This window comes from Diabrotica undecimpunctata, chromosome 4, assembly GCF_040954645.1.
Source record: "Diabrotica undecimpunctata isolate CICGRU chromosome 4, icDiaUnde3, whole genome shotgun sequence".
Classification (NCBI taxonomy): Eukaryota; Metazoa; Arthropoda; class Insecta; order Coleoptera; family Chrysomelidae; genus Diabrotica; species Diabrotica undecimpunctata.
This window is the reverse complement of record NC_092806.1, coordinates 62,071,044-62,143,132: the sequence shown is the minus strand read 5'-3', so window position 1 is coordinate 62,143,132 and position 72,089 is coordinate 62,071,044. Positions and strand designations below refer to the sequence as shown.

The 72,089-nt window shown below is 35.6% G+C and overlaps 1 long non-coding RNA gene across 1 annotated transcript; it reads left to right on the top strand.

Moving 5' to 3' along the window:
* Nucleotides 1–30,219: 30,219 nt before the first annotated feature.
* LOC140438253 (uncharacterized) lies at nt 30,220–63,398 on the top strand. The gene is made up of 4 exons (XR_011950469.1): nt 30,220–30,337; nt 30,391–30,624; nt 35,787–35,878; nt 62,735–63,398. It is a non-coding gene; the product is annotated as an uncharacterized lncRNA (long non-coding RNA).
* Nucleotides 63,399–72,089: the final 8,691 nt, after the last annotated feature.

The window sequence follows — 72,089 nt, the reverse complement described above, 5'->3', positions numbered from 1 at the left end:
TTAGAGCATTAATAGTAAAAACGCCCCGCCATTATTTCTTGTTCAAAATAAACTATCTTATATGAAAGCTTATCAGCTTTCTACAGACTATTTAGTTGTTTTGGCATAGAACAATCACAATACACAACAATAATTAGTTTTAAAGCTATTAATCGAAATTTAGTATGTATTTATAAATATATATATATATATATATATATATATATATATATATATATATATATATATATATATATATATATATATATATATATATATATATATATATATATATATATATATATGTATATATATTTAGGGATTCTACAGTATTCACTGCCTTCCCTCGCTCAACCGTTTCCATCTCTCTCTGTTGTTCCATTCTCCATCGTTTAGGCCTCTCTTACTCATGGCGTCCTCTACTTCGTTCCTCCAGGATTTTCGGGGTCGTCCTCTTTTCCTCCTTCCTATGGGGCTCCATTCGGTTATTCTCTTTATCCATCTGCTGTCGCTAGTTCTTCTTACATGTCCATACCACTTTAATATTTTTTGTTCTATATATGTTAGTATGTCTGTTTCTATTGATGTTCTTTGCTTTATTTCGTCATTACTTCTCCTATCCATTCTTGTTACTCTGCAGCATCTTCGCAGGCATTCCATCTCTGTTGCTACTATCTTACTGCTGTTTTCCTTGTTTATGATCCAATTTTCAGCCCCGTATGTCATAATACTTCGCACTAATGTTTTATAAATCTGCGTTTTTGTCTTCATATTTAGGTGTCTATCCCACCATACTGAGTTAAGTTGTCGGATTGCTGTTCTTGTTTGTCCTAATCTTTGTGTAATTTCTTCCTCTGTTGTTGCCTTTTTCGTGATTATAAACCCCAGGTATTTGAATTTATCCTTTCCTTTGATTGTTACGTTGTCATCAATCTGTAGATCTTCTATGTCTTCTACACTTGTAGATAGGTTAATATCTAGGCCAGCCTTGGTATATTCTTCTTGTAGTTTCATAAATACAATTTATTAATATATAATATATTATGATCAAATTGTGTAAGAAATCAAAACATAAACAAAATTCTTACTCTAAAAAAGCGGCAACACTTGAAACAATTTTGCCACACGCTGAACTGTCAAAAAATTTGAAGTGTTCCCATATCAGTGGAGTACAGTCTAATATATTTAATTGAAATTATTATTTTGTGAAATATTAGAGTTATTTCATAAAATTTATATTATTAATAATAACAAATGTTTTTGGTTATTTAATCAACATAATTCTAAAATTCACAATATAATGATTATTACATTTTTCTGATTATTATACCATGTTGACGCCTATGAAAGACCGAGCAGTTCCGTATGGGTTTCGTATTATTAGCTGTGTTAGGAAAATTTGAACTCTAAGGTTGACGTTCCTGAAATTTTAAATATAAGTGACGTCACTTTATATAAACTGTGACGTGCACGCATTTTTATATGAACAATACTATATACGTATATCTTCTACTTTACGTGCCATATCAGGGGTATCCGACGTTGGCGATCACCATTTCGAAGGCTACTAGATCTAAGATCTCTAGATCCAAGGTATCTTCAGCATCCATCTATGAATCCACATTTCCAATGCTTCAATTCTGTTCATACTTGATACTTTTAGTGTCCATACTTCTGCTACACACAAAAGTACAGACCGCATATAGCACTTAACCATTATTTGTCGTAGGTCTAAACTGAGATGATTATTGCAAGAAATGTCTACATTTTCATAAAAGTAGTTTTAGTCATTGCTATTCTTCATTTTATTTCTATGTCTAGATCTAGTTGGTCCGTTATGACAGTTCCCAAATTTGTAATTTTGTGTTTTCAACTTAGACTCTATTTAATTAAAGCTCCTCTGCATTTAAACATTGGCATATATATCGGAGGAGTTGTTCTTGTACTGGTAAGAACAAACCATTAAAATCTCCAGTAAATGCTGAACTGATAATGACGAATGGGTCGCAGCTGTTCTAACAAGTCAGCCAGCTCTTCCAACGAATCCTACCTCCTACGTCCACGAAGACATAAGTCGCTTAATCCCCGGTAGTATGTGGCGTATTGTGGGAGTACGTTATATAGCAGAAGGAGGAGGGTAAAAGGCGAGTTTTGACGCCTTATAATCAGAACACACCAGCGTACCCTTACCAACCCGCACTGAGGCAGCGTGGTAAGGTACTGCTTACAACCCCTAACATGAACGAAACAGTCAAATCATGGCTTTCATTCCCCGTAGGCCCAAATGGCCCTGAAATGGATATCTTTCGGGATCAAGCCAGGAGGGCAGAAGGTGTTAAGAATCTTCTTTTCTTCTTTAGGTGCCGTCTTCTTAGCGAAGGTTGGCGATGACCTCTGCAAAGTCTTCCCTATTTTGGGCTTTCCTTATTAAACTTTGAAAGTCTAATCCTGTCCAATCTTTGATGTTGCGCAGCCAGGTCATTTGTCGTCTACCCGGGCCGCGTCTGCCTTCTATTTTCCCTTCTATAATAAGCTCAAGGAAGTTATACCTGTCGTGTCTAAATATATGTCCAAGATAAGACGTTTTACGCTTCTTGACAATTTCTGTGAGTTCACGTTCTCTATTCATACGCCTTAAAACTTCTTCATTTCTAACGCTGTCGATCCATGGAATTTTCAGCATACGACGAAATACCCACATCTCAAAGCTCTCTAAACGTCGTAACGAGCTGACTGTTAACGTCCAAGCTTCCACGCCGTGTAATGTGTTAAGAATATGCGGAGTCTAAACCGCTACCCAAATAAAACAACAATGTTATATATAGCTACATATAATTATCGCTCGCTGTCAAATCAATCCAGACTTGCAGAACTGGAAAAAGAAACAGAAAACACAAAATGGGAAGTTATAGAAATCAGCGAAGTAAAAAGGAAAAATGAAGAGCTATTAGAATTAGCGTCAAGAAACACATTCTACTACCGAGGCACATCAACAAGCAGAACAGGGGGTATTGGATTCCTAATCAACAAGAAATGGAATCGAAGAATAGTAGAAATCACTAGTATCTCAGATAGAGTAGCTAGTTTAACCTTACAACTATCAAAGAGATACAATATACAAATTATACAAATATACGCCCCAACGATTACTCACACCGAGGAAGAAATAGAGGCACTCTACAGTAACATAAATGAAGCATTAAATAACAATAAGTCATTTCAAGTATTTAATTGGTGACTTTAATGCAAAAGTGGGAAAAAGAAACGACAAGGAACAAGTCGTGGGAAAGTATGGAGTCGGTGATAGAAATGAGAGGGAGAAAGACTGGTTTAGTTGGGACACTACTAAAACATGCCAATTGCAAATACATTCTTTAAGAAAAAATCTTGGACTTGGGAAAAAGATCGAAAATTGACTTGGGTAGCACCAAATATAATCAATAAGAACGAAATTGACTTAATTCTAACCAACAAGATTGCTACAATAAAAGATGTCAATATAATAAATAAATTTCAAACAGGCAGCGACCATAGACTAACCAGAGCAAAAATTGTTCTAGATCTGAAACTAGCAAGAATAAAATTAATCACAAAACAAAGAGTAACCGGTATAAATAATACAATCTAAAAGAAAACTCAAATCACTACCAAAGGACAATTAATAAAAGAATACATGACCGAAATCCACAGCTCTCAATTAATCGAAATCATCCTTGATAGTTCCAAATAAATCGGAGGCCCGCAACAACAAAATGAACATAGTAAATTGTCTGATAAAACTAAAATAATGCTAAAAAAAGAAGGGAAATGAAAGTAAGTAGCAACATTAAGAGGATACAATACACAGAACTTTGTAAGAAAATAAGGAAAAGTATTAAGGAAGACATAAGAAAATACAATGAAAGGCTGGTAGAAAATGCAATCGAAAAGACGAAATACTATAAGAAAACAAGAAAAGCATTAATTATTGGGAAGAAGCAAATCGTTGAACTAACAAACGAAAAGACCAGAATTAAAGACAGAAATGAAATAATACAACTCGTAACTAAATTCTACAGCGAACTATACAAATCCCCTGACACACTTGAAGAAGTAATCAGTAACCAAGAACATGTACCAGAAGTCCTTTAGGAAGAAGTAGAATCGACAATTGCAAAAATAAAAAGCGATAAAGCAGCTGGAATAGATGGTATAACAGTGGAACTGCTTAAATGCCCTGGCAATAAAACCTGGACCACTGGAATACAGCAAACATAATCCTCATTTATAAGATAGGTAGCAAAGAGAATATCAAAAACTACAGACCTATAAGTCTACTACCAATCGTATACAAGATATTCACAAAGATCATCAACAACAGATTAACAAACGCATTAGATGCGGCACAGCCGAGAGAAGAAGTTGGCTTCAGAAGTGGATTCAGTACCGTCGATCATATTCATACACTTCGAGAACTAATGAGTAGAGCTAAAGAATATGAAATACCGCTTGTATTAACCTTTAAAGATTTCGAGAAGGCTTTCGATTCTATATATTCCAAGGCAGTAATAGAAGCTTTGACCAACCAAGGCATTGACAAACCGTACATATAAACTTTAGCAAATATATACAGACAAGCAAAAGCTAAGGTAAAAACTTATGAAAACAATCCATAATTTCCCACTACCAGAGGCTTTCGAAAAGGAGGAGCAATATCACCAAAGCTCTTCACTGCAACTCTAGAAAATATATTCAGCAAAATGAATTGGCAGAACAAAGGAATATCCATTGATGGAGAATACCTTAGCCATCTAAGATTTGCAGGCTACGATGATTGCTAATAATTCTGCAGAACTACAAGAACTTATAAGCGACCGAAATGCAACTAGCAATGAAGTTGGCATAAAAATGAACTTGACAAAAACAAAAACCATGTACAACGAGCTAGTAGATGTCCAAGATGTAATAATAAATAACACTGCACTTGAGACAGTAGACGAGCATGTATACCTGGGACAATTAATACATAAATCTGGCGCTTTACTTTCAAAAATCAACAGAAGAATGAAACTAGCTTGGACATCTTTTGGTAGAAATGCAGTTATATTCAAATCGAAGATGCCAAACTGAAGAAAAAAGCATTCGATCAGTGTATACTACCAATTATGACATACGGCTGTGAAGCTTGGACACTAAGGAAAGAGATAATATCGAAAGTCACTCAGAGGTTAATGGAGCGATGCATGCTAGGTATAACAAAGAGATCGAAAAAGAATAGAATGGATCAGACAGAAAACCAAAATTATTGATGTAATCCATAGAATTAAATCTTTAAAATGATAGTGGGTGGAACATTTAGCGAGAAGAACTGACAATAGGAGGTCCACTAGAAGTACACTGTGGTATCCAAGAGCCGTCAAGAGATCAAGAAGACGATCAAATTTAGGATGGGACCATGACATAAGGAAACAAGCCGGTAAAACATGGCACAGAAAAGCGAATTTTAGACAATCGTGGGCAGATATGAAGAATGAATATGTAAGGGAGCCTACACCAAAATCGGTAGAATATACTGAGAATATATATATATATATATATATATATATATATATATATATATATATATATATATTAATGTAATATTAAAAGTCTGAGGTGCGCCAAGCAATTAATTAGCTAATTAATTAATTAATTAAACTTATTTAAATTATGCAATTATGATTCTATCACACTATTTAATTTTCTTATCTCAGGGTTATACTCGTGCTTCAATATCTATGCTTTACATATGATAGGTAAGGTCCAAAGAATACCGGAATAATAAAAGAAAATATATGATACAACATTATATATTGAAATAAAATTCACACTATCAAGATTTTGTTCTACGTATGTGAACCTTCAAAAATTAAAGGTATATACAATATAAATTAAAATTTCAAATCAAAATTGTTGTTCTAAATCTCCTGATTAAAATATTCCTATCTTTTCTAAAGCAATTGTTAAAAAATGTGTTGTTAATAAAGAAAAACTGACGAATGGTAAAACTATCTCTCTGATGATGAGTTGTCCAAATCCTTGTTCCTTGTAGCCTACACTATCTATTCTTAGTAGTCCCCTAGGTAATCAGCAATCTTACAGCAAATTATTGCGAGCCTATCGTCTTTAATGACCTCCTTCAAATGCACGTATCGTTCAAATGATGCTAGCCTCTTCTCCTCTCGATAAACTGAATCTCTCGTTCCGGCCTGAACAGTGACTCTTGGAATATATAAGTAGAAAAGTATGACTTACAATATTTTACTGGATCAGCTTCCGTCAGATACACTTACTCCAAGAAAACTCACAAACATTCACTTCTACTGCTTACTACCTTTGGAGAACCACCAGAGAACAACGACTGTTCGCCTTGAACCCTTGGAAAAACAACTGATTATCTTTTCTCCCTCAAAAATCTAGCTAAACTCTCATTCCTACACAATTTTACCTACAATTATAAATATCCTAAAAACTATTAACATGCTAATCAGTTTCTACAAATTCTTAAGAACTAACGGAGAATTATATTTTCTAAATATTTCTATTCTATTGTCTTATTCACTGTATATCGACGTACAAGGCTATTTGGAAAACCCGCTTGCATTGTTCACGATTTCACTAAGCTCACTCACGTCACTCGAATATATTTTACAAAGAAAATAATTTATGCATATCTTTAAATTTTGTTTACTACAGGTAATCCAGGATAATGGACTTTCATTTCTTCGAAATATCTTCTATAGTTTATTAGTTGAATTATTTGAATTATTATACTTTGTACTTTGAAATATATTAAAAGCAAACCAATATTATTTTCAATTTTACATAGCTTAACAATATATATATATATTGTTACGATAAATTCTGACCCAAAACCGTAAATATATTTATTACTAATATTTTCATTCATTCACGTATTTTTTAGGTAATGCCTACCTGACACACGATGGGTCCCCCTTTTTAATAAAAACAACAATTCGAACCTTCTGGAGACAAACCGATTTAACCATACCGGTTCTGAGAACAATTCGCCGCTCTGTCTAGAAGGCCTTTCAGCAAAACAGCGGTCTATGTTCGATGTGTTTCGAGAAACAACTGTTTTCATTCTCGAATAACAGGACTTTATATTTATAGAGGAATTTTGGTTATGGAGGGACAGTTAATAAAGAAGATTCGCGCTCGCGATATTGTTGTTACGCTCGCCTACTAATAAATTATTGTATATGTAGTGATAAATAAATAAATATCAGTTATTGTGCTTTTTAATGAATTAAGATAAGAACAAGACATTATAAATTAAAGACTTAACAATTAATAAATTCACAACAAATGGTGCCAGAAGTGAGATCGAACATAAATTAGACTTATAATAATAATACAAGTGAATATAAAATAAATTGTGAAAATGACGACGATTTATGAGCTGACAGTGACTAATTTAAGAAGACATCTAGAAGACAGAGAATTAGCTTCTACCGGAAAAAAGGCTGAGTTAGTCCAACGACTAAAGAACGCTTTGCTAGAAGAAGGACTAGATCCAGAGACTTATATATTTGAAGACAAACATGATGCTGTCCTCTCGTCGATTTCGAAAGTTTCTGGTGATGTAGCCAAAATTTCTGGTGACATCGCATCATTAGAGAACAAAGTTTCTGACGATATTTCGAAAGTTTCTTCTGATGTAGCCAAAGTTTCTGGTGATGTAGCCAAAGTTTCCGGCGACATCGCTTCGTTGGAAGACAAAGTTTCTAACGAGATTTCTTCGCTGGAAAGCAAAGTCTCTGCTAACATCTCTTCGGAAATCTCTAAAGTCACTTCTGAGATGTCTGCCCTGGACGATAGAATATCTTCATTAAAAAACCAAGTTTCTGCCGATATGTTAGCCTTCGAAGAAAAGATATGGAAAGAGATGGAAAAGAAGATGGAGGAAACAGGGACAGCAGAGAGAGGTAACAATCCGATTACAGTGGAGATAAAAGAAGACGAGACGAAATTTAAGTTGGAGACACGGCAGAAATTTGAAGGAAGTGGAGGTTCTATTCATGTTAAAGTCCCAACTTTCGACGGAAAATCATCATGGAACAACTACATGAAACAGTTCGAATCAGCCGCAAGAGCAAATGGATGGTCTGAAAAAGAAAAGGCTGTAAACCTGACTATCGCCCTTCGAGGAGATGCCTTAGATGTGCTTCAGACCATAGCCGTGGAGGAGACCGATGATTTCGAACAAATGAAGAAGAGGTTAAATATGCGATATGGCCACGAACATTTGGAGCATGTATATCAGTCACAGATGAGAACTAAAATGACTATCTACAAAGTAATTGTAGAGCCCATTCTTACATATGGAGCAGAATGTTGGCAAATGACAGTAAAAGGAAAGAAAAAAGTTGACACGGTTGAAATGGACTACCTAAGAAGAGCTTGCCGTATATCAAGAGTAGAACGTATACCTAATTCTGAAATTAGAAGAAAAACAGATAGAGTACATACAACTTCTGAAAGAATAGAAACTAGACAGTTAATATGGTATGGACACGTACAGAGGATGGACGACAACAGATGGCCAAAAAGAGCTATGGAATACAATCCAAGTAATAGAAGGAAACGAGGAAGACCAGCCAAGTCTTGGATACAAGGTGTTATGGAAACCATGAAAGATAGAGCCATTGATGAAGACACCTGGAGAGATAGAAAAAGATGGCGATCGAAATGCGGGAAGCGGCAGAAGCTGTAGGATCCCCGCTTACTTATATATATATATATATCAGTCACAGCTTAAAAATCGTAGACAGAAGAAAGATGAGGCTCTTCAAGAATATGAGGTAGATATTGCCAGATTAGTACGATATGCTTATCCAACAGCTCCCGAAGACATGATGGAAAAATTGGCCGTTCAAACGTTTATTGATGGTCTTCGTGATCATGAAATGCAGAGAACACTGCGATTAGCTCGTCACAAGACGCTGGTTGATGTCCTATCCGCCGCCCTCGAATACGAGTCAGCTACGCAGGCCTCTGGCGGTTACGGTAAAGTTAGGACTGTAAAAGAGGAAGGAGATGAAGATAAACTTGACCAGCTCTTTAATTTGATGAAAAGCGTGACATGCAAGAAAAAGAAGACCATAAAATCAAGAAGCTCACCATCAGGAAAACCAGAACGAGTCAACCTTAGGGGGGCAGCTTCGACCCGGAACTCTTCCAAAGACCCTCTTATACTAATAGCTTCTTTGAAATGTCGTGAAGATAGTGTATATGTAGATGGAGACATAAATGGTAAAAAGCATACGTTGTTGGTGGATACCGGAGCGACCAGAACCATTATACGCCCGACAGTTCTAAACAGCCGAAAGAAACTGTTACCAACGAGGTTACGACTTCGGACCGCTACAGGTGAAAATGCCAACATTCATGGAGAAATCCAGGTACAATTGGGAATTGGGGAAGTTTGTCCATACTGTTATAGTTGCTGACATCGAAGAGGATGTTATATTAGGAATGGACGTAATGAATATGCATGGATTCCAATTGGATTTTAAGAATAAGGTAATCAAAGTTGGCAACGAGGAGGTATTTCTTCATCAACATAATGACAACACTGTGCAAGCAGCCATTACAGAAGATACAGTCGTGCCTGCGAGAAGCGAAACGATCATAGTAGCGCGACTACAGGGAATTGTAGACGAAGGGAGACCTGTTATGATGGAGCCTTGGAACCACGACGATGAGGTTGGCCGTGGAATCATAATTGGAAAGGAATTGGTGACTTCGGCTAAAGAAATTCCTGTGAGACTTATCAATGTCAACGACTACCCAGTGACCATAAAGAAAGAGACAAAAGTAGGAACTTGTGTACCTGTGACATCCATAATTCGTCAGGCGACAACATCTGATAATTCCAACGACAAATTCGACCAAATGGTTGCAGTTGCAGGACAGTCTCTAAATCAGATGGAGAAAAGGAAATTAAGGGAATCTCTTCGGCAGTATCGTGATATTTTCGTACCGAAAGGAGGAAAGACGGGAAGAACTACCGTTGTTAAGCATAAAATTGATACTGGTAATGCTAAGCCAATTCGTCAAACAGCTCGACGATTACCACAGGCGAAGAGAGAGGAAGCTGAAACGATTGTTCAGGAAATGAAGAAAGACGGGGTGATAGAACCTTTTACGAGTCCATGGGTCTCTCCGGTGGTCCTGGTTAAGAAGAAAGACGGAACGACGAGGTTCTGTGTGGATTACCGTTTGCTGAACAACGTTACCAAGAAAGATAGTTATCCTCTGCCTCGGATCGATGACACATTGGACACATTGGCTGGAAGTAAATTGTTTTCTACTTTAGATTTGAAGTCTGGATACTGGCAGGTAGAAATGGACCCAGTCGATCAAGAAAAGACAGCCTTCACCACAGGATCTGGATTGTGGCAATTCAACGTTATGCCATTTGGACTTTGTAATGCTCCTGCGACATTTGAGAGGCTTATGGAAAATGTGTTGAGAGGGTTATCTTGGAAAACATGCCTGGTTTATTTAGATGACATAATCGTCTTGGGGGAGACATTCGAAGATCATTTGAGGAATTTAGAAAACGTTTTTAATCGACTTAAAGCTGCCCAATTGATGCTAAACCCCAAGAAGTGCCAGCTATTTCAAGGTAAAGTCAATTATCTGGGTCATATAGTCAGTAAAGAAGGAGTGGCCGTGGATAAGGGAAAAATCGATTCCATTAAGGAATGGCCAAAACCAACTGACAAACATCAAGTGAGAAGTTTTCTTGGACTATGTACTTACTACCGGAGGTTTATTAAGAAGTTTGCAGATATCGCTAAGCCATTAACGCGACTTACAGAGGAAGCAAGAGAATACCGCTGGGATATAGACTGCCAAAATGCCTTTGAAACGTTGAAAAAGCATTTAATAACAGCACCAATTTTGGGGTATCCACTGCCAGAAGGAGAGTTCATCTTAGATACGGATGCAAGTAACGTGGGAATTGGAGGAGTGCTGTCTCAGATTCAAGGAGGACAGGAACGAGTCCTCGGATATTTTAGTAAAGTCCTTTCAAAACCTGAGCGGAATTATTGCGTCACGAGAAGAGAACTTCTAGCAGTAGTTAAATCAGTAGAGCACTTCTACCAATACCTCTATGGCAGAAAGTTTCTAATCCGAACCGACCATGCCGCCCTTAAGTGGTTGATGCAGTTTAAGAATCCAGAGGGTCAGATAGCCAGGTGGATCGAACGACTCCAAGAATACGATTTTAAGATTGAGCACCGGGCCGGAGTTAGCCACAGAAACGCTGATTCTCTTTCCAGAAGGCCATGCCCAGCAGAGTGTTCCCACTGCAACAAAACGGAATCCAAGGAAGCAGCAGTGCTAAGAACGACGATTGTCAACGACGACTGGACGCCTACTAAGATAAGGGAAGAACAAGAGAGAGATCCAGTTATACAGAAAATCCGAAAATGGAAAGAGGAAAACCGTCGACCACCTTGGCAGGAAATATCAAACCTATGCTCAGTAGTTAAGACGTATTGGGCCCAGTGGGACTCATTTATCATCGAAGATGGCTTGCTCAAACGAGTCCTGGAAAATGATGACGGTTCAGAGAAGAGAAGACAGTTGGTGATCCCAAAGAGCAGAATAGCCGAAGTACTTCGTCAGTTACACGACAGTCCATCGGGAGGGCATTTTGGTGTAAGGAAAACCCTTCAGCGAATTCGGGAACGGTTTTATTGGATGAACAGTTCCGACGATGTAAAAGACTGGTGTAAGAAATGTACTATTTGTGCCACGAGTAACGGGCCTTACCGAAAAAGGAGAGCTATGAGACAATATAATGTTGGAAGCCCGTTTGAAAGAATAGCTTTGGACATCGCTGGGCCATTTCCAGAAAGTGAAAAGGGAGGCAAGTACATGCTGGTAGTAATGGATTACGTCACTAAGTGGGTCGAGATTTACGCACTTCCAGACCAGAAGGCCGCCACCGTTGCAGATAAGTTGATCCAAGAATATATCAGCCGATTTGGAGTGCCTTTGGAGATCCATAGTGACCAAGGCAGGAACTTCGAAAGCAATCTATTCCAAGGAATATGTGATAGACTAGGCATGAAGAAAACAAGAACTACCGCGTATCATCCGCAATCGGATGGTATGGTAGAACGAATGAATAGGACAGTTGGCAAGTATTTGACAAAGATGGTGTCCGATCATCAGCGAGACTGGGACCAATACCTTCCGTTCTTCACAATGGCCTACAGATCTGCTGTTAACGAATCAACAGGCCAGACACCAGCCAAAGTCCTATTCGGACGCGAAATGCGACTACCTTGTGATCTAGAGTTTGGGTGTCGACCTGGAGAAGATGTAGCTGGTGAAGATTATGTGATGGAATTACGAAGAAGAATGGACGATGTACATGAGTTGGTCCGTTCCCACCTCCAGATCGCTAGCGACCGAATGAAGAAACGGTACGATACACAAGCCAAAAAGGGTTGCTTTAAGAAGAACGACAAAGTCTGGCTGTATAATCCCAAGAAGCGGAAAGGTTGTTCTCCCAAATTGCAGCAGTTTTGGGAAGGTCCATACCTCATCATGGAGAAGATCAACGATGTCATCTACCGAATAAACAAGATTCCGAGGGGAAAGCCGATGATAGTACACCATAACCGGCTGGCGTCTTTCGAAGGTGACCACGAAGTAGATGAAGAAGTGGAAGTAAACCAAGTCCAAGACGTGTCTGACCTCACGTTTGAGGAATTCATGGGTGCCTATGGAGGTACCGGTAAAGCAAGACATGGTGTTACCACTGAAGAAAAGCAAGATCTACTCGCGCTCCCCGATGACTACTCGCTGGCCCTTACCATCCCGGCCAGTATCAAAGACGCACCAGGGTTGGCATCCGTCTTTCGAAGGAAGTTTGGTCGAGTTGCAGAACTGCAATGCCAGGTGCCAGCTCCCGGTAAAACCTTGAAACTCCAAGATGCATCACGTTACCTTTTCTACCTGGTAACAAAAGACACTGCCCGTGACCAACCTACCTACCGAGATGTATGGGAAGCCTTACTTCAATTGAGAGAGCACGTACTAGAGTCCGACGTGCAAAAGTTAGCCATGCCAAAGTTGGAGTGCCGCCAATTAGATTGGAGGGTTATCCGAAATATGGTGGAAGAGATCTTTAAAGACACCGAAGTCCAGGTGTTAGTCTGTTGCAATCCGCATAGTTACTGGTGCGGAGAGAAAACCGTCCCTTGTCATTTTTATACAACTGGAAGTTGTAAAAGAGGGTCCAGTTGCCGATACCAGCATACCGTTCCGGTTCCAGTCCTGACAAGGTTCCAGGAGGAACAATCTTTTAAGAGGGGGGCAATGTTACGATAAATTCTGACCCAAAACCGTAAATATATTTATTACTAATATTTTCATTCATTCACGTATTTTTTAGGTAATGCCTACCTGACACACGATGGGTCCCCCTTTTTAATAAAAACAACAATTCGAACCTTCTGGAGACAAGCCGATTTAACCATACCGGTTCTGAGAACAATTCGCCGCTCTGTCTAGAAGGCCTTTCAGCAAAACAGCGGTCTATGTTCGATGTGTTTCGAGAAACAACTGTTTTCATTCTCGAATAACAGGACTTTATATTTATAGAGGAATTTTGGTTATGGAGGGACAGTTAATAAAGAAGATTCGCGCTCGCGATATTGTTGTTACGCTCGCCTACTAATAAATTATTGTATATGTAGTGATAAATAAATAAATATCAGTTATTGTGCTTTTTAATGAATTAAGATAAGAACAAGACATTATAAATTAAAGACTTAACAATTAATAAATTCACAACAATATATATATATATATATATATATATATATATATATATATATAATTTCATTCGTGCTTATATTTTTTTGCCATTATTCTCATTAAATATCAGTGTCTTCAAATTTATTTTCAACTACGTAAGTGATTTAAATTTTTTGTTCATTAGTGCATGCTTTTTCTTATTGTAACTGGTAATATAAGGGGAAAAGCTCGCATTACTTAACTTTTTCTCGATTCTATTCTTTATCAAATTCCAACTGTAACTTCGCTTCCTAGAAATCAGCTTCGGGATAGTAGAATGACTCCAAAAGGGCGTTATACTTTGTATTTTTCTATTTTTAGTGTCTGCCTTGCTCTCCCTCTCTCTATCTAGTTCACAAAACTCCTGATAAATATAATTAGGCGTGGAGATAGTTTATTGGTGTCTTGTTGCAGCCTTCGGCACCGCAATGTGAAGGATCGATGGAAAAGATTATTTTTGGCGTTAATGCGGTATGGGAAAACCGAGTAGACGTGTCTAAAGTTAATTTTGGCTCCAGAGTAATAAAAAAGAGCCGAGGCAGTTGGAATTGACTTTTTTCATATTGTCCGATAATAACCTTGAAAGCAGATAAAAAGTGTGTTTGATTAATAAAGAAAATGAACGCATTTGAATTTTTTTCGTTCATGGATATTTCCATTACATATTATATTTTTGTGAAATTTTATATCCGATTTTTTTATTTTCTGTGACGTTACCCGGTACAATCTGCTGACACACAGTCATTTTTTAATAATTGTCTTGTCCAATAGTTAATATAGCTCAATTAAAAACACTCCGATCATAAAATAAAAATTGAACAATAAATGTGGCATCCAAATGCCAATATATGTAGAAAACATGTCATAAAAATACTTACTTGAGTTTTCAATGTAAAAGTTGGTATAAAGAGTAAATATGAATCATTAGAAATTATAAGCACAAAGTATCCAATACCACAGGATACTCTAAATTTAACAAAGCACTGCTTAAATATCACATATTTCATCTATAAGGAGCAAAGATTTAAACACGTTGGAGGAGCACCGATGGGTTCACCACTGTCACCGGTAATAGCAAACCTATTTATGCAAGAAATAGAACAATGAGCAATATGAACAGCCGAACACAAACCCAATCTTTGGCTTAGGTACGTGGATGATACTTTTATAATCTGGACACACGGAGAAGGAAAATTAAAGGTATTTTCAGAACACATCAATAATATCCACCATAAAATCCAGTTTACTATGGAACTGGAAGAAAAAGAACAACTATCATTTTTGGAGGTGTTAATAATTAAGAAGGAAGACGGCGCATAGGACACACAGTATACCGAAAACCGACAGATATCTACATACCGATATACATTACCATTCTACATAATTACATTTCGTCATTAAAACCCTGATGACACGATCCCAAAGACTGTCAATGCATAATGTGAAAACAGCGCCAAGAAAAAACGGCTTCTCAACATATACCATTGAAAAGGCTCATAATGCTCAAGAAAAAATTAAGGACCCAACAGAAGACACAAAACCAATTGCAAAAGATATTCTACCATATGTAAAGGGTACAACAGAAAAAATAGAATTGGTGCTAAGAAAACACAAAATAGAAACGATATTTAATACCGACAAAAAAATCTCAACTATTTTACAATCCGCCAAAACGAAAATATCGTTAGAAAATCAAGGAGTATACGAGATTCCATGTGGAGAGTGTGACGAATTGTACATCGGACGGACCAACCGAAGATATGATGCACAAAGGCTTCGAACAACATGGATAACAGTATTAAAGAAAAAGTCAAAAATACATCAGGCCACAAGACTGACGAGTAGGACTCCTACCCACACACGGACAGGACCAATCACAAGAAGCCTTGCCAAGAACCGTTCGAGAGAAGAGCTCTTCGATCAGCTATACAAGTAACCGCATCGATTATGAGAGTTATTTTTTACTAATAATTTCTGAAAAGGACCGTTTTAGCTCAAACCCTTTCACCTCTGACCACCCTGGACACTACCTTCTCTGCACGACTACATCCACCGACGCGTACAACCAGTGAGACATAACCCAGCGACGTAATGGCAACATCCAAAACTAAACAAACCATGTCCTGAAGAGGTGTCACACCTAGAACAGGACAGCAAAATCATCCAAAAAAGAAAATACAACCAACAGAAAGAACAACAAGACAACGATGCATGCATGAGAGTCAGTAAATCGTGGACACGCGCAAGCACAGTGTAGGCCCAGGTAATTTGATTATATTTATTTACATACACTTAATATGATTTTATGTTTGAGAACATCGTACAAAAAAATTACAAAAAACAGAAAAAAACGGCTTCGGTCACCAAAAAAATTACAAAATTACTAACAAAAACCGGCGAAAGCCACAAAAAAATATTAACAAAAACCATAAAAACGAAGGCACGAAGTTTACGAACTGGGCCTAGCCCAGAGCGGAGACTTGACACCCAAGTAAGCTATTTTAGATTCGCGGATAAGTCACACGAAGATAACAGTATATAACAGAAGGTACCGTGTTGGTGTTCTATTACCCAGAACTTCCACATGAAGAGTATTTGGTTGATAGTTGTGCCTCTATCGCGCATCAGAGTGGTATAGGGAGAAAAGGGATGGTCTGGAGCACTGGAGCCTCTGTGGAGTGACTACTGTTTTTTAACTCGAGTTTATACACCTCTCTGCAATGAATTGTTACACCCGAACGTAATTCTTTGGAGTGAACATATCTCACAGGCTGTGTTTAATTAAATTGCTTGCTTGCTTGAATGTCAGTGTACTTCAAGCATCAGCGCAAGAAGCGAGTCTACCTGATTTGACAACGGCAAGTGCTACTTTGCCGGAACGTTGTCAAAATAATGGTTTTTCTCAAAACCAAAATTATTCAACGCGAAGTCAAACCCGAAAAACCACAGAAAGGACATATAACTCCGCGGAAATTTCAAGCGTAACATAAGACTTGCCTGAAGAATGATCAGGAAGACTATGTATATACATAGGAAGAACTAGCTAAAACCTGGACAGACTATGGCTTCGTCCCTCTTTGCGAATTATACACCGAATCTACCAACTACTAACTTATCCACGGACAATTTATCCGGTCCTTCCATTATTCGTGTCGAGGTGGAGTTAAAAATAATAATAAAAGTAGCAAAACTGGGCAAGACCTCTGGATCGGATGGCATTACTACGGAAGCCATAAATTTGTTAAAGAGTGACAACATCGACATGCTGGTAAAAATTTTTAATGCCATATAAAATATAACCATCTAACAGATTGTTCAACCTTTATAGTGATTCCTAAATAACAGAAAACCTCAAAATGCAAAGACCACAGACTGATCAGTTTAATAAGTCATTTTCTTAAAGTATTTATTTACATCCTCCACACAAGAATGTTCAGAAAGCTGGAAGAGCTAAGCGGCGACACACAATTTTTCAATAGCAGGCTGGGTACACGTGAAGCAGCTTTCTGTTTGAATAAGCATATACAAAAACCACACGGATCAACGAAGGATATATTTATCACATTTCTTGATTATGAAAAAGCGTTTGACACTGTAAAACACGACGCAATGATAAAAATGTCAACATCAACGAGAAAGATATAGGAGTTATTCAGGATCTCTATTGGAACCAGAATGCACGAGTGAGGCTAAACAAATCAATGAACACAGAGAAATTAAAAATTTTACGAGGGGTACAACAGGGGTGTATTTTGTCTCCTGTGCTGTTCATACAACTGCAAGAAGATAATACTCCAAACGAGCAAGTGAAAATATTCAAATGCTTGGGAATTATGGTGAATGATCAATGGGATCTCTAACAAGAAATAAATTATTATATATAAATAACCGTGATCTTTCCTTCAATCTCCGTTACAGGATGGGCAAATACTATGTATGGTCCATATTATTATATGGCATGGAGACATGGACGTTAAAAATCTCCTCCGTTAATAGCTTAGAGGCCTTCAAAATGTGGACCTAGAGAAGAATATTCCGCATACTATGGACAGATAGGGTGAGAAACGAGGAAGATTATGAGATTAAGAAGGGCAAATACTGAGAGAGAATTACTCAACGTGATCAAGGTACCAAAAATTGTATACCTGGGCCTTATCCTAACAGGAAAAAAATACGCAATCTCTCAACTAATTATCCAAAGAAAAATTGAGGGAAAGAGCGGAGTAGGTTGCAAACAAATGTCCTGGCTACGGAATATAAAGAACTAGACAGGCATAAATAACACTGGCGACCTTTTGCATGCCGCAAAAGACAGACGTTTGGCCTTAAAATCATTCGCCAGTGCCCTATAGGTGCACGGCACTATAAGAAGAGAGAATATAAGGACTGCAAGGTAATACCTAGTGAGACTGTGAGATAACAACATACATAAGCTGCTTGTGCTGGTCATCAAAGTAAAAAGCGAAACGGAACCAAAATATCGTAATGACCATAAAAGTTAATTAGTGGATCTTAAAAGATGAGGAAAGAGGTATATTCGGAACAAAATAATAGAAAAAATAAACTAGAACATAAAAGGAAGTTTTAATACAATTTAGAGGAATAGGACTATTATTATTAAAGATATTTGAAAAAACCTCAGGAAAGAAGTTTAAGACTAAAAGTATCTAGTGGTGGTCAAACAAAGTACAAGAAAATAATAATAATAATATATAAACAGTGACAAGAAAATAGTCTTTGTTATTTTGTATTGCTTGATGACAAATACCGACAAGATGACGCGTAAATGGAATTATTAATTTACCAAACGTTATGATATACTGCCGTTTAGTTATGGTTCAGTAGCACTTTAGTCGATTCCAATTTGGTATTCAAACTGATTGCACAACGCCATATTACCTTTAGAACAAGGCTAATTCCCTAATTTGACATATTATGTGGAAATTATCCCGGACTGAACAGTGCGAACAGTGACGTCCACTTTAATGGGTGAAAGGGCACCTTCTAAAAAATTGATAATGCTTAACTATAAGATATCTTCTTAACATGTGTTTACTTAATGGTTGACATCTATTACAGCTATATATATCTTCTTCATGACTGATAAGGAATATATAAAGTACGAATATTATCATGATAATTAACTAATTAACTACTTTATTATTTTCAAAAGTACTCATTTCGCCCATAACTGAACCATTAGTTAAGTCACCATGTAATCTGAAGTGGGTTTATGAACTCGCAACTATGAACTATGAAATTACTAAGTTTTTATAATCGCTATATTTTTCGGCGTAAATGCGAACGTTCTTTAATAAATCTTTATAAATACACTGTCTCCATTGGCTGTCTCCATTGACTGCGATCCTGTGCCATATGGACGGCTTCATGTAAGGATTTTTCCACCAGGATCTTCATTTGGACTGCACATGGTGTTAGAGATCTTTCTCTGGTTCTTCGTCCTTCTACCTTTCCTTCTATTACCGATAGTTCCATGGTCCCCGTTTTCTAGCTAAGTGGCCCAAGTAATTTAAGTATATTCGGTTTACTTTTTTTAATAGCCTGTCTTTTATATGAAGCTCTTCCAGAAAAGACAGGTTGGTTCTATGTTCTATCCTGCACACGCGTAGAATAATTCTTCTCTACACTCACATTCGATCTTACTCCTATCGATTTTTGTGAGAGTCCATGTTTTAGCTGCGTATGCAACAATGGGAAAAATAAGAGCATTGGCCAACTTGAGCTTAATATTCCTTGTTATTCTCTTTATTTCCATATTTTAATTAATTTAGCTGTTGAGGCAAGTATTCAAGTCTGTATACCTCTTCAAAATTCGCCACTTGGTGTAAGTGCGGTAGATTGTAATTTGCTCTGTCTACTATAATTATTTTTATTTTTCCAGTGTTGATCTGAAGTTCCAATTATTCGCTTATTCGATTTAACCGTTCGGTGATGGTAATCATTTCGAATTCATTGTCTGCTAGTATAAGTAAGTCATCTGCATATTGCAAATTACTGATTTTTTTGCCTCCTATAGTTATTCTTCCAACCCATTCGTCTAGTAATTTCATCATTATATGTTCAGAATATATGTTGTAAAATAATTTTGAAAGTCTGCTGCCCCGTCTAGTTTCTTTCTTCGTTTTGAGCACATCTGAATATATTCCGTGTATTTTAACTTTGACTGAATTTTTATCATACATATTTCTTATTAGGTTAACTAGTAGATTAGGACTCCTATATTTCCACTATACTTCAGAGTGTCATCGCGTGCAATAGTCTGTGGACTAGTACGAACTCCGAAGCGCATCGCCCAGCCTCGAATTTTCCCATTTTCTAATCGTCCTGAAAATCTCTATTTATCGCTCGAACAGCACATATAAATATAGGCGATTTTCAGGTCAGCCAGGTCAGTCCCTCACGGGCTCTCCTAGAGTATTGTACTCTAGGGGCTCTGCTCCTATTATTTTCCATACTCTGTGGCTGAGAGTTTATTCTACTGCAACTTGGTATTTTTATTTCGACTTAATATTTGTCAGTTAAGAAATATCTTGCCTTTTTCAAGGCAAGACACTGAAGAGAAATTTTTACAACTCCATACCTAGTAAATGTAACAAGTCCATTGACTTGAGTAGAGGAGCATTCTCTTAGACCCTTCTTAATTATCCCAAAACGACATGGCGCCCAACTCAGTTTTCGAACTCACGCCCACCTGCACAGAAGGCACACAAATGAATCCACCGTGTGATGGATTCAAAAAGACAGCGGGGAGAACCATCGAATGTTAGTGCACTCATGCTAACATGCCGACATCGAGATCTTCTGCAGACCTAATACCTTCGGTGTACAGACAAGCCAGGCTTCTTCGAAGTTAGAAGCCCCAGATGTCAATGGAAGTCCCGGAGAAGGCCCAGTCACTGCCTCCCTACCGAGAAGTGGTCGGAACCACGTAAGCTAAGGCAGACTGGTCTACGAAACCCCGTTGGATACGGTAGATGGGATCCGAACGACTTAGAAGAAGACGAACTTGCCGAAGGAGTTGGTACACCGACTGACGATGTACCTGCAGGAGTAGGAGATGCTGTCACCATCACCGACCTTCTTCTGTAAGTAGTGATTTGTGCAGTTTTGTGGACTTTATTGAACATTTTACTTTACTATATTTTTATGTATTTTTCTTATGTAATTTTGCTCATGTATTTTTACCAATAAATATTTTCCCAACCGCAGAGTCTCCAGAGGAGGGGGATGTCATCGAGTGCAATAGTCTGTGGATTAGTGCCCACTCCGATCCGCATCACCCAGCCCCGAATTTTTTCCATTGGCTAATCGACCTGAAAATACCTATTTATCGCTCAAACAGCACATATAAATATAGGCGATTTTCAGGCGAGCCAGGTTAGTTCCTCATGGGCTCTCTTAGAGTCTTGTACTCTAGGGGCTCTGCTCCTGCTATTTTTCATACTCTGTGGCTGAGAGTTTATTCTACTGCAACCTGGTATTTTTATTTCCACTTTGTCGTCTAAGAAATATCTTGTCTTTCTCAAGACAAGATACCAGAAGAAAACTTTTTACAAGTCCATACCCAGTAAATGGACTTGGGTAGGGGAGCATTTGACAGTATTATTCGAAGCCCTCTACAGAGCGTCCGAGGATCCAGAAGGTGTTTAAGACCCTTATTTATTATCCAGAGACGGCAAGAGGGAAACCCATTTTACTGAATCGAAAGCCGTTGTGTAATCTACAAAACTGAGCAGAATTGGTATGTTGTGTTCCCTTACATTTTGTATTATCTGTATGATGTTCAGTATCCGATCCCGCGTTCCTTTTCCTGGTACGAACCCGCATTATTTTCCGTAACTTCGTCATGTTCTTCTCCATAACTCTTCTTTTTACCACTAATTCTAAAGTTACCCCTGACATTCAATGTTTGTTCTTTTGGGTTTTACCCGGTAGGCAGGCACTCTTTTTCAGCTAAATGTATTAAGCTTTTTATTCCATTTCACGTTTTACTTATGTCTTCTAATATTTGTGGTTTTTCTTTGTTTATTAGTTTCATCTGGAATTCTTCTGTATTCTTTACCCATAGCTGTTTTGTCTTATGTATTTTTCTAGATGTGTGTAGTTTGAGCCTTTAGTTAATTTTTGTCAGTTTATGATTTGATCCAGTATACTCCAGGCATGCCTTTTACATTTAATACTGAGGTTTTCCATCTGTTCCGCACGAGAATGTAGTCGATTTAATTTTTGTGTTCTTTATTTGGACTATTCCATGTTAAGAACTTTCTTGGGTGATGTTTATAAAGTGTATTTGTTATCACTAGATTGTTTTCACCGGCAAACTGTAGAAGACATTCTCCTCTGTTGTTTCTAATACCCAAGCCAAATGACTTGACTATATCTCTCAAATATGGTCTTAAATATTATATACTGGCTCTTTTGTGGGATTTTCTCCAAGATTTTTTCTATGTTGTTGTAAATGCAGTCAATCTCTTCATCTGGGGCATCTGTTGTGGTCATATATACCTCAACCTCAATGACATGGAAATTATTCTGTAAATTTGCAATTTACAATGTTTTACAAAGGTGGAGAATATTTTTTGAACTTAAAAAATTGTAAACTGAGATTTGTGTAGTTAATTGGCACGAATGAGTGATATTAATTCTTTTAACTAGATGTCGGTATGTGTTTAATACCTCTTCGTTGGTGGTTCTGCTTGGTCAACTGTTCCACATTTCAAATGCGCTAATCTTTTGATATCCTGTTATTTCAGTCTCTATATTTCGCCTCCGTTCGGTATGAAAGAACAGATATGACCTTTTATCATTCGTTATCTTATCAGGATGAATACTTTTGGATTGGAGATCATTTTAAGCATTCTCATAAAGCCAGATTTTGCTATTACGATGCGCCTTCTAATTTCTTCGAGATTTAGTTTAATTGGCTGACTATCTTTGACTAAGTTTGTATATTTTCAAAAAAGATGTTGCCTACGTTTCTGTTGCTTGTAATTTGCTCTTAAGATTGAATATCATAGCTTCTCATTGGAAATATTGTTCGGTGGTCTTAAATTTTTTTTATGTTATCTTTTTTGGAAGAGCACGTTAACCGTGTCTTGCCACAAAACCGCACAGACATAAAAACCTGTAGGACTAGCGGTTGAAGATAAGAACAACGCAAAATTTAGAGGTAAGAATGAAGAACATTCAGTCCAATACACTAGCTGAGGATAAATAGATGACGATACACAATAGCACTACTTGAAACGAGAAAGCAGGATAGTGATCTCCAAACAGAGACAAAAAATTAACCCTGGATGGCCGACGAGATTTTAAATTTAATGAAAAATTAAGGAAGTCAATAAAACTATTCGTAGAAAGTAGAAACGAGCAAAAGAGCAATGGATGGCAACGAGAAGCTGTGAAATGGAACAATTACTGCAAAAATACTATTTACACAACGTATATACAAAATCAAGGAAATAACAGGCAATCAAGTAAATAATAACAATAAGCTCATTGTAGGAATTGAAGAAAAACCTTAGATGCTGAAAAAATACTTTACGAACATGGTTAACCACGAACAATTTCAGCGATCTCCATATGTCAATGAGATCAATAAAAGCACTCCTGTCATCACTAACAAAGAAGAGGTACAACGTACCGTCCTATTACAAAACGATAGTTAAGCCGATATTAATGCATTTAAATGTGATGATTATATGATTATATATACAAGAAGTGCAAGCAACAAGTGGATGACACTCAATTCGGGTGCAGAAACGGAGTGCGAACTCTTAAGGCTTAAGTCTCACTCAATGCACATTCGCCTTAAAATATACGCCTACTTTATAGACTTTGGTTTGATTGCGTTCAACACCATAACGCAGAAATACTCAGAGTAACGTGTATAGATTAGGGTGACCTATGAATCATCACATAACTGTAATGACATCAGATAGCTCAAGTAAGGATAAAAAGCAATATGTCGGACGTGGTAACTATAAGAAAAGGTGTACAACAAGGATGATATTGTCCTCACCTCTCTTTAATCTGTACTCGAGAAACATCTTCACAGAAAATTTAAAGGTAATAGCGCAGCAATCATAATTAAAGGCAAAACAATTATTATTATAAGATATCTCGATTATACAGTGCTTCTTGGCTTGCAACCTATCAGAACTAAAGAAACTTATATACGACATTGTAGAATGTATAGCGAGCACTATGGCCCGAATATATGAACATTACCAAAACGAAACTTATGATTTTTTCCAAATTATAAACAGAAGCTGTCCTTCAAATACGTGACAGAATCATTGAATAGGTGTCATCCACCAGATACCTGGGTGAACTAATGAACAGTAGTTACGATTCTACGAAAGAGGTCCTATGGGACCGAACACGCTAGAAAAACGAGAAACTTCTTCATCAAGCGGAATCTCTAGATGAGACTTCGAATCCGAATGATGCGCTGTTATGTATTCCCAATTCTACTCTACAGCTATGACAGCGGGACTCTTAACCCCTTACTAGAAAATCGAATCGAAGCTTTTATAATGTACCTTTATAAACACCGAAGTCATTGAGGGAAAAATTCAGGGAAACAGGTCAATAGGAAGAAGACAAAATTTTTGGCTCAAAGACCTACGACGTTGGCTCGGCAAAACATCGACCAAGATCTTCAGAGCCACTGTTTCGCGCATAACTGTAGCCAATTGGATCGCCAACCTTCGAAGGGAAGGGAGATACCGCGGCAAGAAGAAGATATGTGTCAATATTAGCCAGTTATGTGTTAAAGGTTCACTTTCATTTGTAATATTAAAAATATAGGTTTTTTTTATAGAATCTTCACTTAGTTGTTGAAACTCTTCAACGGTTATTTCTTCGTCTTGTTCTTAGTTACTGATACTGGTTCTTTGATAGCTAGCAAATAGTCTTTTATGAATATAGTCAGTTTCTATTATCAAATGATCTTCCAAATATTGTTCTCGTCCTTTTATCTCGTGGGAACACAAAGAATTAAATTAAAGGTGTGATTGAAAAATTGACCGTTTAAAAGGATATTTCCCTTGTATGTGAACCTATTTGTTGCCCACCCATTTAAACGTGGTTTATATCTTGCGTGGTATAATGAAGTCGTTCTGGTGAATCCCTGAGCGTAAAAAGTGTCCTCTAGGTACAATCCTGTATGGATGAATACTGATATTTATATGTAATTAGGGGGCTAGAGGTTAAAAAAAATAATTTTATGGGAGTTAAAGCACTTTATGGTTTTTTTAAATGCTTTTACATCAATTTTACCATATAACTTACTTACAATATAGATATAACCATGAATATCTGTTATTAATTTCCAACATTCTAGAATATTCCGTTAGTGACGCACACCGCACAAAGCTGGGAACGCAATCTAGAGGGCTGGCTGGTCCCTATGGAATTATAGATGATAAAGAGACATAGAGAGCTGTGACGTAGCGGGTTAGTACGTTGATTTTAAGTGACTCAATGTTCGGGAATTGAAGCCCTGTTGCCAAAATATTTGAAGTATAGGTAAAGCTCTTTAACGGTTCATATTTTACACGAATGCGAAGAAAGAATGCATACAAGGGTGATGTTAAAGCAAGCGTGGAACAAAAGTTTAGGGTCTTAATAAAAAATAACGTTCATTTTCTATATTTTTTTATATATTTTTTTAAAATACTTTAAAAAATAATATATCGTAAAAGACTTTTTGTTTAACGAGCTTAATTTATATCTGAGTTTTTTTTACAGATTTAAATATTATACCATTTTTGCGAATGTCGCTTCCTACCTTTCCTACCAAGTGTCCGACATGGTAAATTCCAGCTATTGCTTGTACTTCTAGTTGAATTGTCATATCTGCTGTAGTTACTCAAATAAAACTAAATTTTTCATTGCTAGCAAAACACTTAAACTTTCTTTTCTACAACATTCTCATATAAAAGTATCAGGTACAACTTGACATGTTAAAGGAGATGTTTAAATAATATATGTTAAAGTAGACGTTTAGTTTTAAGTTCTGGGTGTTTTTTAGAGGTATAAAAATGTAAGCTGTCAACACTTTTTTAACCGGCAGCCATTTTGACAGTCGTCAAGTGATTTATGTTTAGTTTGGTTTTGCATTTTAGCATTAATAACCTGAACGCTCAAACTGTAGGTCCTTATGGTCTAGGACAACCTAACGATCGAGGACAGAGATTGTCTGAATTTTGTAAAGAAAACGATATGATCATTGCAAACACCTGGTATAAACTATTCAAGCGACGACTACACTTGGAATGCTCCATTTGATGATGGCAATAACCCTGAGTCCACAAGAAATCAAATAGACTATATACTTGTACATGAGTCAAAATGCCGTCAAAAAAGTCATAACATTTCCTGGGGCAGATATTGGATGTGATCATCAACCACTTGTAGCAGATATTAAACTAAGGTTAAAGCGAATTCAGCGACAAAAACCAAACACCAATGTACTTAACTTTGAAGATATATACATAAAACATAACACTAAAAAAGAATTTAACAATAGAATAAAAAACATCGGTGAAAAAACTAGAAAATCCAGAAGAACTATGAAGTGAATTTAAAAACCAAGTTAACGAAATCTCCACAAACAATGATTATAGAAAAAACTTAATCAAGAAAAATAAATGAATGACAGACGACATCTTGAAATCAATGGAACAACGTCGACTGATAAAATCTAATGAAACAGAATATAGACACCTGCAGAGAAGAATAAAAAAGATCAAATTTAGCCAAAGAAAACTGGATGAGGGAAAGGTGCACGAAATGGAGGAAGTAATATCTAAACACGACTTATTTAATGTGCACAAAAAACTAAAAGAAATGAGTAACATATTTAAAAAAGAAGTTCCCTCTGTACTCGTTGACAATAATAACAAAATTATTGTAAATGAGTACGAAGTAAGAAAAGAATGGCAGCTGTATATATCAGAGTTGTTTGAAGATGACAGGAATAATATTCCCGAATTCTACCAAAACTGTACTGACGGCCCAGAAATTATGAAATGCGAGGTAGAACACGCTATAAATGATGCTAAAATTAGAAAAGCTTGTGGTCCAGATGATACACTAATTGAGAGGATGATAACATGAAAGTAGTAGTAAGTTTTTAATTCAATATATAACACCGGAGTGATTCCCACAGATTGGCTCAAATCCATCTTTGTCGCAATACCTAAAAAACACAATGCCAGAAAATGCTCAGAATATCGATTAATTAGCCTAATTACCACACTCTTAAAATTTTCCTAAGAATATTTCACAACAGAATTAGATGCAAATACGAAGAAGATCTCGAAGATACCCAATTTGGTTTTAGAAATGCTATGGGAACCAGGGAGGCACTTTTTGCGCTTAAATTACGCATCTTATTACAAAAATGCCGTGACCAAAGAAAATATATATTTGCATGTTTCGTGGACTTCGATTCGACAAAGAACAGCATGTAAAATTAATGGAAATACTGAAAAATATCGGAATAGATGACAAGGATATTCGTGTCATTAAAAATTTGTGCTGGAGTCAAACTGCTATCGTAAAAATTAGAGATAACTACACCGATGAAATCTCCATACAACGAGGAGTCAGGTTGCATTTTGTCGCCAACATTGTTCAATGTTTACTCGGACCAGTTATTTAAAAAGGCACTTGAGAGACAACCATATGGAATAAAAATCAACGGGGAACTACTTAATGTGATTAGATATGCAGACGATACAGTAATTCTGTCAGATAATGTTCAGTGTCTCCAACTTCTGCTTGATCGTATTCAGGAAGTAGGAGAGGAAATGTGTATTAAAATAAACTCAAACAAGACCAAATTTTTAGTGTTTAGTCTTGACCCACATCCCGATGCAAAGCTTCCATTAAACGGAGTCCAAGTTGAGAAAGTTCACAAAATTACATATTTGGGAACTGTGATAACGGACCAACTATTTATAGATCCAGATATAGAAATAAAACGTAGAATAGCAATGACTAAAACTAATTTTATGAAAATGAAGTCATTTCTTTGCAATAATCATCTCAGTTTAGAACTAAGACAAAGAATGGTTAAGTGCTATGTTTGATCCGTACTTTTATATAGTGCAGAAGTGTGGACGCTAAAAGTATCGATCATGAACAAAATTGAAGCATTGGAAATGTGGGTTCATGGACGAATGCTGAAGATACCTTGGACAACAAGGAACACTAATGAAGAAGTACTAAGGAGCGTCAACAAAGATAGAGAACTGCTAACGACTGTTAAACATGGAAAAATGTCTTATCTGAGACATATAGTAAGGGGAAGTCGATATAAAATATTACAACTGATCCTTAAATGCAAAATAGAGAGCCGTAGAGGTGTAGGAAGGAAACGAGTTTCTTGGTTGAGGAACATTCGTGAATGGACTCGGATATCAAATGCGGGACAATTATTCCATATTGCAGAAAATCGAGAAGCCTTCGCAATGGTGATCGCCAAAGTCGAATAATTCTGATATGGCACGCGAAGAAGAAGAACCTAAACGCCTGAACAAGGCTTCCGTCGTATAGTGCGTACCGTAGAAATTGTTGCTGATGTAGAGCGTAGCATAAAGGAAGACCGGAATCAGTCCGGAATCAGTCTATCACTTTATAGAAGATTTTGCGGAAAGATCTTGGTTTTCTTTCGTGCTTACAAAATCCAACTCGTGCAAGAAATAAAGCTACATGATTACCTAGCAAGGCGTAGATTCTGTGAATGGGATCCAAACGTGATTGCCGTTGATCCTGATCTTCATAAGCGAATTTTGTTTAGCGACGAAACTCACTTCTAGTTGAATGGCTATGTCAACAAATAAAACTGCCGTATTTGGAGTGAAGATAATCCTTAGGTGTATGTTAAGACATTATTACATCTAGAAAAACTGACTGCTTGGTGTACTTTGTGGGCTTGTGGAATCATTAGAATCATACTTCTTCAAAAACGATGCTGGTCAGAACGTTACAGTCAATGGTGACCGCTATAGAGCCATGATCACTGACTTTTTCATTCCACAATTGAACAAACATGATGTGCAGTAGCTGTGGTTTCAACAAGACGGCGCAACATGTCACACAACTCGTGCCACGATTGATTTATTTCACGTTTCGGACCCTTGAATTGGCTTCCAAAATCGTCCGATTTAATACCGCCAGACTATTTTCTGTAACGATATGTGAAGTCTACTAATCTATGCCGATAAGCCTGAAACGATTGACTACTTGGAGAACAACATTCGACGCGTTATTGCCGATAAACGGCCGCAAATCTTGGAAAAGTCATCTAAAATTGGACCTCTAGATTAGACTACGTCAGTGCCAGCCGTGGCAGTCTTATGCCAGAAATCATATTTAAATTATAATGTCAAAAGATACTTTTGAATAAAGTCAATTTCATGTCAATTTAAAAAAATCATCTTTGTTTTATTCCATTTAAAAGTTCTATACCTCTAAAAAAAAACACCTATTATAATGTAAAGACATTTTAATGCGAAAAACTACTAGACGGAGATGACTTTTAAGATGTATTTAAAAAAGGAGGCTTTTAACCAATCCCAAAGAGAAGAAAAGATACGAAAAGAGACATTAGGAAAAAGCACTGGAAGATCAAGATGTATCAATCAAGAAAATAGTGAAATCGGTAAAGAGCCAAAGAAGAAAAGCATTAAAGGAAAAATACAGACGCAAATTTAAAAACAGAAAGGAACGAAACAGTCACAAGATACAAATAACGTTTCAAGAACATTTTCTTTACAAGAATCTTGATATTTCACGATGATTTTCATGACGATCTCCGATGAAAACCAGTGTGATCATACCCCTCAGCAATGCCTGCACTAGAGAGTATTAGTAATGACAAAGACTTTTCAGTTGAAGAATATGTTGTTATGACTTTTGATGGTTTTTTTCCAGAGGCGATCAAAATATATTTTCATACAGGGCTTTTCAGTGCTACGCATCTGATGCTATCTAAAAATAATAAACTATGTACGCCATAAAGCAACGAAGACAAATTGAAGAGTGGAAATTGAAAAGGGCCAAAATTCAATTTTTTCCAAAATTGAAATTGATGTAGGAATGTTCTAGGTCCCCGCTTATTGCCATAAGAAAGATTGTAAATGCCAGCATGAAAATTAGAGTTTCAGGAGCTTCTTATAGATGTGGCTGTATGGGCGGCACCATTTTCTTTAGGAAGATCAAAGTCCAACGGTTCAGATGTCGCTACTTCTAGACATCTGCATGTGTCAGCTGTGTGCTTTTTTATGAGTGATAATAGTTAATTATAGCTTATTGATATGGAAGAAAGTCAGAAAAAAAGAAGACCTAAAAACAGTGTTTCATTTAACAATGAGCAGAAACGCTTAAAATCAGTTGGAGCGTCATACAAAAAATACAAACTTACTTAAGTAGCTCCAAAAAATATCACAACGAACAGGTTTGAAATACAAATGTAATAATTTTCCTTATAATCTTGTGTATTTTTTTCAGATCGCATGCAAATATAAGCTGAACTGTAAAGATGTTACGTACAACAGGAGACATTCTCTTTTTGAAAGGTTTTACCAAGAAGATTCTAAAACACAAGGCATTTTTCTAACAGGGCTTTTAAATATTTGCGGTGTTCAAAGAAGATGACATGGTTTGTATGAGGATAAGTAAGATAGCCGACGTCAAGCAACAATATGCTATTCACCTCCCCATGGTAATAAAAAATTTGTCCGGGTATGTAAGAAAATCTTTAAAGAAACTTTTGCTGTTAAAGATCAAATATTGCGCATGATTGTCGAGTAGAAAAAGTTTTATAAAACGTATACTGATAAACGTATCAGACACGCTGCTCTTAAGTTTTCTGAATCGGTTCGTTTAATGGTAAAAAACCACATAAACATGAACTCAGGAGATGTTGGTCATTATTCAAGAGCTTAATCCATAAAGTAGTACATTAGCTCTGATTTGAGCACTTACAGATTGTACAGAGCCTTTTTGCAAATGCACCCAAATTTAACAGTCACGTGTAAGTTTTATATATCTGTGTTCATCAAGGATTTTCCTAGCCTGTCTTTCCACAGACCACGAGTTGATATGTGCAGTACATGTGACAAATTTCATTGTGAAATTAAAACCAATGATGAGTCAAATGCATCTATCACATCTCAACTAGAGCTTCGCCACCGTAAGACCGAGAGGACTAGAGCGTTTTAAAAGCAAGATATTATCGTGTCTCAAGATCTCAGAAGCCTAGATCTTGACTACGAGCAGTCCTAAAACGAGCAGCAGATGGTCTTACCTGAGCAAGCCCTATCTATTATCTCCTGAGTATATACCAGGAACGCAAAGATCTCCGCCTGAAAGACTGCTGCATGGGAGCCGAGAGCCCGGCCAGATTCAAATCCAACTCCGCTCTCATATACTCTGGCACCTGCTCGCTCGTCTATTCTGGATCCATCAGTGAACCAGGTGAGCCCGCCTTGACGGATCAGTGCAGGCTCTCGTTCCATTCACTTATCCCGGTCAGGAAAATGAACCAAGAATGGAGATGAGAACTCGAATTGGGAGGGTCATGCTGTCCTGTACCATAGAGAGCACAGGACAACAATCGAGGGCCTGTCTTTAAATGTCACAATGGCCCATCCGATCATTATTCCCAACCAGTATCCAGAGCAATTAAGACGATAGGCTGACGTCATGGCTTCGTGCTCTACAATGAGATGTAGAGAAGCTAAATTCAGCAAAGGTTCAAGAGCTGCTGTGGGAGTGGTCCACATGGCTCCTAAGATGCCAACTGCTGGATGTGAGTCAGCTGGGCCTTAGCTGAAGCCAGTATAGTTCGGGGCTACCACACAATGGCCACATACGTCAGGATACGCCTTATAAAAAATTTTCGGCTGCAGACCCCATTTGACTCCGAATGCTTTCTGCACGCCCAGAAAGCTGCCGCGGCCTTTTTTACTTTGGCGTCGAGATGTTCCTTCAATGAAAGATTCAGGATCACTCCTAGGTACTTAGTGATACTAGGTACCTAGGAGTGATATATAACTTTCCTTACTATTCAGTTTTATTATTAAATGTTTAATTACAGGACATTTTTTTGCGATACGCAACGAACTTATCAAAAGCATGTTATGTCCTCATGTAACACATCAATAAGCACATGAATAATATATTGTCCAGGGGAATATGTTGTTTCATCCACCACCTAATGGAATTGATTTTGTTTTATTTATTTTATTATACGATTCTACATAATTTATTTATAATGTACTTATTTCTGGTACTTTTATTTGACAATATTTTTGGAAAAATTTCACAGTCTATCAAATATTATAACTTATTTAACGGTATATTCACTGTTTTCAAGGTTACACACAGATCTTTTTTAAAGTTGTCTTCGTCGACTTTTTGAGCTTTAGTGTTTTTTAAAAACAAATTTAAAAATAATATCTCTTTACCATTTTTATACTTTTGCTGCATTCTGCAGGCATGTGCAGTAATTACCCCCAGACAACCAAAAAAATGTAATCAGAAATATTCTTAGAGCTACGACGTATCCAATTAAATGGTGGATTGGTAGAGACAACTGGGATTTACACTAAACTTATGTTTCTTCTTCTTTTTTTTCTTTTTGTGTAGACCTGATTCTGTCTGTTCTTCTATGTGGCAATTGGAGAACCGTCTCTTGCCGTCTTTACTACTCTATTTGTTGTCATTCGTCTTATATAATCGTTCCATTGTACTCTTCTATTTCTTATCCAGTGCTTGAGGTTCTCCACCTTGCATCTACGTCGTATATCTGTACTTCTAGCTCTATCCCATAGTGTTTTTCTATCAATTTTTCTAAGTGTTTTAATCTCTGCTGTTTCTAGCATTCTTTTTGTCCTCTCTGTGTTATGTCGTATTTATGCCGCGTATGTCATTATTGGTCTGATGACTGTTTTGTAAAGTCTGCTTTTCGTTTCGTACCCGATATTTTTATTTTTCCATATGGTTTCATTCGGGCAAGCTGCGGCTCTGTTGCTTCCGTTGCTAGATAATGTGATGCCTAGATATTTAAACTCTATCAATTGTTCTATTATCTGACCTTCCAGCTCCAATTTACATCTTAGTAAATTGACTGTTATAACTATGCATTTTGTCTTTTTTAGGAAAATTAGCATACGTTATAAATCGTCTTCACTTTGAGAGAGTAGTATTGCGTCGTCTGCATAGCAGATGATTTTAAGTTGTTTTCCTCCCATTTAGTATCCTTTTTTACCGTATTTAGTTCTTACTTTTTTTATTATTTCATCCATAATAAGGTTGAATAATAGAGGACTCAGGGAATTTCCCTATCTTATTCAATTGCCAGCTTCAATAGGATCAGTGAGCTCTTGTAATTTTACTTTTATTGTGTTAATTTGGTAGATATTTTCGATCGTTTTGATGGTTCCTAAAGGTATCTCTCTTATTATGTTTATATGACAGTCAATTGATACTCTTTTGACTCGTAGCTTGTTGAGTTTTAAAACTTTGATTTATTATAACTTTGTTATTAATGAATATTTTAATGCAATTTTTGTCATAGCTATTTATTTGAAGCTATTCTAAATCCAGTGTATATATTATAATCACCATTATCTTTGCCTTTATCCCGGGGTGGGTTCTCTAATTACATTTCTAAATAAGTTCTTCTTATGGGTATGACCTCTATTTTGGGCCATATCAATATTGATCCCCTTTATCGACATGTCCTGCCTAAGTGTCTCCTCCAAAGTCTTCTTTGATCTTCCTCCCCTCTTTGTGTGATTAAACGTTCCGACGTTGAACATAACTGAATCATCTTAACCCCTAGAGTTTCCCTATTATATTTTTTTTTAATTTTTCCCTTTTTTTAATCCACTCACCCATCTAACCATTCTCATTTCCGTCACATACATTTTTTATTCTTTATTTTTACATTCAGTTTCGCACATCAAAGCTGGTCTTATGGCAGTTTTATAAAATTTTTCCTCTAGTTTCATTCACTTCATCCATTTCGCCCTAACTTAACTGTATTCAGCATCCAAAGTTTTAATTTTATTTGTAGTGATAACTCCTTTATGGAGTTCCATTCACCATGGAATGAATATTCAAAATACTTTGTTTTGTCCTACAAAGTTTTAAATATTTTTCTTCAAGAGCTTGTCTCCATTGTTAAGTGTACTTAGTATTAATTCAGCACAAGGAACTGTTATACCCTCATAACATGTCTCCCACAATCTTCACATATTCATTAAGAACTTCTTTTTACTAAGAGCCCACCTCAAAACTTCTTGAGGAACTCTACATGCGTTCTTAAGATAAATAAATATATTATAAGTGTTAGTTTCTTTATTCATGTTTTTTTCTCAGTTGCCTTTTAATGAAAATTACAGCTGCTGTTGATCTGCCTTGATTAAATCCAAACTGATTTCTTCGGATGTTCGGAATTCTTCACGTATCCATCAATCAATAATTACTCTCTCCCATATTTTCATGGTATGACTAAAAAGTTGTAGGGCCCTGTAGTTTGTGCATTGTTGTATATTCATTCGTCTGGCATTTATCCCACTTTCATAATTCCATGTAAGAGACATCATCTGGAATCAATTATAACATAATAGAAAAGCACGGTAAGATTAGAGTTTGATATCAACATACAACAACTAACAGATTTTCAGCTCCAAAAGTGTAAACAAGGATGATGCCTATAAGACAAAGGTCAAGTAAATCAACTGTCAAATTTATAATATTCTTTCCTACCGAAGGTTATAAACATTTATAAATCGATTGCACTATTTAGAAAAAATGTATTTATCATTACAATTAATTATTGTGGTTTAATCCCATTTAAAAATATATCAGTGGATAAAAAAATAGATCTGACACAGATTCTTAAAATTATAAAATAACAGATATTAGAAACCTATGATAATGGAACTTGTTGATATAATTTCGAGCTATATAATAAATAGAACTGCAATAGTTGTTACTGCAATAAAAATTAGACGCTTACAGTGGGCACAACGGCAAATGAAACCTACCCTACAAGACGTATTCCTTTGGTAAAACCCGATGGAGCTAGATAAGAAGGTTGAGATAGATTCATGGTGTGGATAATGAGGTCAGGAAAATCGGTTTATAATTTAAATCCGATCGTAAATTTTTTTTAAAATTTCGAATGAAACACTTCGTTTTGTAATTGTTTCTCTTTTAGGAATGAAATGTCTCACTCAACACTCAATACTCAATAAGCCTCTCCTAAATCTTTTTCTGTTTATATTACCGCTTCCTTAGTTACAAACTATTTGGACAAACACTTTAAACTTGACAACGCCGCATCCGTTATCGAGTAGCGCTCGTTTCGCTGTTTAGTTGATAATTAGACGGAGTAATTGAACGTAGAGACGAGCCAAAGCGAATTATTTCGAGTTCAACCGAACGCAGACAATTTCCAACATTGTGTGTGTATGTTGTATTGTCGAATACCGTACGACTTCTTACGGCAAATCACAACCTCTATGATAATATGGATATTTTCGAATTTACTTAGTGGTCCTAGGCGGCCGGGCGTTGCTGAGTCTTGATTAATTCTGTAATTTTATTTTTAGGCCAGTATATCAATACCAGCGTTAAAATGTTGACAGAATGAAAAGTCAAATATTAAAATTTCTCTAAATAATTATATTTGGAGAAAATTTCGAAAGAGATTAAAAGTTCTAATAAATTCTATTGGTCATTGGATTATTTTCTTGTGACGAATATTTCGATATTTATTTTATTTTAAAACTTTATTCTTGGGAATTAAGCACTATTTAAAGATTCAGTTCAAAAATCATCTTCAAAATAGAATTAAAAAACATTTCTTTTTTTTTTCTTTTTTGTTTCAGAAAGAGAAAGTTTTGAGGTTAATTTCTAAAAACAAAATTATTAAAATACAGGATGCCACTAGAAATTAGCTCCAGAACCAGTAGTGAATGTAGTAAGTAATTTCGAAATCAATGTTAATATCAGAAAGCAAAAATTCTCATCCTCGAGGTAGAATATTTGAGTTGGTAAAAATCAAACCACCATAAGTTCGATTTTATAAAAAAATCGTTATTATATTTCGTGTAATATGAATGAAGTGTTTTATTTGAAATAATCAAAATTTCTTAGCGCCACTTAACGGCTACACCGTTTATTGTATATAGTTTTGTATCGAAATAAAACGTTTTTATTAAGTTTTCTGGTAAATTAAAGTAAAAATGAAAATTAAATTAGTTATTGCGAATCCACACCATGCAAAGAATTGAAGTAACATTGCATCTAAGGAAAAGCGTGCACTCAAAATGAAAAAACTAAGTCAATTATTATATTTTATACCTAACTTTAAAAAAGAGGCAGTTATTTGTTATTGTATTGTTGATATTCTGCTCCGGGTTTACCAGTAAAACCAAAATGTCGGTAGAGAATTCAAACAAATTGCTATGTGCAAAATTGAATTGAAATGATTTTTTTTTCACAAAGGAATGTTACACCGTATCAAAAATTGAACATAATAATTTTATTTTGAAAAACATTTTGATCACAAGTACCAAGAGAAATGGACCAATAAAATATACTAGAAACCCGAGGGAAATCATTATTAAATATAATATTCAAAGAAATACAAATAATACACAAAGGAACATGGAAATCACCAGACAACGAAACCGTTAACCAGATAGATCACATCCTAATGGATGCAAATCATTCTTCCGACCTCATGGATGTCAGAAGCTACTGAGATCCAAACATAGACAGTGACCACTTTCTTGTAATGGTAAAAATCAGGAAGGAAGGAAGGACTTCAAACCTAAAGAAGGATAACCATATGAAACACGGCAGAATTAATGTTGATAATCTGCGCATTGAAACCGTTGCGAGAGAGTATAGGAGACAACTGGATGACGAAATAGGGAAGCAGGGGAAATGTGGAGGAATTGTGGACAAAATGTAGAAATATAATAAATGAGAAGGCATTGGAAATATTGGGGAAAACCAAACCAATTAGATAAGTTAGAATGGTTTGACGAGGCGTGCCAAGAAGCAACAGAAAACAAAAATAGAGCATACCTAAAGACAAATCAAGCTAGTTACACAAGAGGAGCAAAGGAGGAATATCGGACCCTAAGAAGAGAAGAAAAATATTATATAGAAGAAAAAAAGATAGAAATATAATAAATGAGAAAGCATTGGAAATATTGGGGAAAACCAAACCAGTTAGACAAGTTAGAATGGTTTGACGAGGCGTGCCAAGAAGCAACAGAAAACAAAAATAGAGCATACCTACAGATAAATCAAGCTAGATGCACAATGGCGGATCCAGAAATTTTTGTCAGGGGGGGTCATGGGTCTTGATGGTGATTTTGATATAGGATTTAGATTTTTGCACCTTTATGATTGATATGATTTGTGCCTCATGTAAGGGAACCATTTTCTCAATAATTATTTTAAGCGATATAAAACCAATGGGATGTTATTAAAACCCAAATACCCTACGGGTTCAAAGAAGGGTACAACATTAAGGGGTCTTAAACTTAAACAAAAAAAAATTTAAACCCACGTACTCTGTGACAGTAAAATCAAGTGTACAAAACTATTAAACCAAAGAAAAGTTATTAAAATATAAATACTGAAAAATCAAGGACTGTCAATTTAAGCTAAGTATTTTAAAGACAATTAATTTAAATCCACCTATCCTATAGCTACAAAATCAAGAACAAACCAAGGATAAATAAGTATAAACCCAAGTTAAGTAATTTAAATGCAATAACTCAATGTAAATATAAACATTAATGAATGTATTTAACATTCCTAATAAGCTCTATCTTCGTTATATCCGATATCAATTTGTAAAAACATTCATTTATTCCTTATTGCTATACGGAGTGGAAACATGGACTCTCGGAATTACAAGTATGAGGCGTATAGAAGCCTTTGAAATGTGTTTTTCGAAGAATGCTGAAGATTTCGTGGACAGAGCACGTGACCAATAACGAGGTGCTGAGAAGAATGAGGACTGAGAGAGAACTCCTAAATATTGTAAACAACAGAAAAAACGAGTTATCTAGGACATATTTACAGAGAAGAAAAATATAACTTTCTACGACTCATAATGGAAGGGAAAGCAGAAGGAAAAAGAGGTCCAGGAAGAAAAAAAATGCTCCTGGCTGAAGAATGTAAGAGACTGGACAGGCATGGACACACATTTGATATTAAGAACAGCTCAAGATAGAGATCAATTTGCTGTAGTTATAGCCACCCTTCCGTAATGAAGAAGGAACCTTAAGAATAAGTGTAAACAGCATTTTATTTAAATTAATTTATTCAACAAAAAACATAATATAATTAAGGAATAGTTATTTCTATAATTAGGTATATTAGGCGATAAGTGAGTGAAATATTTTTTTACTCGGTATTGAAATTTTTCTCACGAATTGTCAGCAACAGCCGGCAACGAATGGTAAATAAAAGTTCAGTGATTAAAAATACTATAAGAATAAGATAAGTAAATATTATATCATTTTATAAAAGGAAAGACAGTTAAGATTTGGTTTTACGTATAATACGTCTGTGTATCCGCTTATACGTATTTCACCCATAGTAGAAGCAACACTAAAATGACTTCGATCTGGACGCAATAGCGAGATCTGATAAATAAATCCGTAAACTAATTTTCGAAACCAAATTCATATTTCTGCTTTAATCTGTGCCTTCTAAGAATTGCAAGGCAAAACAGACGTTGATAAAGATGTAATTAAAGACATGGGGAATCTAAAATTTCCTTTTATTTGTCTTTCCTTTTATTTCGATATACTCTTTATGAGTACGAGAAACCAATTCGCTAAGGATTTTTGCTTAGTTATGATATGTCTTTATCAACGTCTGTTTTGCCTTGCAATTCTTAGAAGGCACAGATTAAAGCAGAAATCTGAATTTAATTTTATAAAAATGTATTCTTTTCGCCTATCCCATTTAACAAATCGCTCTATGATTGCATCAATATCTAGAGATATTCAGGATGCACATTGATGAGTGCTAAATCAGTTAACCTTTCCGCAGAATTCCTATTTCTAAGCCAAGTCTTTAGACGCTTAAGCGTAGAAAAACTACGCTCTGCTGTTGCTGCACTGACTGGCAGTGTAATTAATATTTGCAGAAATATTCTGATATTTGGATACATATGAATATCGCAGTTTTCTAATACTTCTAAAATATAATCAGGAAGTTTTCCATTATTTTGCACCACTCTTTTCCACTTTTGAATCCACAGTGAAAACTCTTGTTCTACTGTGGAATATGCAGTAAGTAGTTGGTCCAATAATATCCTGGAAGGTGTCAACAATTTTTTTAATGCAACTTTATCTTCTGGGGTGTTATCAGTTTTAGGTAAAACAACTCGAAGATTAAATAGATTCATAACTTTCGGTGAAAGTCGTTCTTTGAAACAGATTCAGCATTTAATCTTTTATTTTGAAGAATACATTTAGTGTCCTCTATGACCATAGTAACCTACTTAAAATCTAATTTTGGTGACTGAAGAAGACGACTAAGTGATCAAATGGTACCTAAAACATCACTCAGACAAACTACTGTTTCACAGGTTCACAAATACCTTGGACAGCAGCTGCCCAGTTCCTTTATTTGTATTCACTAACGTATCAGACAGAGCTAATGCAACAACAATATTCACTTTGATATTTATTATAGATAAATTATAAAATGTAGCACACAGTCTCAACAATTATAATACATATTCAAATTACAAACAACCAATTCGTAGACAAAACTGAAGATAAGAAATACCTAATACAAAATAAAAATGTGCTGATTTCGTGCGAAAAGTCATGTCATGTACATTGAATGAACAATAATGTGTGGGCGGTAATTCTATCTCATCGATAATAATCGAACGATTCTCTGGCACTCAAATGACGAATTGACAAAATTTGAAAATCGCGTAACTTTTAATTCGTGGAAGTCTTAGTCGAGGAATTGTTGATTTTTAAAGAGCAATTTAAAATTCCGTATAATTCTACACTTACCCCTAGAATAAAAGAATAAATGAGTTTGAATAATTTCAACTCTTGCCTTCCTGCTTATAAGGTTGATGGGTTTTAAATTATATTTTTTAGGATTATTTGATTGATATTTAATTTTGTTTTGGGGGTGGTCATGACCCCCGTGACCCCCCCCCCCCTTGGATCCGCCACTGCTATCTGGTTCCTGACTACTTTCTTCGATGTATCTGCGGGCGATCGCCATGTATACAGTCGTCTGTTTGGCAACTTGAAAAATGTGTTCTTAATAATCAAGTTCTGCTCTTGACATAATTGTAACAGACAGTCTCCTCTCTCGTTTCGATTTCCCAGACCATAGTTTCCTATACACTTTCCGCTTTATCCCTTTTCAATCTTTGCATTGAGATCACATTGGACTATCGTGATTTCTCTTGTTTTGGTTATTCTAAGTGCCTCTTCGATATCTCGGTAAAATAATTCCACTTCTTTTTCGTCGGGATTCGCCGTAGGAGCTTAAACTTGTATCAAATTCAGTTTGGTATGAGATGTCACCAACTTCAGTACCATTACCCTTTCTGAGATAGGGAAATAGCATTCCACCGCTCTATTAGATTTTTTATTAACTATTACTGCCACGCCGTGTCTGTGTTGGTTATTCTCGCTACCGGAATAATATATTGTGACTTCGTCTGTTGAAAAACAACCTGAGTTGGGCCACCTGGCTTCACTGATACCCAGTACATCGATATTCAACCTGTTCATTTCTTCAATAACATTGTGCATTTTACCAGACTGAAATCCTACCACCTACTAATTCTTCCGCTCAGAGCCGTTGATTAGCAAGTGTGAGATTCCTTATACCCGCAATCGGTCGGTGAAATTTTCGCCATATCTGGCTACCCTCACTTAGTTTAGCCTGCAGACCAATGCAGTTGCCCGGGGTGTGGCACTTGGAGCCATAAGTGAGAGTTAGGTGTCTTATGAGGACCAGTTATGAAGAGCCATCTCCCGTCTATGACGCTCGATGTGGCCGTTCCGATAAAAGGGACTACCTCTACAACACAACCCTACACCCCAGATGAAAACATTCAATTGGTTATTGAAGATACTGTAATTGAGAGTAACAAATACTTAAGAACATGGATAACATCAAATGTAGACCAAACCAAAGAAATTAAGACACGTATTGAAATAGCACGTGCATCACTGGTTAAACATAAAAAGTTTCTTTGTTTCCAACCTTCATTAGAAGATGGGACTTGAAGAAGATTTGTGGTTTCTCTATCCTATGGTTATATTATCCTACATAGATTCTGTTGTGAAATATTTAATTGTTTTTACAGGTGTACAAAGTATTTCTACAAGCCGCATGTTCTTCGTTGTTTAGCTCTTTCAGTAAAGTATTTGATGCACCACATTCAGTGCTCCAACGGATGTAAGGAATTGTGATGCGCAATACATAGCCTTTCCTATCAAAATGTCAACCTCACCTGACCATGTGATGATCTTGATTCTGATCATCCGGTGTACCGGATACCGGCAATCAGAATGATTGCCGGTATCAGCAATCCCCCACTTTCTGACCAACGGTTTCGGGCGGACGAGTTAGTAAGTGGTAGGGTTCTTCCGAAGGCGGAAGAACTATAAAGCTATAAATTAGTCAACGGGATAAGGATGCAGAAAGCAAAGGAGAACTACTGCATTAAAGGCCTTTTGGCACTCCTAGTTTTAACTATCATGGCTGTAAATAATTTAGGTCAAAACATTAATGATCATAGATCTCGGAACCCAAGATCCGGCAAGAGAGGACAATCTCAAGACTGCAGGGCCTCTCAGGTCGTTAATATGCGCAATCCTTGCAAAATAGCCACATAGAACGTCAGAAGCATGTTTGAGTCAGGTAAAATATATAATGCCATAAAAGAAATGAAAAGAATGCAAATGAGCATCCTCTGAATAAGTGAAATGCGGTGGCCGGGATCAGGAGTATGTGAGATAGATGGATATCAAGTGTACCATGCCCAAAATACCAACGCCAATCACTATAATGGAGTTGAAATCGTAGTAGCAAAACTACGATTGCAACTATCGATTTTAACGCTAAAGTCGACAAAGGACGCTGTTTGAACAATGTGGGGGATTATGGCTTGGGAAACAGAAACGAACGTGGAGATTGCCTTGTCCAGTTCTTTCAAGAACACGATTTCATTATATCGAATACTCACTTTAAACTACCACCAAGAAGACTCTACACCTGGAAGTCAAATGCAGAATCAGAGGACAAAATTATTAGGAACCAAATCGACTTCATTCTAATAAAAAATCGATTTAGAAACTGCATGAAATCAGTTAAAACTTATCCAGGTGCTGACATTGGGTCTGATCACAATTCCATAGTAGCTGTAACCCATCTAAAATTAAAAAAGGTGATCAAAAAGAAGTCTCGAAAAAATATTGATACAGCCCAATTACAAGACGAGAAAGTTAAGGAATCAGTTCAAAGACAACTGAACGAAAATTTAATTTGGGAAAATATTGGTGAAAATGTCGATGAGGGCTTAAATAAAATCGTAACAACGGTAAAAGAAAACTGTGTGAGAAATTTACAAGGCAGGTCAAAGCTAAAAAAGCAGGCTTGGATGACAGATGACATATTGGATTTGATGGAACAACGGCGACTAGCGAAAAACAACGAAACACTTTATAACAGCATACAAAAAGAAGTTCGACGTAAAATACTAGAAGCAAAGAGTCAATATCTAGCCAAACAGTGTCATGAGATTGAAGAACTTGAAAACAGATACGACACGTTTAACATGTATAAAAAAGTGAAAGAAGCGGCTGGTATCTTCAATAAGAAACAAACTGCATTGCTACAGGATGAACATGGTTAAGTATTATTTGAAGTAGAGGACAAACTTAAAGAATGGGAAAATTACGTCACGAACCTAAGACGATAGGAATAGTTCACATCTATACAATCATCAAAAGATGGCAGAGCGACTGGTCCTGATAGAGTTCGTACTGAAATATACAAGCTTATAAATGATACCAATGTTTTAGAGGCTATAACTTCGTTTTTCAATACCATTTATACCAGCGGACAACTACCTAATGGCTCGTCTAATTCACCGTTTATAGCTCTACCTAAGAAGACAACAGCAAAAACCTGTGCTGATTATAGAACCATCAGTTTATTAAACCACTCATTGAGAATTTTTCTGAAGGTAATACATGGTCGTATCTAGAATAAATGCGAGGAATACCTGGATGACACACAGTTTGGTTTCCGCAACGGAAACCAAACTGTGTGTCATCCAGTATTTGGAAAAGAGGCACTGTTTGGAATGAACGTACTTGCTCAAAGATGTCGAGATATATCTGTAGACATATACTGTTGTTTTATTGACTTCAAAAAGGCATTCGATCGTGTTAAGCACTCTATATTAATCGAAGCTCTAAAAGACATTGGCTTGGACGACAGAGATGTTCGAATAATTGCAAATTTATATTGGAATCAAACAACATCAGTTTTAGTAGATGGTGTTGAATCACAGGCTCTTAATATTAAAAGAAGAGTACGGCAGGGATGTCTCTTGTCACCCCTGCTTTTCAACGTTTACTCCGAAAGGATTTTCAGAAAAGCACTTTCTGAAAAATAAGAAGGAATACTTGTGAACGGTGAAGTCATCAATAATTTGCGATATACGGACGATACAGTACTCCTAGCTTCTAGTCAAGAAGATCTGCAAACACTATTTGATAGTGTCGTTAAGAGTTGTAGGGAGGCAGGTCTGGATCTGAACATACGGAAAATCAAAATACTCGTAATAAGTAAACAATAGCATATAAAACCGTCTATATATGTAAATAATAACAAACTTAAGCAAGTTAATAAAATCGTTTTCCTTGGACACCTATTAAATTGTAACGCAGAAAGTCACGGCGAAATTAGATCTAGGATAGAGCAGGCTAGAGCGACCTTTAGAAGGATGTCCAATGTGTTTTGTAACTTCTTCTTCTTATGGTGCCGTGCACCTATAGTGCGTTGGCGAATTATCTTAAGGTCAGACGTCTGTCTTTTGCGGCATGCAAAAGTTCGCCAGTGTTAGTTACGCCTGTCCAGTTCTTTATATTTCACAGCCACGACATTTGTTTGCGACCTACTCCTCTCTTGCCCTCAATCTTTCCTTGGATAATTAGTTGAGGGATTGCGTATTTTTCCCCTCTCAGGATGTGGCCCAGGTATCCAATCTTTCGTGCCTTGATCAAGCTGAGCAATTCTCTCTCAGTATTTGCTCTTCTTAGGACTTCCTCGTTTCTCACCCTATCTGTCCATGGTATGCGGAACATTCTTCGCAAGGTCCACATTTCGAAGGCTTCCAACTTGTTAATGGAAGATATTTTCAACGTCCATGTCTCCATGCCGTATAACAATATGGACCATACATAGCACTTAACCATTCTGTAACGGAGATTGAAGGAAAGATTGCGGTTACAAAGTAGCGGTTTAAATTTAAGAAAAGCTTGTCTTGCTTGTTCGGTACGGCATTTTATTTCTTGTTGAGGATCCCATTGGTCATTCACCATCATTCCCAAGTATTTAAATGTTTTCACTTGCTCGATTGGAGCATTATCTACGTGCAGTTGTATTCTGAAAAATGCACCCTTTCTTATTGTCATGCATTTTGTTTTTCCAGCATTTATCTTCAGGCCATATGTTTTTCCTGTGGTGTTTATTTTATGTAGTATCAACTGCATATCATGTTCGTTATCTGTGATTATTGCGGTGTCGTCAGCGTAACGAATGTTATTTATCGGGTACCCGTTGACCTTTATACCACAATCAGTGCCTTCAAGTGCCTCTGCAAAAACATTCTCCACATAGAGGGTGAACAGCATAGGAGACAAAATACACCCCTGTCGCACCCCTCGTAAAATTTCGAATTCCTCTGTGTTTGTTGATTTGTTCAGCCTCACACGTGCCTTTTGATTCCAATAGAGATTCTGGATAACTCTTATATCTTTCTCATCAATATCAGCATTGTGTAGCATTTTTATTATTTCATCGTGTTTTACGGTGTCAAAAGCTTTTTCGTAGTCGAGGAATGTGATGACTATATCTTTTCGTTGGTCCATACAGTTTTGTACCAGGATATTCAAGCAGAATGATGCTTCGCGCGTCCCGAGTCCCTTCTTGAAACCAAATTGCGTCTCGCCGCTCAGCTCTTGTTGTAGCAGTGTTTTGTAACAGAGACCTAAAATTGGCATTGACGATCCGCCTACTACGCTGCTACGTGTTCTCGGTCTTACTTTATGGTGTCGAGTCCTGGACTGTGAATAAAATCGATCTAAATCGCCTTGAAGCTTTCGAAATGTGGTGCTATAGAAGAATTTAAAGTTTCCTGGGTGGAAAAGATTCAAAACTCCACAATACTAGAACGTCTTAGCAAGACTACTGAGATCATGAAAAGCATCAAGCAGAGAAAGCTGGAGTATTTCGGACATGTAATGGGAGGTACCAAATATAGGTTGCTACAAAATATCATGCAAGGAAAAATAGCAGGAAACGCAGTCCGGGACGAAGAAGAACCTCATGGTTGAAGAACTTGCGAGATTTATATGGTGTTGAAACAAGCATGCTATTTAGGGTGGCAGTGAATGAAATTAAGATAGCTATGATGGTAACCAACGTTCTGAAAGGACATGGTACATGAAGAAGAAGATTCAGTGCTTCGGCGTCGTCCTATTTACGGTTTCATTCACACGTTTCTCTTATTCACTTCTCGTATACACCTCGCTAGAACCAGCGTCTTCGAAATCTTCAAAAATCCGGCGAGTACCTTTTATACTCGCCACGTGTACTTGAGCCTTAAGTAAATAAATACATATTATTGTAATTATGAGATTATACATTGTACGCCAATTATTTTGTACATCTTCCACTCTCTGATGGATAAAACACCCTGTACAAAATTTTATTAAAAACTTGTTAATGTATTCAAATGTCGCATAAAACTGAATGACCTTGCTTTTTAGAGTTTACTTATATTCGAACACTAGTAGCTATAACTATGGTTACACAATAATAAATTACATAATCGTTATATTTTCTATGTTGCCAATATTCTGTGAATTTAATCCATCTGATTTTTTAATTCGCCATTTTGTTTTTATTTTTATATACACATTATGCTAATTACCTTTACAAATGAACATAAAAAATGTGTTCTGTATGACTGACTTGATGATTATATTATTATAATTGTCTAATAGTAATTTTTTTAAATATGGGCTTATAAAATAGATTGTTAAGGTAAAACAGCCGTAAGTAAAACATGATTTTGAAGAGAAGCTTCTATACTGGAGTTGTATTACTTTTTCTCTGCAGTAAAATGCTGAGTCGAGCGTCACGGTAGTAGCGCCACGAAACGAAATAGCGGTTCGTGCTTTGTGGTTCGCAGTCACAGTAAACAGTTGGAGGTGAAATAAATAATAAAATTACTTCAATTCAATTTTAAAAATACAAAAAAATACATAGTATAAAGCTTCGCGCTAGTCTACAGTAGCGCCTACTGTACCACTTTTGTTTTATCGTTACAAGAAATATAGGGAAAATATCGATAATCTGGCAAATAATATCTGAATAATATCATGAAACACAAATGAACTACTGCAGCATCGAAAAAATTGACATTAATTTCATCTCTGAGGCCTATTTTAAAAACGAAAGCTTCATTAGATTTAAAAGATATAAAGTATACCATATATTATTTCCTGAAAATACAGCTGGATGAAGTAGTTGCTATTATAATCAAAGACAATGTAATAAATTACCAAGGATTGAGTTATAAAACAGAAATGTTTCATGCTACTTATGTTAATGTCAAATCAAAGCCCTTTGAGTTTATCGTTACAGCTGTGTACTCCCCATCAAGATAGGCTCCCAAAAAAGAAAACTATCCATAAAAGATCTACATATTTAAGATCTATAACTATCTTTTAGACTTTCTGAATAGCCCAGGGAAAAGATTTATGATCGGTGGTAACTTCAATGCCAAGCACACTCACTGGGAATCTAGGCTAATCACAACTAAGGACAAGGAACTCAGGCAGTTAACCAGTTAAATTGTGAAACACTTTCAACAGGTAAACCAACATGTTGACCTACTTATACTAATAAAATCCTAGGTCTAATTGACTTTTTCATCACTTAAAATATTTCTTTTAATTATATGAATGTTGAGGAAGCATGGAACATGAATTCCGAACACTTTCCCATACTCACATGGGGCGATATAGTGATTCAAAATCAAAATTCTAAATTAAACAATAGACTGACAAATTGGAGAATCCACTAGGAAACTAAGTTCCTGTAGCTGGCTGTATACCATGTATCACAAATTTTTTTTATTTCAAATCCTTTATAAAAGGTATATAATAAAATACCCAAACGGGCTATATCACAAATACATTACATTTCGGAATGTAAATTCCATCATCAGTGTAACCTGAAGGTATTTGTAGAACTTTTCATCTTCAATTGGAAGAAACAATTAACTTGTCCATCCCGTTAAGAACTAAAGACCAACCTGATGAAGAAAAGGAATCTTTTGTTAAAAATATCCAGCAAGCTGCATGGGATAATTCACCTGAACGAATTCCTAGAAGTAAAGGTCACAATTAAGCTAAAGAAATTGGACTTAATTGCAACAAAATAAAAGGATCTGGCAGTGCTGGAGAGCTCCATCTGATAAAACAAGACTAAAGATGCAACACAGCAACTTAAAAAAGGTTGAAAATAAATCAGCAAAACTGATTATTTTCTCTGCAGAGCCATTAAGAGATTAACAACTCCAACTTTGCATAATCCTCCAATAAGAAATCTAGATGGAACCTGGGCAAAAAGCAACTTACAGAAAGCCAATAAATTTGCTAAACATCTAGAACAAAGGTTCCAGTCCAATGAGAGTGAAAATATACTTGAGTGGGGAATTATCATCCAGGAAGAAACAAATTAATCACTTCAAAAGAGTTGCTAATGAAATCAAAGATAAAACACGACTTCAAGAAAAGCTCATGGGTTTGTTTTAATTACAGGAGAAATCCTAAAACAACTACCTTGGAAAGCCATAGTTAAACTAACATATATTATCAACGCATCAACTCGTATGTTCCTACGATATGGAAAATAGCTGAGGTTATAATGATGCTCAAACCAATCAAATAGTGTATCATTATACATATCGATTTCTTTATTCTCTGTAATTTCAAAACTATATGGGAAGCTACTGTTGAAAAGATTAAAACCTCTCATAGAAACTAAATATATATAATACCGCCCCACCAACTTGGTTTTAAAAAAGGCACTCCACTGTGGATGAAGTCCGTAGAATAAAAGACGTAATAGAGAGAGCATTGGAAGAGAAGAAAGTAAGCAAAAGCAAGCTTTTAAAAAGCTTGCTCAAGTGTGGCATGAGCGATTTAAATACAAATTAAGAAAGATCTTGAACAGAAAGTACACAGAAATATTGGAATCATATACTTCCGATAGATCTTTTAGGGTTAAACATAAAGAAGCTTACTCAGAACTGAAAGAAATGAATACAGCAGTATCGGTAAGTAGTGTATTACAATCAGTCCTATATCTATTCTACATCAGCAAAATTCCTGAATTAGTGCATAATACAATCGCAACATTCGCAGAGGATACTGCATTAATGACTGAGGAAGATCATGCAGAAGCAACGCGTAAAGTGCAATTTCTGTTAACAAAATTAACAATTGGTCTAAATGCTGGCGAATCCAGTTAAATGCTGCAATTTTACAAACTAGCCAAACCAAATTAGTATAAATAATGCTCAAATACCATATGCCAATACAGCAAAATATTTGGGTATTACTTGAGATGCTATCATACGCTGGAGAACTTATGTCAAAAGGAAAACAGAAGAGCTCAGCATTAAGTATAAAAAAAAATGTACTGGCTCTCGAGAAGACAAAAAGACAAAAAGATCCTATAAATACTAACATAAACATAATTAAACCAGTATGGCATCCACCTGTGAGGTTGTCCCAGTAAGACTAATTAAGATTTTATGTTATACTTAGCGTTTCCAAAATAAAATGCTAAGAAGTATTGCCAACGCTCCATGGTATTACAGGAACAGCGACCTATATAGGGACGTGGAAATTGATACTCTTAATGAGACCATTTGGGAAATGGAAATGTTAATGAGGGTAACAAATAACAAACAACGACTCCTTAAGAGTGTTATGTCGAGACCATCCTTATGGACGTGGAACTAATTAAATGACTCAACAGGAAGAAGCCCTTTGAGTTAGTGAAGTGAAAAACAGAGTACAATGATCGTACACGCTAATATTTGTGTGAAAAACTATTAAATTTAAGGAATACTAGTGAGTCTGTCCCTTATTTAGGTCTTGGGTTTAGTTTACGACAAAAATTGCTTATTGATCAATATTGATCAGATTGTAGTGTCCATAAACATCATAGACGTGTTTATTAAGAAAATAATAACAGATATGATTTGGATATAACAGAATGTATGAAATTTTTTTATTACCGTAGTGAACTTACCAAGGGAGATATTCTTTACGTAATCAATCCAAAACGTATGGAAGATGGCGTAAAAAACAATATGCATCCATACCATACCTATTTACTTAATATTTCTCTGTATATTCTCGGCTCCAGCTTCCTATTGGCCTTCTTGTTCTACACCCCCTTCTTGGTTACCATATTTATGAGTACTTGCCTTATTATGTTGCCTGAAATTCTTCTTACTGGCCGTAACAGCTTAATTGTTGTATTGCGATTTTATCGGTTTTTATATGCTTAAATCACATGATTTTTCAAACTCTCTTATTTATTGATCTCTCGCATCTAGATATTCCCGGCGATCGTTGCCAAAAGTCCATTTCTTTCGCACTAAGTGTTTTTTTTTTGTTTTTTCTTTTAAGGGCTTCACTTTGCATCTATGCGTGCTGATAGATTTTATTATGATGTAAATTATTTTTTTATATTCTCTTCATGTAGAGATATGTTTCTACCCGCTTCCCTTTAGACATATCTTTGACTTTATGCAAGGCCGATAAATAGCAGAAGCAACATTATAAGGCAGTTGATGGAAAAATACAGGAGTAAAGAAACATACGTTCATATGGTATTCATTGATCTTAAGAAAGCGTATGATAAAGTTTCTCAAGAGATTATGTGGTGGTCACTCAATAAGAAAGGAGTCCCCGGTGAATATGTAAAGATTTTAAAAGACATATATGATACAGTAACAACTAGTTTCAGCAGGTATGTGGGAGAGACTGATAAATTTCATGTGAAAGTAGGATTGTAATTGTACTAAGACTCCGTGCATAGTCCTCATTTGTACTCATTAGTGTTGGATTAGATGAAAGCGGGACTAGAGGGTAACATTTCCTGGTTTTTAATGTATGCTGATGATGTAGTGTTAGTGGGAAATAGCGAAAGCGATTTAGAACAAAAATCGGTTGCCTGCAAAGTCGTTTTTACGGGCGAAGATTTTACGTGACCACGTCTTTTTCTCGGTAGAATATTTATTGATATGAATATTATTAAATTGCACAATAGGAACAAGGAATTGAATGAAAATAAGAATTGCACAAATTTTAACTATAGAAATATATTTTGTTTACTAAAATATTGTACATGTAAACTTAAACTTAACTAATTTCTATTTGAGTGATTTTGTTGAGGATAGGACGATGATAGGAGAAATATGAAATGAAAGGAAGTGTTTCTGCTGTAATGTGTCTTGAACGCCAAGAACGCTCGAGAAAGACAGAGACACAAGCACGCACCGATTCAACGCGCCTAATTCTCTAGTGCTGCGCGCGCAGCGGACCGATCATGTTTGAGTGGGAGAGAGACGCAAGGCATTCGCCGGTCCGGCGGGCCTCTCTCTCGTTCGGTGACTCATCGTAACAGACGTGAGCGGGCGTTAAGGCGGGTACACATTTGCGAGCAGAACTGTTCGCGAACCGTACGCGTACAGATAGTTGAAAAATATTCTACATCGTACTGATCGCATACTTATCTCGATCCATGGAAAGCGACAAACCAACAACGAACACACATATGTGCGAAATGATTCATTTTATTTATAATTTGGGTACTGATTATGTTTCTGATTATGTTTCTGTTTTTGCTTGTTTAACAATAATCAGTTTACTGTTTTCTCACGTCTCTAGGGACACGTCATATTCATTTAATTTGTAATTAGGGTATTTATTACGTCACGTTTCTAGCTTCATGTTCAGTCAACAAAATATTTAATACAATCTTCTGGTAGCCTATCCATAGTCTCACCTATTTCGCGCCATGCATCATCTTTTAGGTTTTTTCGGAAATGATCACGGTCTTTTGGATCCCAAAGTATTGTTTTGTTCTGATATAACTCAATAAGTTCAATACATTTTTTCTCGGACCACTGTGCCATCATGTAGAACTTCACGCCGAAAAATATACACTAAATTTAAACTGTTTTTTATATCACAAACTATTTCAAAGTAGTACAAAATTTAAACCAATTAAACTAAAAACCGCGAACTCAACGTCAAAATGCGTACACATTTTGGAGACGTAGGGGAGACTGGTGTCATTTGTAACAAGAGTGATATTGGCGCAATCATTTGAGATAAATCAAAACGCACTAATATGCATAGACGGATATCTGCCTCACACCACCGACTGTAGTTTCAGAGTTGGCCGTAACCTACTGCACAAGTTAGAGTCACTTGTTTCTATCATCATCATAAAAGTAAATTTTAGTTGCGCCACAAATTGTTGATTTTTAACATCTTTACCTCCGTTTACTGTAGCTAACTTTTTCTATGAAGGGCATAATATATACAAAAATCATCTTTCTTATTTATAGGTTAACTTGGTGTCGATTGTAACACACACTGCGGTGTCGTTTCTAACATGTTACAATTTACACCTATTATACTATTATTTAATAGAGTTTAATTATTTTCTATGGAATATTTTGGTCATGTGATGAGAGGGAAAAAGTACCGATTGTTCCAGTTAATTATCCAAGGAAAGATTCAGGGCAAACGAAGCGTGGGGAGACGACGTATATCTTGGCTGCGCAATTTAAGAGACTGGTTCACATTTAACCAATTATTGGGGTTAACACCAATAGTTATTTATGACGAAGCAGCTAGGAAGGAAATAGATACTAACCAATCTATTAGAAAAGTGACTAAAGATTATGGTATGTGTCACGATTCTTTATATCGCTATGTTAAATCGTTAGCTGAAAACTCACAATCTCTGGTTGGATACAATCCTCACAACAGAGTATTTAATGACGAAATGGAGTTACAGCTTGCTAAATACTGCGAAACTGCTGTATATTTGTATTTCGGACTTACCACAAAAGATTTACGCAAGTTAGCTTTTCAATTTGCAAAGTGTAACAGACTGCCCTGCCCAGAAAAATTGGACACGACTGAACGTGCAAGTGAAGATTGGCTTATTGCATTCATGCGACGAAATTCAAATTTAAGTCTTTGTACACCTCAAGCTACTAGCCCTTCACGAGCAATGAATTTTAGTAAAGAAAATGTAAACTTTTTTAATAAATTGTCAACTAAATTAGACAGATATAATTTTGAGCCTTACAAGCTATCCAAAGTTATAGCTAGAAAAAAAACTAAGCAAGTGGGGAATACCGTACCTCCAATGTTCGTCTTCACACGGTTACGTTTTCAAGACCACTTTATTAGAGATGGACCAGTTGAGTGTATAGGAACTGGAAATAAGTCTGGATGGACGCAAGATAATGAATTTCTTGTTATTACGAAACACGTAAAATCAAGTGAAGCCAATAAAGTGCTTGTATTGCTAGACAACCACTAGTCTCATATTTCAATTTCTCTGATTGAATTTTGGAGAGCTAATTTCATTACTCCACTTTCATTTCTGCCGCACACTTCACATAGGTTTAAACCTTTAGATAATAAATCAGTGGATGAAAAACAATGCTGAAAAAAGAATGACTATACGATTGGTCTTCAATTATGAGAACATCATTTCCTTTGACCACTATGCCTGTCAATATTCTTGCTGGTTTCTCCTGCACTGGTATTTGGCCTGTCAATCAAGATATTTTCCAACGATAGTGATTTTACTGCATCAACTCATAGACCGTAACTCATAGACCTCTATATGAAGAAACCATAGAAATTAATCAACCTGAACCACCTACAGTTCAAGACAACAGTCACTTGAAAAGTCAACCGGGTCCATCCACTACCTTGTCACCTAAAATACACACTATTCCGTCAGCCAAGCCTAATAATCCAGCTGTATTTATTTCGCCTCAAGATATTAAGCCACTGCCGAAAGCATATCTAACCAAACTCAAAAAAGAAGGAAGAACGAGACGAAAGACAGCTATATTCTGACTGATACACCAGAGAAGATGTTGATTGAAGAAGAAAATTCGAAGAAAAGGGACACCTTCAAGCGTAAACTTCAGGTTGAACATAATCTAAAGACAAAATCTTTGCAATTAAAGAAAAACATCAAAAAGAGAAAAGCAGCCCTGAAAGCAACCGAAAAAGAGTCTTCCAATGAGGAAGTTTTGTGCTTGGTATGCGGTGGTCCATATTCATCAAGCTCCGAAGATTGGTGGTTAGTACAATGTCGAGAATGTAAGCACGTTACCCATTTAAACTGTATAAACAAAAGCCCATTATACATTTGCTTTAATTGTAAATCTGACTGTGATTAGTGTTTTCTCTTTAAAAATATGTTACCAGAATTTGTTATTGGTTTTATTTCGAACGCTTACACATATTCTTTTCTGTCATTGTAGTATTAAATATATTTTTTACTACTTTCTATTTAATTTATTTACTCTATGGGTTAATTTCTCTAACAATCAACACCAGCAATCATTTCTGTAATACTTAACCAGCTTTTGAGCCAAAGATACTGTGTAATAGACTCCCTAGTATAGGCTAGAATAAATTAAAAATTTCAAAAACTTCAACTGACTCAAAAAAACAATTTGTGAGATTTGTAACAACCCACACCAGTCTCCCCCACACACACGAAAGGCACAATCGAAAATGTTAAATCAAAACAGCATTTGCTTGTTTAACAAAAATAAAAATATGTACAATAATCAGTTTACTGTTTTCTCACGTCTCTCTAGGATGGAACACGTCATTCACACAATGTCGATTTGATAAGACTTTAGATAAGATAAGAGACAATAAAAATGTTCGCTGCGTCTAGTAAGCGCCGTCCAAACTGAAAGCCGAGCTTCCTTTGAAGTCGTGAAATAAACCGCAACAATTTGGTTCGCGACGAGTCACGATGAAACAGTACGCAAGCGGTTTTTTCTGCCGTACACATAAAGGCGGGTAAACATATGCGAGCCGAACTGTTTGCGAACTGCTCGTGAGCTGTTCGCGAAGAGTTCGTTGAAAATATGTTTATGTTCAGGCTATCCAATACCCTAAGTATCTAATAACAAACCGAGAATTAATTTACTTCGTTAATCTAAACATTTCGGTATTTTGTTTACATTATCTGTTATTAATTTCTCTCGCTACTTAGATAAGCCGCGCCCGTTCAGCAATTTTGTTTAACAGAATGATATCATCGCACACTTGGCAGAAACAATTTATAGACACAATTTATAGTTCTGCGAACATTCTTTGTGTTCGTCCCAAAAACCGACAGGCGGTGGTTCCTGACGAGCAACGAACGAACAGCTCGCAAGCGGTTCGTCCCGTCGTACAAATTAACGAATATAGCGTTCACAAACGGTTCGCGAACAGTTCTGCTCGCATATGTGTACCCGCCTTTAACGAATATAGCGCTCACAAACGGTTCGCGAACAGTTCTGCTCGCAAATGTGTACCCGCCTTTACACTTTTTCATGAATGACTCCGAGCCACAACCTAATTTAAGACGTTGTCACGTCAAAAACTGGAGAAGTGGAGACAAGGCCTTGAGGAAAAAGCGACCCATGCAACGAAAACTGTAGTAACTCAATTTTTGTATAATTCGAATTACTACCTTCTTCTGAATTATTCTATACGTAGCTGTAACATAGAAGATTGTAGTAACTCTAGCGGCTGTATTGGCAACTTAAAATACACAATTCAGTTTTATAGTATCTCAAATAACCTACCACATTTTCAACGAAAACTGCATTAAGTTGAGTTACTGCAATCTTCGCTGCATAATCATCATATTTTTTAAACAATATTTGTCTTATATTAACTTACTACAGTTTTCTTTGCATAATGTCTAGATAGTGCTGTGTCTTCTTTGAGTTACTATTGACTTGTTTGCATTTTCGTGAATAACTTTTTGAGGTTATGCACTTATATAAATATTTGCTTGAGCTTTGTGTGAAGAATGTTTGAAATTTAAAATATGAATATAATTAAACGTATATTGGAGTTATCTAAGAAAATTAGTAAACTACCTGACCCTAGTAAGTATAGATACAAAAGCAATAATATTATTACTTTGGTAAAACTTCAAATTTCCTTTTGCCACCATAAAAGCTATTAATACCTAGTAGGTATTGTTTATATCTGAATTCTTATGACTATCAGAAATATCATAAAATATAGTTCAGGGGCCATATAGTTTTAACTCTTGTTTCTAATTGCTACAGAGCTGTCTTCACCAATACCCGTGAAACCAACAGGAAAGATAGAAAGTGATTCTATCGTGATAACTGAGGTGTTGAATAAAATTATTAATTATGTAGAGAAGCAATGTCCTTTCCACTATCATGATATCGAAAATTCCGACTGTTTTGATGAGGATCCACATTAAGTTCCTACTGATGATAATGCTGAATCAGAAGGTGAAAAACAACATAGTAGTAATAAACCTAAACTAAAAAGAAAACTATCAATGACAAACACGAAAGGAAGAAAGCGTGTAAGAAATCAATAGGAGTGGAAAGACAATAAGGCTAAAAAGAACTTAATATAGGAAATAAACATAAAAATAGAGCATGCAAAATAATTCCATCTAGGATCATGAAAGCACCATGCAACGAGAACTGCAGAAATGGATGCACGGAAAAAATTTCGGAAAAAAAAGAGGCAAAAAAATTTTTTGGGGACTAGCAGATCACAATGGGAAGACAATGGGATTTCATCACAAAATGTGTTTATCAAAGAGAAAAGAAACAGGGAATTAAGAAAACTGAGTCAAGGTGCAATTTTTCTCGAGAATATAATTTTCTGCTTGATAATAAAAGAATAAAAATTTGTAAAACGATGTTTTTAAACACGCTGGGTATATCGGAAACCTGGATTACAACTGTCTTGAAAAAATTGGAGAAGGTGGCACTTTAGAAAAGGATATGCGGGGACGCCATACTGTAAGACCCAATAAAATTGCAGAAGATGTTAAGGAAAGTGTGAGAACTCATATTAAATTGTTTCCATTAGTTCCTTCCCATTATAATAGAAAACATCCAAAGAAAATGTATTTGGAAGGTGGTTTAAATATTTGTAAAATGTACAGAATGTACAAAGAGCATATTGGATCCAATTCAGTACAGATTGCAAGTGAACGGCAATATCGTGAAATTTTCAACTCAGAATTCAATATAGCATTATTTAAACCAAAAAAAGGATCAGTGTCAACTATGCACGGGTTATACAGATACTGATAATGACATAAAATTGAAATTACAAGAAAAATATGATCAATACTTAGCTAACAAAGTTGTAGTCCGAAAATTGAAAAATGTGGATAAAGAACTAGCTACTGAGGATAAAACTTTATGTGTTGCGTGTTTTGATCTGTAAAATGTATTAGTTACCCCTCAATTAGAAGTAAGTACATTTTAATATAAAAGTAAAATTGCAACCTATAATTTTACAGTCTACGACATAGGTAACAATAAAGGATTTTGTTCAGTTTGGTATGAAGAGGTTGCGAAACGGGGACCAAAGGAAATTAGTAGATGCTTGTAAGACTTTCTGAGGACACAAAAAACTAAAGGGGTTGAAAGTGTTATCTTATACTCCGACAATTGTGGGGAGCAAAATAGAAACCGTTTTATTTTCTCCATGTTTGCATATGCTTCTAAATTTCTCAACATAACACACAGATTTTTGAAGAAGAGGCTACTCAGAAAGAAGGAGACAGTATGCATGCAGTAATAAAGACAGCTAAACAGCGACAGGATGCTGTCTATACCCCCAGTCAATGGATCACATTAATAAAAATGGCGAAAGTAACTGGCCAACTCTACACAGTAAAACAAATGCCCCAAGCAGAGTTTGTAAAATTTGCTGACATGGTAAAAAATCAGAACTGGGGAATGGACGAAACTTTTAATCCAGTAAAAATTAATAAAATGCGAGAATTGTCGTGGCTACCAGAAAACAATAGAGCCTAATACTGTTCAATTTAAATAGAAACTCCAAGAAATCTATGTCTGAAAAAAAGTAGGCGTAGTCAACTTCAAACTTATTCCACTGAGTTGCCGAAACTTTATACTTCTCCTCTACCTGTTGATATAATAAGAAATTGAAAGGTTTATTAGAACTTTGTAGAGGTGATCCACCTTCAATACCGCGTTTGTACCTTAACTTCTTTTTTTCTTTACAAACTAGGAAACACAGACGGAGAATGATATACATCAAGACTCTAAAAGTTCTAGTAGTAGCGAATCTGAAGAAGATGACTTTGAGTAGAAATAAATGTAACCTATTTTGTGAAATTTAAGATATAATTATAAAGTTCGTATTATTGTTCGGACGAAAAATGTAGTAACTATAAAAAAAAACAAAAATTATAATTTTTTTGTGATAAATTTTAGGAAATGCATTTAAATAAACATACCTACAAAAGTTTTGTTTTCAACAGTTTATTCATTCATTTATTTATGGATATTTTAGAAACTACTAACCAGTGTTTATACTTGTAAATTAATTTTCTCAAAACTATCTAAAATGACTTATTACAGTCTTAGGACTGTAGTTATTTTACAGTAGTAGGACAAAAACAGAGTATTTGGAATGTTCCTTTAAAAATGGAGTTACTATAAACAAAATGATATCTGTGGATGGTGAAATCATTGTAAAAAGTAATAGTTTTAAGTACCTAGGATCGGTATTACAAAGTAATGGGGAAATAGATGGAGATGTATGCTGTAGAATTAGGTTTGAATGGATGAAGTGGAAGGAAGTGAGTGGTGTGTTGTGTTACAATGAAAAATTTCAATGAAGCTAAAGGAAAAATAAAACAGTCATAAGACCAGCTATGATCGGCGGAACTGAATGCTAAACAGTTAAAAAGAAAGAGGAACAACGAATGCATATTAGTGGAGTGGAGTGGCAAAAAATGATAAAATTAAGAATGAGTATATTAGGAAAAGTCTAGAGGTGGCACTAATTGACACCGAAATCAGAGACCATGTGTTAAGATGGTTTGGTCATGTTTATTACCCAATACGAAGAATTGTTGATCTGCAGATTTCTGGGAGGAGTGAGAAAAGAACACCAAATAACAAAGAGATATCGCAGCCGTTTAAGTAATACTTTCGGTCCATATTTAACCAGTTTTGGCAGTATGTTTCCTGGACAAGGTGATTGGCTATACTTTAACTCTTTGCAAATGGTTTCTACATCTTTCATTAATATTTTGCCTTGTATACTGTTAGCTACTTGCAGTGTTCTTTGGTCTCTGTTAATAGTTTTTTAAAGAGTTCTTTCCACTTTTGTAGTTATATGGATTGGATGATGTTTCTTCCCCTTTCCTTTCATATATTTTCTAACAGCTGTCAACATTTCGAGCTTTGCCTTCTTTCTAAATATGTGTTTTGTCTCGAGCAATTTCTTCCCAAGATTCGTTTTTCTTTTGACATATTTTTCTCTCATGTACTATTGCTTGAAGATTTTTATATTGGATTTTGTCTGCTATATCTATTGTGTTGGTATTGTGTTGTTACAGATATTTGTTGGAGAATTATCCATTAACGTTCAATAAAGCCAAATTATATGGTAAAAAGAATACGGTCTGTAATATAGAATATTGATGGTGATTGTTAAGAAATGTCAATCAATTTAAAATCTGTATTGCTGTTTTATGTCGATATTTTGAACATTTATTGCAACATTAATTAATTTAATAAGTAGTTTGGCGCAATACTGTTTTCTTACAACTTTTTAAAGCGTATATTTAAAATCACATGTTTTATTACGCTGTAATAAAATTTATATGTGAGAAATACGTTTTAATCTAAATTTGAAATAGTATATAGTGTGTACATTAAAAACATGTTTTGTTTACATGATAATATATTAAACCCTGTAGATATGAAAATAATTTTATAATATGAAAATTTTAAAAGTGCCATAATTCTTATAAATAACTTTTTTGATGTCCTGTATATAGTGAATTTATCATACTTCTAATTTTTCATTTTTTTTCATTTTTCTCCTAACAGCCAAGTAAGGTATATAGCCCAGTCGACAGAGATTTGGCCCCTAAAAATCATACGAACAAGCTGAATTGTGCCGAGAATGTCAATTTTGAGACGCCGAAAAAGATGCAAAAACGTTTCCGCCCCCTCATAGGGGACGGAAAACGAAAAAATCTATTTACGAAGAATCTGTAAGCCGTAGAAAAAAAATCAAATAAAAAATGTAGCCGAGATAATTTTGGGTAAAAATGTTTATTAGCACTTTTGTGTAGAATGAACCGTTCTCCCAGAAACAACGCTTAAAGCGACTGGCGATTTTGAACTCGACGGTAAAAATTCGATATCTTTTGATCAGAGTGTCCTACCGAAAAAAATTAAAATGCATTTTAAAGGTAAAGAGAGCAGCTTTTGTATACAATTTTTGTATTTTGACGCAAATGCAGTCAGTTTCTCTAAATTTATTCAATAAATAAACGTTATGCGATTTTTGCCAATTTTTATGATTCTCGTTAGATCAATAAAACTTTCATTGATTGTCCGCAGTGGAATTTTCCTTGTTAGAGCCTAATATTTCAACCATATAACTAGACTATATAAAAAATTGCATAAAATGCATAAACGTCAATTTATTTTAAATTGCGGATCTGAAATAATATTTATCTAACCGTAGATCATGCTATGACTAAGTAACTGGAAATTCAAATGATCATTTTATTTCAACATTTCAGTCTTCAATATTATCGATAGTACGTATAGATAGTACCTATTATTCTTGGTATTGTTGTAGCAGGCAAGTCCGTAATAAAACGGTGTTTCAAAAGTTTATAACGTGGAGTATCAATCGAATTATCCTTTTGCAAATCATTTTGTTCTCAAAAGTAAAAATGTAAACTTAAGGATCCAAGCTTGTTTAATTCGTTAAAAACTTTGATTTTAAAATGTCAAAAATAGCTAGTATTGCTATTTGGAATAAACCTTACAAAGAGATATCTATGGATATGGACAAAGTTTATTGTTCAGTAAGTACTAAATATCGGTTTAAAACAAAACAGTTTTAAAATAAATAAGCTTCGGTTTCTAAGTCTTTTCGGTCAAATTCGAAAGAAGGAAACGAACAAGATAGTTTTAATGAAGACTTGTGCTGTGTCTTAATCTCTTCAAATATTCCGCTTTTAAAATTATCCAATAAAAACTAAACTTCTTTTTAAAAAAATATTGTAAATTGAATATTTCAACTGAAAGAACTCTAAAGAGAATCCATGTCAACTCGTTGGACCCGTCAGTATCTGTCCGGAGGATATGTCCGGCGGACAGATCCGTTGTTAGCTATATACAGGCAGATGTGTCTACACACAAATTCGTTGGCGCTACACATTAACGGACAAATCTCTCAGTTCTACTGGTTTCTGCGTTGTGTGTTTATCTGTTTTCCACTGTGCTATGAATAATAAAATGCAACTAGCAATAATTGGAGGATATATAGTTTTATTTGATGATAGAAAAAAGAAAAGACTGTGGTCAAAACAATGGTTATTAGAACGAAGAAAGTACTCACATATGAATTTAATTAGAGAACTCGAAACAAGAGAACCTCTTGATTTACACAATTTTCTGCGAATGGATAATAAAGTATTTAAAACATTATTAGGGTATGTTGGCCCTAGAATCGAAAAAAAGAACACACACATGAGAGAATCGGTAAGTAGCAGAGAGCGATTAATCGCCACGCTTCGATACTTAGCAACTGGTCAAAGTGGTGAAGATTTAAAGTTCAGTTGTGCAATCTCCCCACAGCTTCTTGGACAAATAATACCTAAAACTTGTTGAGAAATATTTATATCATTAAAAGACGAATACTTGAATGTTTGTAAATGCTTTATTCTCATAAGTACAGATATTAGCTATTAGTAAATTAAAAGACTTACCTACTTAAAACCTTTATTGTGTAAGTACAATAATTTAAGTGCTGAGTTAGTACTAGGAGTATTATTTTTTATAAAAACAAACTCAGAAAGGTTAACCGTAGTATCTTCCATTATTGTATTACTTGTTGATGATGTACCTTGAGAGTGAGAGAGCGGAACACGTTGTGGCTGATTAGCTGCTAATAAGTGTGGTGCAGTTGATGTGGATTGCTCTGAGAAAGAATTTAGCTGAAAAACCGATGTGATCGGTCGTGTTGCAAACTAATTGCCATAATATTTCATTTGATTTTGCCTGTAATCATAGGTGTCTTGAACAGCAGGGGTTGAATAAGCAGGCACTAGCGATACATAAGTTGGTAAGTGAAAGGCACAGTTGTCCGTAAGCCTTCCTAATTTTCCATAAAACAAAATGTCGGAAATGATTTTCTGTGCAAAAATTCGTTGTCGTATGTCCATGGATCGAGATCCAGTGCTACACTTTTTCCAAACGGATCTTATGAAGATGCTGGTGTTTGTGGAGCTGCAAGAGAAATATAAGCTGCTCTTAAAAACTCTCCTTTTTTTTGAGCTAAACTAGTATTTTTGTTTGTGAACCTGCTCTTCTTTTCACTACTCAGTAAACGGCAACTGCCTGCTGAAGGGTAAGAACACGTAGAATTCCGGCGAACCGGCGCGCTTATTGCTGGTACTGAAAAGCGCTTATTTTTAGCGCTTGCCTGCTTTTACGTGGACAAGTACAAAGCTGGATATCAGCATCAGTTTGTTTAAAACTTTTCGTAGTGATGTATAGTATTGGATGGAGTATTTTGCGTAATCGATGCTGCAGAATCGTCAGAACGGAAAAAGTCATTTTCTACTTCAGCATAATCTCATAAATCTTGGTCATCGGCAGTGTCTAGTGATTATTCATGTTGAATGACGACATCCTCATTTTCATCCTCAGTAGCATCAAGAGCTGTCACAGGAGATGCACTGCACTGAGAGTTCTCTTGGTCCCTATGACCTTCAGTTCGGGTCAAATTTCCCGAGCTAGGGCGTGATTTAATGATGTCTTTCAGAAAGTACAACGATTTAAAGTAGTGCCACTTACTGGTGTGCTTTTCTCCACCTTCATCTCCAGATTTGGGGCGTTTAATTTTCGACAACTCTGTACTAAACTGATCACGCAAATACTTCCACTTTTTGCGCAGTTTGTCTTCTGTAATAAAAGAAAAAACGAATAAAATATATACATACAAGAAGGTTCAGTGTTACGAAACTAACTACATTATGGTTAGTCGAATTCCTGTCTGTATATAGCTACATTTATGAATACTAAAGCTTAATTTAAATTATGCGAATTTATGTTATTTTATTATTACAGGTACATATTATTTGGTTTCAGGTATTTAGCCACAGGAGCATCATTCAAAGCCTTGTCATTCAGTTTCCGAGAGGGTTCATCAACTGTAGTGAACATTGTTAGAGAGGTGGTTACAGTTGTATGGGATAAACTTTAGCCTTTGCATATGCCAGTACCAACTAAACAACTTTTTTAGAAACTGCTAAGGATTTCTTTGGTCTTTGAAATTTTCCAAATGGGCTTGAAGCCATTGACAGAAAGCATGTCCGAGTTAGTGTCCAAGTAATTCAGGATCCATTTTTTTTAATTACAAACATTTCTTCTCTGTCGTCTTACAAGGCGTTGCTGATGCGAACTATCGGTTTATAACAGCCGACGTTGACGAATATGGCAAACAAAGTGATGGTGGGACCTTCGAAGCATCTGATTTATACGATCTATTATTAAACAAGCAGGAACTTGACATTTCGGAACCCTCATTCTTACCTGGAACGAATGTGAAAGCTCCATATGTGTTTGTTGGAGACGAGGCATATCCACTGCACTACTTTGCCAATAATCCTTTAGTTTATGATGTGTAAACATATTTTTGTAATAGTGCAGAATCTATTTGACTTATTTATTTTGCTCTAAATGTTATACATGATAGAAATCATATTGTTTAATTAAGAGTTTCTAAAATATGTATTAGGACCGACAGGCCGTATGTAAGAACAAAAATTAAATAGATACCGTCTTATAATAAAATAATAAAATCATTTGTTTGCCTTCAATTTTCATTTAAACACTCACGTCCTTCCAGCACTTTTCCACATAATTCCTGTTGGAATATTTTTTAACTCGTTTATCCCATATAGCCGGTCTTTCGTATACCAGACTGATCAATTGATCGTTGTCACTCATGTTAATAAATGCTTTTACAGCCTCAAATATTGTGTAAACGCACAAAAACAGACACTCCCAAATACGACTACCAGCGTCCTAGAAGCTGGAAAATAATATATTGAACATTCTTGTTTGCTGGTCAGCGCCTATTGCAAACGCCGACAAGTTCAGACAAGCGTTCTTTGTGTACCGCTCCATATCAAAGTATGCTAATATACACATGCGCTTGTTGGCGCTTGTCAGCGCTTGCTCGCCAGCGCCGGCAACACGCGTTCTACGTGTTCCTACCCTAAGGGTTCTTTAACCCTTCCTTAATTTCTTCCTCTGTTGTTGCCTTTTTCGTGATTATAAACCCCAAGTTTTTGAATTTATCCTTTCCTTTGATTGTTGCGTTGTCATCAATCTGTAGATCTTCTATGTCTTCTTCACTTGTAGATAGGTACTCTGTTTTCGCGAGGTTAATATCTAGGCCAGCCTTCGTATATTCTTTTTGTAGTTTCTTCATCATGTAGCTGAGGTCGTCTTGGTCTTGTGCAATCACTACTTGATCGTCTGCAAAGCTTAACGTATATAGGTATTCGTTCCTTACCGGTACTCCCATGCCTTCGCATTTTCTTTTCCATGTAGTCAAGGCTTTCTCTAAGTATATTTTGAATAGGGTTGGAGATGTGAAATAACCCTGCAGGAGCCCTTTTGTTGTGGTAAAAGCTACTATGAATCTTGTTCCCCTTTTAATGGACACTTTATTTTCTTTATACAGAGCTTTTGTAGCTTCTATGAGTTTCGTCTGTATCTCTAATTTGTACATTGCCTCCCATAGTTCTGACCTTGGTACAGAGTCATACGCCTTTCTCAGGTCCACAAATGCCAAATGTATATCTCTATTTTTTTTTTCTTTTCCAACAGTTGTTCCAGTGTGTATATGTGGTCTATGCATGATCTTCCTGCCGTTAAGCCTGCCTGATCCTGCCTGATTTTGCCTTTTATCGCTTGCTCTATCTTTTCTCGCAGTATCTTCCCGCAGCAGCTGTCTTGCAATTTATTCCATAGGATGCACCCAGTTATTACCCTCAAGTTCAAGCTTTAGAGACAAGATATGGCCAGCATCATCTAAAGCAGGTTTTCCAAACTCATATTAAAAGCATAACTAAAGCCTGCAAGAATGTGAAGCCGATATTAAAAGATGGTTGCATTTGGCATTCCCTCAGGTAGCTAGAGATTTTCTGGAACAAATTGGTATACAGGCATTCATAGACGGACTACAGGATGTTAAAATGCAACATGCTCTTCGATTATAACATAAAAAAGGCTAGATGAAACACTAATTTCAGCCCAGGTGAATGAAGCGGTGAAAATCTTTTGGACTAGAACTAGTTTCTAGTTCTAGTCCAAAATTAAAAGAAATAAGATTTCGAGAAAATGAAAAGGTCACTATTGCAGATAATCAACAACTTATTTTATCCCAGATGTTAAGCATATTGCATAATCTTGAACAAAAATTCCAAAATCAAAACAGATGGTGTTTGAATTGCAGAAGAAATTGCATTTACACAATAATTGCAGAAGCCGATCTCAGCCAAGTTAGAACAGAAGAACCAAATAATGAGGTCAGAAGGTCGCTCAGATCGACATTTAGAAGCTCGTCACATAGTCCTACTCGAAAGTCTAGTAGATATATGTCTTCAAGAGATTGATTTCTCACACATGACCCCATAGTTGGTGTTAGTTATTTGAAAGCAGCGTAACAATACGTATGTAATAAGGATAGTTTAAAGTTATTTGTACGGCAATACCCTCCCTTCCCTTAAAGGTGCAGCAATATGGAGCCACTAGAAGATTGTAATTGGAGTCGACTATGAAATTTACATGTTTTGAATTAATACTACCTATAGTCACTTCACGGAATAACGTTTATTGCTTGACATTTTCATTGTAAACAAGGTTTAACATTTTGATGTAATACCGCCGTGCAGAGTTTTCTCCATTCAAATGACCGTTTTTTCTTCCATAGATTTGGTCACATTTCTCATTTTTTTAAACAGTATTGTGCCATTTAAATGTTAGACGTCTCATCCTGCTTCTGAAAATATATTCTTAAATTAACAATCTGTTTTTCGAATAAATAATTATTTTTGATATCTGCCACTAAAATAAAACAGTATCCCTCGTATAGAAACAATAGATTATGTAGAAAATAAATTGTATGGTTTATCGTGTTATATATCTTTGTCAATTAACTAGGTGTACCAGTTTTAAATCCATATGTATATTATAAAAGTTACCATATCTCATATCAAAACCAGTAAATTACCAATTCAATGTGGTTAATATCCGTCCTAAAATAAAACTTTCATACTTTTTGTTGACAGACATCTAACAAAAGCAGTTACAATTGATAATTTACCAATTATTCGAAGTAAACGAGTGTGTTTAAAAAGCCACAAATCAGGTTAATTTTATACAAGCTGTAGCTAATTTTCTATTTATATACACACATTCATGTATTCCCGTAAAATCGTTGTTAACATTATCCGGTTGATAAGACTTTAAGTAGGTCCTTCGGATGTACAGAGTACGAGTAAATACTTAGTTTGATTTTGGGATCAATGATAGAAAAACAATAAATAGTTATACTTATCTATAATATTTCTATATAATGTTACGATCGGCAAAAAATTCTCCATATTTTCGTTGGCTCTTCTAGGACATCTTTCACCTTAGTAACATTTTGTTTTCGTAGAAAACACAAATTTTCTAATTGCACTTTTTGTGTCTGCACTCTAATTGTCTGGTTTCAGAGGTGGTAAATCAACAATTCATCAGATTTCAACCCTAAGACAAATTCTAGAGAAAACACTGGAATACGGTGTAGACACGCACCACATATTTATAGACTACAAGGCAGCCTACGACTCTGTAAATAGAAGAGAATTGTTTAGAGCAATGATAGACCTAGGAGTACCAAATCAGTTGGTAAGTTTAACCAAACTAACCCTTGAAAAAGTTGAATGCAAAGTACGAATCCAGGGGGAACTCTCTGAACCTTTTAAAACAAATAACGGGCTACGTCAGGGAGACCCACTCTCCTGTATACTATTCAATCTAGCTCTGGACAAAGTAATACGTACGTCACAAATCACAACTACCGGTTCAATATATAACAAATCTGTGCAAATCTTAGCATATGCTGATGATATCAATATTGTTGGGAGAACGGAAAACGCAGCACGAGAGGCGTACGTAGCATTAAAGGAAGCGGCTACAAAAATGGGTTTAATAATAAACACCAACAAAACAAAATACATGAAAATAGGTACGCAACCACAAACACTACGGCCACTTGTTATAGAAAATGACGTCATCGAAGCAGTTAACGAATTTGTATACCTGGGAACGCTCGTCAATACTGAAAATGACACTACCGCAGAGATAAACCGCAGAATTTGCACGGCTAATAGATGCTATTTTGGGCTTAATCTCCTTTTTAAATCTACAGTTATATCAAGAAATACAAAAGTAAAACTCTACAAAACAATAATACGCCCAGTCCTAACATATGGTTCAGAAACCTGGACTTTAACAAAAAGCAATGAAAGCATGTTAGGATGTTTCGAAAGAAAAATACTAAGGCGCATCTATGGAGCGGTAAATGAAAATGGTGTCTGGAGAAGACGATACAACTTCGAACTCTATAGGATATACCAGGAACCAGATATCGTAAAACACATAAAGATAGGACGTCTGAGGTGGGTAGGCCATGTAATGCGGATGGAACAAACCGACCCAGCTAGAAAAACGCTCCTTGATAGACCTATTGGTCAAAGAAGAAGAGGAAGACCCAGAACAAGATTCCTAGATAACATAGACCAAGATATGAGAAATATGGAAATACGTGCTTGGCGGAGGAAGGCGATGGATAGGGACGACTGGAGAAAAATTCTTGGGGAGGCTAGGACCCACACAGGGTTGTAAAGCCAAAATGATGATGATGACTCTAATTGTCTTTTTAAAAACTCCTCTTTCGGTTGCTTTTTTATAAACATTTGGTATTCCTGTCCCACATCCATAATATGACCTTGTATCCCAAATTACGTGCCTCCTAGTGGCTGGATACATTCAAGAAAATACTAACTGACAAAGTAGTTCCTAAAGAAAGGATTCTGGCAAATAAGCAGTTGCGGTGTAATACCACACATTTGTTGCATTTGTAATGCGTTGGCAAAATCATTCTAGGCATGATGCTGATAGAAAAGGCATTAAAAGGCAAATAAATAAGTACTAAAATTGTGGTTTCGCATTTAATTAAGACAGATTTAATATTTAGCAATACACTATTGCTAAACTCTTCAAATGTGTCGGGAGAAATTACCCTACATTCTTCTATATTCCGTTTTTTCAAAATGTCAAACCTGTCGGTGTGAGGTCTGGTGACCGAGCTGGCCATTCTATTGAACCTCGTCGTACACATCTACCACGATATTCCTCATCGAGGTAACGTCTTACTGCACTATAATATTGTGCAGGAGCACCATCCTGTTGAAACGTTATTTCTAGTTGTTAAATTCGTCTGGATTATTTTCCAGAATTTGAAGAATTAACGGCTCAATTGCGTTTTGTAACATCTCCAGATACACTCCACTAGTTAAGTTCACGAAAGACGTGAAGATTTGTGTCACTCTAATACCTCACATTGTATGTGTCAACATTTCCATTGAGGGAAAAGAGTACGTTCGTTACTAAAACAAATTGTTTTTATGTAATCTGGCTGTTGGTTAATGTTATTGGACATATTTCTACAGAATTCTAGTCTTCGGTCGAGGTCGTCATCTGTAAGTTGGTGTACAACACTCGGTGTACTGTCCTTTAACTGATTCCACAGATACACGCAACTTGGGTTGTAGAGGAAGTAGAGTTCACTACCATTTCTGTAATTATGTGAATTTTTTGTCATCACTAATTGTTGACCAGATCGTTTGGCATGTTAAACATTAACTGTTTCTTTAAACTTCCGAAGAAGCTCCCTCAAATAAATTCTCAACATCGGGAGATTGAGGTAATCCTCAATAAAATGACGTCCCTCTCCATAGTAATTGTTTCTAGATTCACCAATTATTAAGATAGCCGCTCTTTGTCGATTACAGTGGGTACCATTGTGACTATGTAAACATTTAAACTTCTCGGTAATCAATAATTAAACAAAATATTCAAGGTATAAACACTTGTTTTATATGTAGTTTATATTTATTATAGATTTTATACACATATTTGAGGTGATCACAATCAAACATTTCAGTAAGTTCATGTTCACATATTCTCAAGGTTTCACGTGACAAAAGTCACTCATTTGTTTTACTTCAAGTTATATACTCGGTTCGCTATCTCCAGTCCAAACTGTCTAGTGAATTTAGTAATTATTTTTTTGCGAAGTTAGTTACTTTTTGACAGACTCGAAGTGGCTGGAAATTACTATACAACCAAGCACACGTATTTATAGCCAATATTAATAGTAAACAAATTAAATAGTATATAAAATAGAACTTTACAAATTACCGATAATCAATATTTATTTATTTGCACCATATGTAATAAATAGTTATGTTAAATTATAACAACTAAAATATATCTTTTAAATATATACTACCCAAAATGTTATGGGGTTAGTATGCACTTCCACTATTTACAATATTTCTTCTTTTTTTAAAGAAAGAAGTCTGCAATAGTAGTATACTTGAGCTATTAATACTGAGAAGTAGGAATTGTTGTGTTGTAGGTTTCCGACAATGAATCTGTCAAAATATGCCCGAGCTAAGCGAATGGAGTTTATCAAATATTGACGTAGATACAACTATAATATCCTTGCCTTTTTCTTATTCTTGAGGATACTAAATTACTCATAAATATTTTTCAGCAAATATTCGTTGTATTTAATAATAAATTGTGCGGTGCGGTAACTTATTTCTTGCTATTTAACTGTTCAATATTTTTTTCCATAGCATTTACTTATTCGTTTACCAAATTCCCATCAGTAAACATGAGCACGTGTTGATATTCGCCATCTTATTCGTCAAGAGGCTATTAAATATAATTTATTAGACAGATTCTCATGTTACAGATCCCAATTTGCCATCATTTTAAATTCACATTGTATCGTGTTGATTTTTAAGTTAATATATTGTGTTATATTTAAGTTATAGTTATTGTTAAGTTATTTACTGGTCGTGTTATTTTTTAGAGTTTAGTTTAATTGTGATATAATGATTAATTTTCAAGAAATTCTTACACTAACAGTTTCAAAAGTAAATATGTTTAAAAATCATATGATACATAGGTCGTACATCAGTACGACCCTGTTTGGCTTACACGTGGTTTTATTACACGTAGAATGAATAGGGTTTTACACTAGCGCACCTAGAATTTGCCTCTGGGGGGGGGGGGGAGTTTTGGTTGGTCACCGAAATTTTTTTTATGATGCTACCTCCATTTTGAGTCCTGAAAACGTGTAAATAACAGTGTCGGAATAGGGCCCTGGGGGGGGGGTTTAATCCCCCAAACCCCCCCCCCCTGGGTGCGCCACTGAGGTTTTATACCTCAAAATAACCATGTTGATGAACTATTTGTCTTTTATTTTTTTTATTATGTATATATTTATTTTATGTGCATGTTGTATCTCTTTCAGACAATGTTATTGATTGATATTACGATTTGATTTATTATATAAACAATGTATATGTGGCGAAATATTAAGTGTGTACCGCGTAACCATAAAAACTTTTCTCTCACGGTTAATATTATTCTCGCGTGATTATCCTAACTGTACCTTACCATTCTTCTTATCTTATTTTATATGTCGTAGGTTTCCCTGTTCCTTTAAAAATAGGGTGGTGCCCAATTAACTTCCCTTCTCTTTATCTTCCAACTTCTCTTTTCTTTATCATCAGTACTCCACTAACTAATTCTTTGTATTTGAGCTGAAAAGAACCCCGACCAAGATACCTCTACCAGACTGAAGCCCGAGCCTAGTGCCGTGACCTGGGTAAACTCCACTCTGTCAATAAAGAGGGTACAAGATTTAAAAAAAAACTTCAATAAAGTCCGGATTAGCATTTATTTAGTCGAACAAAGAATTAGTAAGCGATATTATTTCATGTTTGGAGGCGCAAAAAAATGCATCTTACTCAATCAGTAGATTTGGTTGAGAGATATAAAAAAGAAAAAAGAAATAAACAGCGTAAGAGCAAGTATAAGTAAAATTGTGAAAAAAAAATTAACGATGTATTTCAAAAAAATTGTGGTCATTTACTGCTAATAGAAGCGCCAAAAACTTTAAATGCTAATTTCAGTGTCATTGTTAATTTAGATCCTGAGTTAATTAGTACCCTGAATTATGCACCAATAACAACAGTAGATGTAGAAAGGTCAGTTTCTAAATATAAATACACATTATCTAAAAGAAAACAATTTTTTGGTAGACAATCTGGAAAAACATCTTATAGCTACAACGAACGTTAGGCACGTTCTTGTCAATAATTTTACGAGCATGTAAATATAATTAACGTAATAAAATGTTATTTGAAAGTGTTTTTTAACATTTACTACTACTAACATTAATTTTAGGTTTGTTTGTCATTTATATGACAGTCTGTATATGTATAAGTCTTGGAAGGAGGTGAAAGCCTTAGCGAAAAATAGAACACGATGGCGCGTTTTCACAGAAGTTCTATGCTCCACTTGGGAGTTTCAGAATCTTATATCAATCAAGTTAGTTATCTGTGATATATCCATTAACAACTAACATACCTTTATAATTAATTTTCATTAACTAAAAAAGATAACATTCCCTTGCTTTTCTTAGATACATCTCAATAAGATATAATAATACATGAACAATAGAATATAATTAAAAAAGAAAATCAAAATAATATTTCCCTATACTGGGATTTAATTTCATTCGTTTTTACCAATGAACCTTAACGACATAAAGATTCATAAGAACTACTTGAATTTGTCAGCGCATGCGTTCTGGCTAAAACAGAACCTCACTTTTAAACTTTCTAACAATCAAAAATTTAGTTATTGCCGACAATTCAAAGAATTACCTCCTTTTAAATGTAGTTACATTGGGTTTTTCGATTAACCTTGGGTAAACCTTTGCATTTTAAATTCAAAAGCTACCATGCATTTCAAACCTTAAAAAAAAAATTTTTTTGCACATAGTAACAGAAAACACCATTATGTTACTAGCAAAGTTTTTTAATATTCTAACTCTACAATTCTAAGTTACGGTAAGATCAATAATGTTTTTAATAGATAATATATGGTAGCTAATTATAATTTATTATCTTTCAGCCCTGAAGAAGCCAAATTAATTCTCTTTGGCGAAAACGTTCGGCGAAACAATTGATACTCGTTAGAGTCTTTCTTGCAGATTTCCCCAATATTTAAGAGTTTACTATTTAACGTATCTGCAAAGATTAAATTTCTTTTCTATATATATATATATATATATTGTAAC